Source organism: Ostrinia furnacalis, unplaced genomic scaffold (genome assembly GCF_004193835.3).
Source record: "Ostrinia furnacalis isolate ACB-3 unplaced genomic scaffold, ASM419383v2 OfSCF2596, whole genome shotgun sequence".
Classification (NCBI taxonomy): domain Eukaryota; kingdom Metazoa; phylum Arthropoda; class Insecta; order Lepidoptera; family Crambidae; genus Ostrinia; species Ostrinia furnacalis.
The window spans coordinates 64,643-124,838 of record NW_021132835.1 but is presented as its reverse complement, the minus strand read 5'-3'; the positions used below and the strand labels follow the sequence as shown (position 1 = coordinate 124,838).

Below are 60,196 nucleotides of genomic sequence, written 5' to 3'. Positions count from 1 at the left end.
TTATAAGAAGAAAACGTTTTCTGTCTTCTTCTAACCAAACTTATAAAGTCACCTGAATCACGAAATTATCTTTCAGAAATTGCAGCTTTAGGAAGTGAATATGTGAATATGAATCTCAATCACGGGACTATTCCCACCTCTTTACCTGACCGCCAATAAAAACCCAACCAGTGAAGGTCAAGTTTGTCCCGGGGGAAAGTTAAACTGTCATTGGACCCGCAACGAAATTAATCAGAAGAACATAGGAGGGGTTCGAGGTTAAGGTTCGACTTCCCTCCATTGCAAAGCGAATCGCAATCAATCACACTCAATTAACTAAATTAGTAATTAACTATGCAAAGAATTCTCAATGAAAACACTACACGTAAACACGTGACTGTTATCTGTTTATCGAAACGTTTCTCGATTTTTGTCTTCAATCGATAAAGCACGACCGGCCGTGCCGGATCGACGATGGCGACCGATAGAAGTAGATATCGATATCGCGTGATGATACGATTGAGGATCACGTGTTACACGTTAATTCTAGGAAAAAACGTCACACGTTTTTAAATAAATAAATAGACTTGGACATTGCGCCATTTTGTCCCAAATTAACCAACGCTTATTGCTATGGGTACCTACTAGACCACGAATATAAATAATAATAATAATAAATAAATTTATTAACACACATTATACAATACAATACAACAGATTTAAAAGAAAGAGACGAATGCATGTTAATAGGGCGCCCGCTCAGTTTTAGTTGGGACACCTTAATAGGATATCCCGACATTGATTTTCAGCAGGACAACTATCAATATGTACCAACAGATTTATTCACAAAATGTTTAAGTGAGTGTCTGAGTGGGAATCGAACCCGCGACCTCTGACATAGGTAGTCCGGTAGGTACGTGAACCATTAGGACATCGTGACATAATGACCATTTTCAGCTTAAAATACTTATGAGATTTTATTTTTTCCTGGAAATGAAAAAAAAATGCAAAATAACACACTCTTGCATTTACTTAGTATTTACAACGTTTTATAATAACTGAATTAAATGTCCTTAAAAATGTGTAATCGTTCAGGATAATTATACTTACTCGTAGTAGTACATAAATTATCATTATCGACCAGGCTTCTACAAAAATGAAGGTATACCTGAGGCTGCATTTAATTTTGTAGTTTTCGAATTAACTACGTTGTTATTCATAATCAAAAATCAAAAATATTTATTCAGTTTAGACCACAAGTGGCACTTATAAACGTCAAACTCAAAATATAGTAAATAATAAAAAAGAAAAGGTAGCCCTTATGGGGCACTTTACATGTCTCCTTATCTTTTGGGCCAGAATTGTAATATTCTCACAAATAGTAGTAAATATTCGTTTTGTTAATTAATTATGCATTTCAGTAATTGGTTTATAATAACGCATTATGCCTGAATCAGCGCAAAACGTAAATAGAATCGTAATAAATTTAAATAATTAATTAACTATTGTTGACTTATCCGGGATCATCAAACAACGAATAGTTATAATCATTCTTCATACAATAAATCTGAATTTACTAACAAATCCTTTAGGCTTCATAGGCTTAAATAATAATTAATTAACAGATTTACCTAAATAATTAGCAATCAATTCATCAACTCCATCATTAAAAGGCACCTGTATTTATTTACTCGTAGACGCATTTTTGTTATTATAATTAGATGGAAAAATCTAATTTGACATTAAAATTTTAATAGCCAAATAATTTTATTGTAATTATCAATGCTATTACTTTAATTTTCATAACGTAGATAAATTACTCAAGCCTTATTACATGCGTAGTTAATAATAATTAACAATCATTTCCGACCGAAAACTCCGATTCATGTCTATAAATAAATTAAGTTCAAAAATAGAGAACGCGTAATCAATGCGCCGTTGAGGAAAAACAAACTTCAGAGCTGAAAAGTGCGAGAAAAAGTCGCGCACCATCCCCGCGAGCTTGGATCCTTCCGGCAACCTTGCGAGCGGCGCGCGCGACGCCAGTCCGCGACCGACCGCCGCTGCGCACGCCCGCGCCGCCGAGTGACGTGCAGTGACCTGTGAAGTGTTTGAAGTGGAGACTCGGGCCGCCGGCGCCGCTGGGCCCCCGATAGGCCCGAGCGGCGGTATGGAGTCCCCGCAAATGTACGACGCGGCCGCCGCGCCGGCGCCGCCGCCGCAACCAGACCTCAAAAAGGCTGTGGAAGAAAAACGAACAGCTTTCCCGCCGCCAGACCTAGACGATCTAAATGGACAGGAGATCAGCCTGGATTTGCAACACCTCATCGAGGATCAATTCCGCGGCGAGGAGACCATGGCGTTGTTCCAGGAGATATTGCCTGGGGGACGCTCGCCGCAGCCGCGGCAAAGCTTCGCTCGGACGACGTTGGCGTACATGCCGCAACCGGTGCATTCCGGAGCATCGTACGCGCCGCCCGTGCAGCCAAATTCGGGACACGAACAGGCTCCCCCGATTAAAGAGGAGCCGCCGGAGCCGCACGACTTCAGACGATCCGTCTCATGTGCTCAGTACACTGGCCAATACAACCCACAGCCACCCGTAGGGGTCAGTGGGCCCTACGGGGGTGGATTTACCCCGCTGCCACCGCTAGGGGCACCTTTGCTGCCTCCGCTGCTGAAGCACAAGCCGGTTCCTCCCCGACGTTCCTCGGGGAAAGTGTTGGATAAAGGCACGGATGAGTACAGGAGGCGCCGGGAACGCAACAATATCGCAGTGCGGAAATCGCGCGAGAAAGCCAAAGTGCGTTCTAGGGAGGTGGAGGAAAAAGTGAAAACGCTGCTCAGGGAGAAGGATGCGCTGTTGAAGAGGCTAGAAGCTGTGTCAGGGGAGTTGAGCCTGCACAAACAGATGTACGTGCATCTGATCAACCTGAACCACCCGGAGATCACGGAGCTGTGTCGGTCGATGCTGCAGCTGGGCGCGCCACATGCGCCGGACCACACGCTCTGACCAGAGGTGAGTTATGTGTGACATGTTGACGGGAATGTGAAGGAAACGTAAACAAAGTGAATTAGTGCAACAGGGGATAGCATGAACATTGTACTCGTATTTTGTGTGTTTTAGCAGGTAAAATATAGATAGTTCAATAAACAATTTGATTTGTGCAGTTAATTGCGAGTTACTTACTTTTTATAAGATATAAAAATGTACGAATGTATTGTGTGTGATTTGCGTAAAAACATAAATGTGAAAACTCGAGGAAAAACTAACGTGACGTATTGAATGAATGGTTTTTGTGAAAAGCATGAAATCGTAGTGTTTTTTATTTCACTGTGAACGCAGTCGTAAATAAAAGTATAGTGAATTTTATGGGGCTTACGAATTGAGTGTGAAGTCACAATAACCGACCTATTATGTTAGATGACTCGGTGATACAACAACTCTTTTTGATGTCCCTTAACTTATTAGAAATGTTATTTTTTGAGTATGACGCAATCAAATTTTACCCATAATTTGCGTATTTACTTAATTGCGTCAGCAAATTATAGGTTACGATCAGCAATAACGTAATTATTATTAATGATGCAAAATTTTGGAAAGCGCCATCAGAAATGACTGTTCCTTTCAATCACGTGTTCGTAGATGTTATTATTTGCATTTTATGTAACATTATTGTTACTATTGTTGTAATTGTGACTCAACACACGTGAACTATTAATAACAATATCACGTGGGAAAAGCTAAGTTCGAACTACGAGAAAAAGCAAAGCAAAACGCATGTTCAAGAATTTACTATCAATTATGTGATTGATGTGAAAATGTTTGTTAACTTTCAATGGGTTTGTTGTCAAAAAAGTTTCAAAAAGACAAAAAAGTTTTTACTTTTTTTAGTGCAATTAAAAATTTTCTCACTGTTGATCTCACGTTTAATTTAGTAGAATTAGCTTTAAAATTTTTGGAAGTGTCGATCAAAACTAGATAGATGAGAAAGAAATGCTTACACAAAAGTGACGGTACAATTTAGGCGGTATTAATGCTATAAAGTGATCTCTTCCAGACAATTAGAAGACAGTTGTATAGAAAGGACCCTATGTGCTGTTTCGAGTCGGAAATGTCAAGTTTTTGTTGTAATTTAATCGCATTTTTCTCAACCATATTATCTTTAATCAATTGCTATGCAAAGAGTACCCCATACACACCCATACATGTTTGAAAGCGAGTGTGCGTTTGATCCTAGCCACGTGCTCGAGCTCCCAATTCAAACCTTAGCCCATTGTAATAAGCGTCATTATTTGTCATACAAATAATCTCCGTGTTGATAGTCACGTTGCCACCAACTTTTTACCCTGTTCATATTCTTAAGAAAGTTCTTGTGTTCCAAGTGACGGGAACGTAAAAAATAATTTTTGCTTATTTTCTCTTGGTGTTTTCAACTCTTAACTTAAGACTTCGCGGTTCGAAGACTGTTCAAATTTTTCTAGGACTTCGTAAATTTTGTTGCTATGGTCGATTGGATTTTAGTGGTTGCTCTTTTTTATTTTTACAAGCTTTATATTGTTGTTAATGTTATTCCCTAAATCTGGTTTTGTTTTAAGATAGTGGAGAAGTGTCGAAGAGAGTGAGAGATAGTGACAGTTGTACCCAAAAAGCTTTTTGAATTCACTGTTTAATGTTTTTAAACCTTGTCTTTATCGGTGAATAAATAGTAATGGTACTAATCACCATGATTAAATATTTCTTAATATGCTTTTTATGTTCCAAATAAAATGAAAATTGTAGTCACTTTGAAATGGGGAAACAGTAACCATTAGGTAATAATTTAGTAAACAATACTGTACTGGCTATAATATTTAGTTTACAAGTACGAGTACAGACAAATTTTAATAAAAGTGAAGATTGTAACCAAGTTGATTATTATTTTCTGAGCATCTTGTCCCCAGGGGTCATTACTAAGTCTTCCCATAATTCTATCAGCATATTCACTTTTTTAATTAAGTTTAACGCCAATGACATTATTTGGTTTATAGGAGTAGCTCAAGCCTTCCCCGTTTACCAATCACTGACCAACGAATGTCGTATTATTAATTGACATAATTGGACCACGTTATGCACGATGCAGTGAGACATTTATTAATTTCATCATTATTCACTTCATTTATTTTTGTCAATCAATTCTCTTTATTGAAAAAAAGCTATTGCCCACGTGATTTGGTCAATTTTAAGCTCCTATTCAAATTTCACTTTCTTTCTACAAATTAGATTGATGTTTGATAAAATATTTAAACAATCAATTATCCTATAGCCCAGATTGATACAAATCATCAATCCCAACTAATATTATAAATGCGAAAGTAACTCTGTCTGTCTGTCTGTCTGTCTGTCTGTCTGTCTGTCTGTCTGTTACGCTTTCCCGCTTAAACCTCGCAACCGATTTTGATGAAATTTGGCATAGAGATAGTTTGAGTCCCGGGAAAGAACATAGGATAGTTTTTATCCCGGTTTTTGAAACAGGGACACGCGCGATAAAGTTTTTCTGTGACAGACAAAATTCCACGCGGGCGAAGCCGCGGGCGGAAAGCTAGTGGTATATCATTCTAAATCAAAATTCTAACATCTAGCTTCACATAGTATATTAACATCGCCTACGCAGCCATTTTTATTTATTAACAGTTCTCAAATTTCACTTTTTTTTGTTTCTCTTTCAATCTAAATATGCCCACAAGTACTAGGAGAGCATGGGCAGTTAGCAGTCATAACTCTTTTATACCGGATCGAGAATTTGTATTCAAATTCATTTGTGCAAAACGTAGCCTGCTTGCAACTTTCGTTTTCACCGCATGGCTGCGCATGAGTGTGAACTTTAGCACTGTAGTTTTAGGACACGTTTTTGACTGTTCCTCGTCGAATTTTCGCCGGTCGTGCCCTACATTAATGCTTCCGTTGGTTTGACTTGGTGATTTTAACAATTTTATGCAGTACATTCATGAAACAATAGGAATTAGTGAGGAACATCTGGGTTATGATATTTTTGGCTAATTGAGTATTAATTTATGGAAAAGAAAAAAAAGTTTTTAAAAGTTGTTAAAAAAATTTCACCATGTGATGAAATTGTATTCAATCAATGTTGATTAATGAAAGTATTCTTTAAAATAGCCTTATTGACTCATAGTATTGTAGGCAAGTCGCATTTTTTAAAACTATCTCTGTATAGTCGAAGTCAAAGTCAAAGCTATTATTTAGTACTTGGGCTCTTTCCAGGGTGCTTTTATATGTATGGCGAATTCAGATTTCTATCCTTATTTGCCTATTCATTAATAATACGGAATTTTTTGAGATGGATGGATACTTTTTACTACTTGACGCAAAAACTATTCCACGGATTTTGATGAACTTTTACAAAATGTAGCTTATCACAGCTCACACAATATGTAGCTTTCGGCTCACGTATGCCCGTTTTCACCATCAATCCCTAATGTTTAAGTAATCCCTATGAAAATAAAATTCCTGTTATGTGTTACTTAGGGGACACTTAAAAACTAGGGAATGGTGAAAACGGGCATTATGCTTTTACATTTGCTTAAACTTAAAATCTACGTATATTAAGTCGCAAGAAAAGCTAATCTCACCATAAATTCAACAACATTTACCACCGTCACCGAATCCGTCGTAACACCATACTCCCACGAGCCATTCCCAAGAAATTCCTAGCAAAAACTGTATAAAGAGTCAATACCGTGCCACGGTTTCCCACGAGGCCTAGTTTACTAACTATATGAGATAAGATAGTTCAATCCCAATCCCAATCCCAACTAATATTATAAATGCGAAAGTAACTCTGTCTGTCTGTCTGTCTGTCTGTCTGTCTGTCTGTCTGTCTGTCTGTTACGCTTTCCCGCTTAAACCTCGCAACCGATTTTGATGAAATTTGGCATAGAGATAGTTTGAGTCCCGGGAAAGAACATAGGATAGTTTTTATCCCGGTTTTTGAAACAGGGACGCGCGCGATAAAGTTTTTCTGTGACAGACAAAATTCCACGCGGGCGAAGCCGCGGGCGGAAAGCTAGTTACAATATTAAGTTATTAACTGCAAGGACAAGCAGCCTACAGGCTATGAATCAACTAATATAACTAGCTTTTACTGCAGCTCTGTCTGCGTGGGAGTTAGCTTTGTCATGCGAAAACTTTGGTATGGAAGCAAGTTGTGTCTTCTCAATTTCTAAGTTGAATGAGCTTAACTGATCTGATAACTTATGCCTTTGTTTTTTCACCTGTCAACCGCTTTGAACTCCACCTACGTTCTTCTGATTAATTTCGTTGCGGGTTCAATGACAGTTTGACTTTCCCCTGGGACAAACTTGACCTTCACTGATTGAGTTCTTAATGGTGGTCAAGCTGTAGATCCCGGCTTCACTGGATTTGCAGTGGTGGGAACGAGAGGTGGGAATAGTCCCGTAACATAACTTTAAGCTTAACTGACGTCAGATTTCCTTTATGAGCTTTAGAATCATTATCTTTTGTAAGTTCGAAAAGTTGACTATTATTTTTTATATTTCTTTTTTAATGTTTCTTTGTAAATAAACTATTATTTACTGACAATATTATTATTGTGTATTAATATTAATTAGTAATTAACACTTACGCGAAGCTACTTACTACTAGTCATTAAGCTCTTGAGATTATTTGGAGTGATTTTATCTATTTACCCTGGTTTTGTAACTATTTGACATAAATAAATATTTATCAATGACATAACAATTAGTTCATGGTCTAATAAAAACTGTGTTACGTTTAAATTATGCAATATTATACATATAGCATGTTATATAAACCATCTTTATGATTTTGAACTCAATGTTTAGTAAAACAAAACATTAGTCTTAGTTACTAAGTAGAATTAACAGCTGGCTTTATTTTTTAATCCTAATAAGCACAAAAAATATCTGTTAAATTAAGTTACAAAATGTCAGTTGGCTATTTGACAGATTAAAACGAGAACTTTTAGAGCTAATTTAAAGCATTAGCCATGATTTCGTCCATCCAGTAAAATATAGTTACACCACACACAAAATTAACTTATTTGTGTAAGCTGTACTGAGTTTATAATTAATGCATAAAATACGGTTAGCGAGTTTTAATGTCAAGTCAATATTTCGTCAATAAAAAACCAAACATTGTTGTCTTAGCCTTTTCCTAATATCTGAACTTTAGTTTTACATTCAAGCCTTTAAAATTAATTCTCGTTATAGTCGTCGACAGCAAATCAAAGTGTACATTTTTGTCTCAAAATAGTTATTCTGGGTTATAAACAATAATACTGTAAAGTTTCATCAAAATCCGTTCAGTAGTTTTTGCGTGAAAGAGTAACAAACATCCAAACATCCAGACATCCAAACTTTCGAATTTATTTATAACTAGCGGCCGCCTGCGACTTCGTACGCGTGGATCCCGTTTTACCCGTTTATAGATTTTTTCATACAAATGTTTTTTCCCGATATTTACCGTTCCTTCCCCGGGAATTTTGCAATATCCTGTTGTAACTAAGCTTTAAGTTTACTAAGGTACCTGCATGCCAAATTTAAAGCGTCTAACTTAAGCGGTTCAGATTTTTCATACAAAAGGATTTTCCCGCTAATTCCCGTTCCCGTGGGAATTTCGGGAATTCCTTTCTTAGTGCACCTCTACGGTACCTAAGCTACGTCCCTTCCAAATTTCAAGTGCCTACGTTTAGCCGTTTAGGCTGTGCGTTGATATGTCACTAAGTCAGTCAGTTTCTCCTTTTATATATTTAGAAGATATTAGTAGAAATTAGTAGGATAATTCGAATTTCATACACACATAATATGTTCACACGACAGTCCAGTTCTGCGGGACCCTGCATTACTGGATCTGGTATAGTCTTACGAACTCCGGTATAGTCTTATGTGCTGTCTGTACCTATAGGCCTACAATATCGACACTACCGCCACCTACGCCCACAAGCGATGATTCAACCATAGATTATACGCGGCTGCGCGAGCGCTGACTTTCACTTTTTTTCGTTAATATGCCTTTTGTGTTTTTGGACAGACTTATGCGCGATGCACGACGATTTTAAATTTTTTCGTGTGATGTAAATTTTTTTTGGCCAGGCTTTTGGTTTAAATTCAGTGTTTCTTTCAGAAAAGACTTTCTTCTGTTTTTTTTTTTAATTTCATTTTAAATCGTATTTAAATTTTTCTTGATGAAATATTGCGTAAAAGATGTTACCGTTTGTTTCGTCATTCAACATAATGGTCACGATGCCCAACGCGCTGACACGCGACTAGAATCCACCACTAAGCCATACCACCACACTTAAACACACAGAATTTACTTATGCTAACCTTATATTCAATACTAGATAGCCCTAAGTTGATAAATCTTTGAATTTCCTACACAAATGAGTACTTATTTTTGCTATTGTCTGTTAGAATTTTAGTAGATTTTATTTTTCATTGTGATCGATTACTTGTAAACGCATTGCGAAATAGTACGCACAAATAGTGCCTAAGTATTTAAAATTCAGTGTCAACGGAAATTTAAAATAAAACAATGACTTAAGTCCTGTACAAATTGCGACTCTTTTTACTGCATCAAAATAACAAAAATAAAACTAAGCCCTCAATAAAATAATTCCGCGTATAAAATTATAGGAAATATCTAAAAACGTCCTTACAGTAAACAAACAAAATCGAAAGGAAATTGACCGCGGTACCAGACGGCGCGCTCTTGCGCAACCAGCAAGTATGTGTGTCAAACGATCGCCTTTGCAAGAGAATGAGCTAGAAATTGCGTTTGATTTAAAACATTTTTTATTGCTGTTACTTGAAGGTTTTTATTTGTTTAGGCGCTGCTTTCTGATACAGTTCTAATGCTTATTTCATATAATTTTATTATGTTAAACTAAAACATAAATAAGTGCTAGATTGTTACAAAAAATAATTCAAACTTAAAATTGACACTGAAACAAAAATTATTTTTTTTAGCATGTCGTTAAGTCTACCATAGTAACTTATTTATTAATCTGTGCCACAAAATAACTGAAAAGGAAGAGCGAAGCAGTGAAAGTCTAGGAATTACTCTTGTACAAGTATTTAGCTAAAATTAAAGAAGGAAAAACCTGAAGCCTTAAAATAAAAAAAATGTATATCTAAGTTCTTTTTGATAATTTGAATTAACAAATCCACTGAAACCTTTTTATTAAATTAATCACTCGAAAAATATTTCGATTTTGGCATCAAAAATTCGTTGACATCTCTCGCATAACCCCATCCACGGATTCAGGATGACAAGTTGGAAAGTGGCCGGGGAAATCAGCCACTGATAACAAAGCAGCATTTTCGCTTATAATTGTAAATTTTACTGCATAAAAATTAACTATGAAGTATACTTATTTCGAAATGAAGTTTTCTGTTTGCAAAAGTGAAATTTTACATCAAATCGTGGCTGACTTTTACACAATGGAGACCTTTAACTCCTTAGCAAAATGTTGTGTTTTCTCACTTTCTGTGCGTATTTTATTTTCCTTTTCACTTTTTTGTTTTCTTCTACTGAGTAACCAAGTTTGGTGTCAGAGTTCAAACTGCTAAAATTGTCAGACACGCTACGGCTCAATCAGACTGGCTTCACTTTTACTCTAATTTTTGCACAACTTCAAAAAAGAAGGACGCTCTCAATCCGTATGTATGTTTTTCAATCAATATCAAGTCCTATTTCTTCATTTATTTGTAACAAATCTTAATCAAGTTATCGACTAAGTATCGATATCATCACCTCAAAGCAAAGATAAAACAACGAACATAATTATTTTAGTTCTTAAAAGGTCCATCATTAAATTTGTAATTTCACTAACTACTAACATTCAATGAGGGTGTTCGCGATTGAAAAATCCGCCAGATGGCAATATGTAGACGGGAGGTATGTCAAAATCCACCAATCACGCAGCATTTGGACCTCGCGTCTACGTATTAAAAATAAATAAATAAATAAAATTCATTTATTTCAGGCCAGGGCCCATAAAATTTCAATAATAATAATAATTGCATTAAATAATTAAAATCATATTAAATCAATAAAAATAATAATAATGGAGACAAATAAATTAAATTAAAAATTAAATTGAAAATTAAATTAAACATTAAAATAATAAATAAAATTACAATCTAAATTTAAAACAAATACCTAAATTTAATTCAAATATTGCCATCTGGCGGATTTTTTAATCGAGAAAACCCTCATTGGAGTAACCGTGTTTTAATTCCGTACAGCGCCATCTATTACCAACATTGCGAAGCTCAAATGGGTTCCTTAATAAAACATCCACAGTTAAAACAATGTCATTCATTAATAACGCGTATTTGAAACACATTATGATAATTACTGACAGGAAACACTGATATCAAATGGTCTGATTAAATGGCTACAAAAAATTACGAGGGACTTGCCTGGCCTTGTTCTCCTCGTAGACCTACTATATTATAATATTTTACAGCTGTTTTGCTTATAATTTTACTCCAATTTCACACAAAATATTCATCATCATCATCATCATCATCATTTCAGCCACAGGATGTCCACTGCTGAACATAGGCCTCTCCTAATGCTTTCCACGTTGATCGATTGGTAGCGGCCTGCATCCAGCGCTTCCCTGCTACCTTTACGATGTCGTCGGTCCACCTTGTAGGTGAACGTCCCACCTTGCGTTATATATACACAAAATATTAGATCTTAATAAAAAGAAAGTTGTTGTCATCAAAACTTAGCCATGAAAAAATCGGATACCTTACGGCCATCATTATCTATTTCATAAATCCGGAAAGCGGATGTACTTAAACATGCATATTTTTCTTTATAACTAACCTATTCTGTGATCTCGTAAGACCACCTGCTTCAGACCCAGAGGTCCCGGGTTCGATTTCTAGTGAAAACCAAACTGAACAGATAGGCAGATTTTTCTGGTCGATGTTAGGGCTTGGTCTAAATCCACCACTATCTTACCTAAGTCGCCATAGCAACATTATTAACAGTATTGGTGTTCTGGCAGTTAGAGATGAAATAGCCAGTTCCTCTGTGGTTGAGTCTGTCGTTATATAACCTTTCATTGATAGATTTCGATAGGACCAACGCTTGTCAGTCAACTTTTGAAGCAATCAAATTATGCAATTGAACTGTTAATAAACGTCAGCAATGATGGCTGGAATCAATCATACACAGAAATGATAACATGACTGAACTGTTAAGTGAATATTTAACCTTATAAGCTTGAATTTAAATAAGTAAATGTCAAAAGACTGATGGTTCAATAAAGAGATCGAGACATTACAGCTTTAACCACGGAATAAGTAGATACTAGTACTTCGTCTTTAACTCAAATATGTTTGTCCAAGCGATTGACCTAGGGTTCCGATAATGTGATTGATTCGAGTTAATTAATGAGCTAGTTTGGATCAAACATTTGGCAAACTCTCGGAGAATTTATGAATGAAAACCTACAAACAACAATATAACCGCCTCTGTGGTCTAGTGATTAGACCACCTGCTTCAGACGCAGAGGTCCCGGGGTCGATTCCCAGTGGAGGCAGAATTTTCTGTTCGGTTTGGTTGGTGGTAGGACTTGTTCCAAGTCCGCCTGGCTAGCTACCACCATCTTACCTAAGTCTGTCGCCATAAAAACAATGTTAACAGCATTGTTGTGTTCCGGCAGTTAGAGGTAAGATAGCCAGTTCCTCTGTGGTTGAGGATTCCGGGTGAAGCTCGCTTCCACCTTCGGCCTGATCATCGCTTACCATCAGGTGAGTGAGATACAGGCCAAGAGCTTCCTCGTTGTGGATAAAAAAAAATAAACACAAGGATAATGAATTTGAATGATATAAGTAAAAAATTAGGCAGTCAGATTTCGGAACTACAAACCGAAATTTAAATCTAGATTCATGAATGACAAGGACTTTAGGTATGGTAAAAACTGTAAAAAGTATGAATCTAGATCCGAATTAACAAGATAAAAGGTTATTGACTCAAGCTGCTATAAATAGCTTGCTTGAATATATTTAGCTGGATATTTATAGCTCACTTCAAGGTCACAGCGCTTTGCGTAATCTGCCGCAAATACTCGGTATCTTTGATAATGGTGATAATTTTGTTGTAGTATTTTGAATCTTGAATAGTATTATTTATCATCGAAATGTACAGCATGCTTTTATTGTTGTCATCCTTGATTTGTTATCTGCGTAATTTGGGGCATAAATTACTATCATTTATTCGTGAATATGATGAATATTTTTTATCCACAACGATGAAGCTCTTGGCCTGCATCTCACCTGATGAAAATTGACGAAGCTGAAGATGGAAGTGAGCTTCAAATGAAATCCTCAACCACAGAAGAACTGGCTATCTTAACTGCAAGAACACAACAACTGATACAATCGAAGCTAAAATTGATCTTAACAACTGGAAAATTGATTTGCATAACAACATTGATCGTAAAGATAATAAGTAAGAAGAATCGGTGAAGAAAGTTGACCGTACTTTGCGAACCAGACCAGATATTGCTGGAGGCACAAGGTTTGATGATCACGATCATTTAAAATTTACGACTGGCATGTGAAGACGAAAGTCTACAACCAATGTGTGTTACCTGTGATGACTTATGGCTCGGAAACGTGGCCCCTCACTATAGGCCTTATACAGAAGCTCAAAGTTGCACAGCGTGCTATGGAGAGGGCTATGCTCGGTGTTTCTTTACGAGATCGAATCAGAAATGAGGAGATCCGTAAACGAACTAAAGTCGCTGACATAGCCCGACGGATCAGCAAGCTGAAGTGGCAGTGGGCAGGGCACATAGTACGCAGAACTGACGGCCGATGGGGCAGCAAGGTTCTGGAATGGAGGCCACGTACCGGAAAATGCAGCGTGGGACGTCCACCGACAAGGTGGACCGACGACCTGATAAAGGTAGCGGGAAGGCGCTGGATGCAGGCCGCTACCAACCGTGCGATGTGGAAGTCATTGGGGGAGGCCTATGTTCAGCAGTGGACGTCCTGTGGCTGAAATGATGATGATGATGTGTGTGATTCATAATGTATCTTCTCATCACCATATTACAACTATACCCTTATAGTCAAGACATCCACGGCTGTACAAAAGCTTTCCCTAAAGATTGACGATCGGTCCGCGTAGCAACGCAATTTTTTGTAAATACTCAGAACAAATACTTGCCAAAAATTCCCAACAAGAGATGGGATAAGTATTAAGTACCATTTCGATTAAATAGTTTCGAACTTTCTTTTTGTAATAAATACTCGTAGAAGCAAAATAACTTAAGAACTGATCAATGAACCATACAAATGATGCTATGATTTCTAAACCGCTGATGCTATTTTTAATCAGTCCATTTTCGCTGGAGAAATAAGGAAAAAAAGGTGTCTAAAATGTAGTTTTTGTAGGTGTTGTACAACAAAATTGCCGCAACTCCCGTTTCGTAAGTATGCAGATCCTTGTTTTATGGTATTACGACACTGTTATTCCGGAGAAACCAGTGCAATGTCAAACGAAACTAGAAGGAAAATTGAAGTTTTATGAAATGTGGCGAAATTGTCAAAAAGTTTTTGGAAAATTGCGAAGTGTCGCAAGCTTGAGGGCACGTTGGAACCGGCACGTTAAATGAGTCGTGTGGGTGGGAGGAGGATGTTTATTTTTAGCCGTATTATGGGAAAAGACGAAACATGATATAATAGTTATTTATATTAGGATCAGCTGATTGGTATACCTGTGACGTTCCATTCTACGTAGGGTTCAATGTAACTGAATAACAATCGTCGAGTGAGTCGCAAAGTACCTACGTAAAAAAATTTTCATTGCTGTTGTTTAGTTAACTTATTGTAATAATAAAACAAAATTGAACATGTACAATTTCATCTATGTGTTAGATTTAAACTTTTCCGTGACTAACATTACCTCTATTCATATCACTAATTGTGACTAAAATTTTTGTCTTTAATAGTAAATTTTAATGGTGTTTCAAAATACGAAAACAATATTTATCCTCATTTCACCCTAGATAGAGTGAAAGAGGCAGCATTAGAATTTTCCAACGAAAAAAGGGATAAACAACAGCACACCTTTGAACGTTGTTCAGAAAGTATTTTTTTTAAGGATTCCCAAAGAAATATATTTTTCCACAAACTTCTATGGTCACGTGGAATGCGGCGTTGGGGTTTTTAAAACTTGAACTACGTATTTACTTGTTTTAGAAGTCCTCAGTCTTAATGTATAGAGCCTAAATTAGGGCATCTGTGGACCAAAACCATCTTCAAATTTAAAAATTTTAATTTTCTTGTCTTTAAATTTTTTAAATATAGCATTTTGAGGACTAATGACTTAGTGACTTAAAGTAATAATAAATAAATATTACTTTTATCTCCATAAAATACAGGCTTGAATGAAGTCGTGAAAAATCTAAGAATAGCAGACATTAGAAGAGGACATAAATTGTATTTCAAATCTAAACTAATAAATAACTCCTTATCATATTCATGTTTTATTTGTAAAAATATACTCAGCATCATGTATGGTAGACTTATGGTTTGAATTGCTCTGGGCAAACCTAGGCTTGCAAATGTTTGTACAAACATACCATGAATACTGCAGTATTCGCCATTCAAGCTTGACTCTTACTCATCAAAGCAATGTTTATATGACCTTTTGCTTGCAGCAAGAACAGCTTGACCTGCCGATCTATTACGAAACGTCGACGAAGACCTTCCTGCCCCCAAAAACTTGGTTTTCCTTGTTTCATTATAGAAACCCTACCTGTAAAGGGTCCAGCCCCATTCACGTTCCTACCACGGGGGAAGCAAAATTTCTACTATTGTATCACGTTGATTTTCCATTTCTTTGGTGTGGTCACGCGGACTCTAGCGCTTTCCATCGCTATGATGTAATAATTACCCCTTTTATAAGGAAATATTTTTCGCTGGGGTCTTTGATGAAAGGGTAAATATTCGAAATGCGATCTTTTGAAATAGAAACAATATTAAGGTAACAACTAGCTATTTTGGGAAGTTGGAGGCGGCCATCTTAGGTTTGTGTTGTAGTTAGTTTTTTCAATGAGTTCAACTAAGACCTTTTCAGTCGTTGTTTCTTTTTCAAATTGAGATCCCTGCTGCATAGACAAATTAGACATACCTTGAACTTCCAATAAAATTGGTCCATATGTAACTCTACTATAGGCATTTTTGTATTTTGAATACTTTGTAAGGCTTACAGTTTTTCATCATTCTTTTCATGTTATTTGCAAACTACATTATACTTGGAACACGCATAAGTTCTTTGAAAAGGAACTGTAAATCATTACAAAATTTCGATCTAGCAATGATTTTAAAATGATCATTATCGCATCTATACAAGAACTACCTTGTAATTTTGATTCAGCAATGATTTTAAATAATCACTTTGGTATCTAGTGATGATCATTTTTCACGCACGAAACTAAAACACTGCTCTATGAAGCCAATAGTTATTTAGGGCACTATGATAGTATTGATAGCACTGACATAAATCGTTATCAGCGAACAAACAAACAAACATGCCGTTATCGATGAATGGTGCCGTTTTTGAGTAAATCTCAAGTTGTAGTGGAAAGTGTTGAGAATTTGATTGGATAAAGGTAATAAATCATCTACAGAAAAAGTTATGTTTTGGACATCTGGGGGTTTATTACAAAAAGTTAAATGGGCGTTGAATATTTATTTAAATTGACATTTAGTATCCAAATAATTTTTTACACGCGTTTAACGTCAGTTTATGTTTTTTATAATAACACCCCTGTTTCTAGATCCATAGTACAAGCTTTGCTTGGTTTGGGACTGGCCCATGAATATTTATTATTTCATTTATATTGTCACAGTATTCATCATCAGGTACCTAGTCTCACTGCAGGAGGACGTCCTCACTTATTTACCTTAATTTCGAACTCCTCCTATGTTCTTCTGATTAATTTCGTTGCGGGTCCAATGACAGTTTAACTTTCCCCCGGGACAAACTTGACCTTCATTGGTTGGGTTTTTGTGGCGGTCAAGCTGTAGATCCTGGCTACACAGGAGTTGCAGTGGTGGGAACGAGAGGTGGGAATAGTCCCGTCCTCACTTATTTACTAAAAGCCAATGGAGGATTTGATAGAAAAGTCCCAGTATTGATGATAGTTAATACGTAACCAAACAGTGAAAATTTAACTAAACATTTTCAGTTTTTGAATTAGACACTTTAAACAGGGCTTTACTAGATCTTAAGCCAAAGTTCTAAGACTTCAGTCCTGGTATAATCTATAGTTGTTGCAATTCACGAAGGCGAGTGAGCTTTACATGTGTGGTGGCTCGCTACTGCCATTTTTCAAAAGTTTCGACAGACAAATCACTATCGTTATGTGCATGTGCACGTACATACACAAGTAAAGCTCACTCGCCTTCGTGAATTTTACCTCATTAAAAGACCTTCTTCTTCTTCGTCGCTACACTCTTGCCAGAGTGGTCGTGGTCGTCCTCGTCACACCAGGTAAAGACCTTATTAAAAGACCTTACTTTGTGGGTTTTTTCTAATAAATTTTCAGATTCAGTTAGAATTTTATTAGATTTAGATTAGAAGACGTGTATTATTTGTGTGTGTAGGTAGACAGATTCCTTCTGCCTTACTTATCTTTTTATCGTGAAGCGTTGAGTAAACTGATGGAAATACAATAACAATATCTTATGAGATTTATAGGAGTGTAAAATTTTTATTACTCAGTGTTTATTTCTTGCCATTTGATTTTTACTATGCTCGTACTTCTTTCGAAGTAACAACAGACTGTTATTATAATATGTGACCAGAAACATAAGTTTTTTTTTTCATTTATTATCATTTTACATTTATTTAAGTATGTACATATTTTGATAAATAAACTTTATTCATATCAAACTCCTGTTCCACCTTGCTTAATGTGGCTTAGGCCTAGGGGATATGTATGAATTTGAATATAAACAGTGCGTTATACGCTACAGTACTTTTTAGTTCAAAAGGCGAACTTAATGCCGCGTGGCATTCATCTCTATAGATAAGCTTTGGCTTAAGCAGAAATGAGAGTCAGTCATTAATAGTGTCAAGTCACTGTCATCATTGGCTATTTTCAATAATTGATCTCACTGAGCATCGAATTCGAATCCCTTTCGACGATGCACCATTTGTTGCCACGCTACTGGGTAGTTATAGAATACAGAAATAGTCATTCATTTATCAGAGATACGTATAGAATCAGTTGATTGTTTACAGTCAGCTATCTAACGGTTAGTTGAATCACTTGTTGACATTTTTCATTGTTTATTCATGGAAAAAAACTAAGATTAAGTTTTATTAAACCTATTTTATCTGTTCAAGTTATAACCTAACCACACCTCGTTATGTCTACGAAAATAATGTCATTTATAAAATTTATCATACTTAAAGCAACTGATTCGGGAAATGGATTTAAAGTTGGTAGTTACCTAAATAGTTTTAATTGTTTTTTGAGACATTTGCATTGTATCTTCCACCATTCCTTGCCTAGCCTATGCAAGGGCAAGCTATATTTGGGACGTGTATAAGTGCCCTGGAAAGGGCCTATGTATTGAATAAACTATTTGAATTATGATTGCGCTCAACCACACGTGGTGGTTAGGTGAAGCGACTATTATAAATTGTAATGTGACATGCAATAAACGTTTTGAATTTGAATTTGACTATGCGACTAATAGAAATAAAAAAGTATTGGAAAAGCTAAATTAGATCATAATATCTTTGGAATTTGATAGCATTTATTCTGAAAATTGTATTCTTTGAATTAAAATCATACGTGATTCAAGGAGTGACAATAGTATCATAGATAAAAAGTCAACAACCCTAAGTTTAGGTAAAATATGATTTCATTATGCACTGAAAGACATCTTGAAAAACAAGCGACTTGCAATTTTATTGAATCTTTATGCCTCAACAACGTCAACTAAGCTAAAAAATTTGTATCGTTGATTGAAAACGTTGGATGTAATAATTTTGACGACCGACCTAGTTTTTTAAAGTATTGTTTTTTTATTAATTATTCAACAAATTATGAAACTGAATACTATAACTGAAACTATGAATATGATCAATTATTTTTTTTCAGCAGTTAAACTAAGAATTTTAATCATGTTGATATTCCTTGCAATCAAAAGGAATTGGGTGAAATATTTTTCTAATCCTAAGCTGAAAAATGGCCTTCCATAAATTAATAAACCACACTAAATAATCTAATAACCTATGCTATCTTTTAATTAAAGTATAATATTTATTTTTCTTAACGAAGCATAAACATAATCAATCAAAGTGCAACGACAGCGATGCATTGACCTCCTAAAATGATCCACGCGGAGACACGACCGCTCGCCGTCGCGGTCAGCGGCCGAATGACAAGACAGCCGACGCGCTGCGCCCGCGCCGTACTTTCACTGCGTTCGCACGCGGTGGGCGGGGCTTAGCTTTTTTATTAATTTAACCTACATTTTGAATTCTATTACGTCACCGATCTGGATGTAGGAAACGCGCGCACAATGTCATACGACGTAACAGTTTTTGCTCTTTATTACGACTGGTTCGCGTTTTGTGTGTGGACTTGAACTAAAATCACTTGTGCTTATGTAAGGGTACGGTTCTTCGAAAATTAGTTAATTGGGTTTATGTAGTTACGGCGATTTGGTGGACTTTTATAAAAAATGCCTACCTTTTAAGAAACTTCACTAAAGTTATCAAATAAAGTAATGGGGTACATTTTGAAAATAAATAAACATCCAAAGACGTAAGCGAAGAGGCTTTAAAGCTAGCTTAAGCTTTTATTTACAACGTTAAAGTTTAGGCTTGTTCCCACGGGATATCGTTACCGTTTTTTGCAGGACTCCTGCATTACTGGATCCCGCATAACTGGATTTCCGGGGGAAAGAGCCCTTAAAGTCCAACTTCAACTTCGATCGATGAAGTTTCGCGTTACATTTTTTTACTCAAATCAAATACCTATTGCCGCGTTTCAAATTAATATCACAGATAGACCTATTCTATTTAATTCTAACGCCCGTATTTACAAACATTACTATGAGGTCTCACAGTGCGCGTGGACGCACAGGGTGACACAGGAATCAATCACAGAGCTCTATCAACGATGTGCGTTCGATTTGCTGCTTCACTAAAGCAAGCAACGTTTGTGAATACGGGCGTCAGTATTGCATAAATTCAATGGGACATTGAAAAATCTAACATGCCATGTCCATTCTTTCTTTATTTTCCTACATGAATGTAAATGCACACAGTAAATCGTAGAGCGTGGTTATATCGACTCAAATTTTAGTTTATGTAATACTTAAACACTTATTTACGTTGTTTTTATATAAATGTCTTATGTAAAGCATCGACGGCCTTGACTTTGTTTACTTTGGCTTGATATTTTAGTTATTTACTTTTTTTTTTTTGCTGAAAGTATCTCACAGCTTTCTTATAATCACAATTTCTCATGCACATTTTACATTTAGCAAGTTGGAATTATTGTAACCGTAACTACAACCATAACTGGTGTTTTTTGTATGGAGTTTGACAAACTATTAATTTTTGTTTAAGTTAAAGTAAAAGTCATTCTTCCAGCCCAGTCTTAAGCTGGGTTGCACCATCTTACTTTAACAGCAACCAATGCTAAAATCTGACAATCTCAAAAACACCGGTTAAGGAACGAGTAAGATTTGAATCATAAGAAAAGTAAACGATAAAATCGACAACCCTAATATAATACAGGGTATCCGACCGGAAAAAGAAAAATAAAGGTCAAAACTGCATCAACTAGAGAGCGACCATAAAAAAATCAGACTGCACTGGGTCAACGAACTACGGGTCGGTACCCGAACATGGGCATTGCACTCCTGCGCACTATCCCACAAAAAAAACGATACCTCTAACCTATTTAATACTCTAGCTTAAAGAAATAGGGTTAAAATTCCAATGAGCAACTCCCGCGCATCTATCCGACGAAAACATGACCCCACCGATAGAAAATTGACTCTATTCCCGAATATTAGAGCTGGGAATGTAAAAAGGTTTTTTTTGTAAAGATCACAGGAAAGTTTTAGATAAGGTAAATAGGAAATTATGGCTTTTGAGTTGACATGCGCGTGAAGATTGTTTTTATGGGAAGTTTTAGAAAGTGGTTGTGGTACTGCCGAAGGGCATAGTGTTTCTGAGTCCTACAAGAAAATTTTGCATATGAGTAAAGTTCGTTGCACTGTGAACACGCTCAAAAGTTTGAAAAGAAAGCTTCTAATTTGGATGTTGAAGATACAAACTAAGAATAGCATACTATGCCATGTACGTATGCTAAAATTCCTTGATTGATGTATTAAACTACACGAGAAAGAAAATTACGTGGTGCATGGATTTTGGTTAAGAAAAAATCGTTTTCTTAAGTTCGTACAGATTAAACTTACTTAGACTATACTTATACAGAATTTCTCTAAGCCTAGGCGCAGACCATCGATTTTTCGTCGGCCGATAGTTTAGTCGGGCAGTTGATCAGTATGGGCATGTATGGAAGAGCGCACATTACGCCGATTCGATTTGGCCGATTCTTCATACAATTTAAAATCGGGCACAACTATCGGCCACCTAAAAATCGGTGGTCTGCGCCTAGTCTTAATATTACTCTTCTTAGAGAAACATATTTTTTATTGACTTACAACTAACAACTCACCACAAATGGGTTACCAATAAAAAACAAGTAAAAAGTAACATCAATAGGCACATAATTTTATTTTGTGTTACGTTAATTAAAATCAAGTTTGCTCCATAATACTGTTCATAATAATATACGAGTATGTACAAATATTTGAAGTAAAATACTGAATACAAAGTAAATCATATAAAATCCGTTTAAATGCTGTGCCCTATCGCGTCCCGGATAGGGATTGGTGACCTGGCCCAGTTACATTGTCACCACATAGTCACATTGATGGCATGTTAATTTTGTTTGTATGAAGTTGAAGTTTCCAAAGTTTTAACTTGGTCAGCTATGACAAAACTCCAAAAAAAACTTTAAAAAAAAACAAATAAAATAATTTACTATTGCATGATGGTTGATGGCTGACTAGATGGGTACAAGTCATCTTAAGTCCCAAAAAAGAACACGAATCATATCAGTGTGACTTTTTTGATACTATAGACCAGTGTTTTTCAACCTTTTTCATGACGCGACCCCCCTAGCATGAAAAAAAATGTTGTAGGAACCGAATTCTTCAATCTATACAACATTTATGCATTTGCATAATTAGATTTCGGATAAATCTAGCTTTTAAACTTCTCTGGCTTTTTTACTTAGGTAGTTTTTACGACCTCTCGCGACCCCCCTATAGAGGCGACCCACAGGTTGAAAAACACTGCTATAGACAATGATGCATTGCAGAAAAATTTGTTTCCAAAACGATCAAACATAAATCTTGAGATGCCCCTTTTTGGTCAAAAAAAGAACGTTATGATTTTTTTGAGGCTACAGATAAAGATCTCTTTTTAAATCGATCAAATGAAAGTCTTGAGATGACCCTTTTATCTTGATATTGTTACTTATCAAGCTCTATCCCTTAAAGGTCATCTTCAAATCTCTCACGCGAGTCTTCTTCCGATTATGTTAGCAATTTCCAAATCCCCCTCACCACCCAATAAAACTCGCTAGACTGATTTGGCTTATTTTGGTTTTGGAGTGATTGTTCTAGTCCAGGGAAGGTTTAAACGGCGAGAAGACATGAGAAAATTACGATTTAATTTCCACACACACGAAGTCGCGGGCACAGCTAGTAATAGATAAATATCATTGCAGAAACTCAAGTCTCTTCAAAACGAACTAATGAAAATATTGAAGAGACCCTCAATTATCTTCCTACACTTCGATCTTTTTCCCATACAAGTTATCTTCAGATCCCCCTTCACCCCCCAATAATCTCAATACACCACGACCTCCATCTCAGACCATGGTCCACTATCAGTTGCATAATACGGAAACCCGGCCGACTTTCCAATATTGCATAACGCCAAAATGTAGTTGCACAACGACCTACCGACCTGATGTCCCACTAAGTGACGTAACATTTTGGAAGTTTACTCGAAAGTGGGACGTGTGAAATGCCAGTTATAATAAACCTATTCACGGTTTGTAGTTCAAGATTAGATTCTGAGATGTCACAGTTAAGGAATTAGCGGATTGTCAGTTACGTCATTTTTAACTAGGTTGGTTGATTGACTTTTGACAGTAGACAATATGACGTTCGTTAACGATTTTGTAATAGACTACCAAGTTCTCTACGAAGAAGAAATCGTAATTGAAAACATTATTGAGTTAGGAATAGGGACTAAACTATAGAACGCTCAATGGGTCAGTGAGTTCTTGTTCTCTTCAAATGTAGGAAATGTCCCACTGTGCAGCTAACCAATACAATTTTAACTTCTGACTGATGAATGATAAAAAACCTGCCTATATTTTAAAATCTGTGAAATACAGATAAGTCTGAAACTGATGAAGATATTAAATGAATGGACGGAATGAGAAAACAGAAACTTTTGCAATCATGAGTCAGCTAATTCTCTAGGTGATCGTAATGCTAGATTTGGTTGATTTTGTAATAGGTTTAATTCTGATAGCAGTTTTAATTAAGTATGAGCTAAACATTGCACTCAGTAGACGATCATGTGAAGGTCGCGGGAAGCACCTGGATGAGGGCAGCGCAGGACCATTTATTGTGAACATTCTTAGGGGAGGCCTTAGTCCAGCTGTGGAAGTCCTTTGATTGAAACAAAGTCTACGTGGTCTTCGTACTAAAAAGTGTTTATCTTATGACAGAGAGAAGCGTCATTTTGCCCTTTTGTAGCCTAAATTCTTACTGTAATTTTTATTAGTATTCAAATGTGTACCTACTCAATAATTAATTATTTTTATTTTATAACATTAGCGTATTCACAGATCATGATCTTACAATTCAAGCAGTTATACAATGTGGACCCAGTTAGGCACAGCGACTTTGGACGGAGGCTTAATAAATTTCGTCCAATCATTTACTTTTTTTTGTCCAATGAAGACTGTTTTTAAAGTATATTTTTTATTGTTACAGATGGCGCCAAACGGAGTGACGGACGGCTCGGTGTGATATGTGCATTAAGTGACGCCAGCTAGTTAGAAAAATTACTTCTTTGTGATTTTAACTTTTACATTTTATATACACGGATAGTTTAGTTTTAAGTGATGAAGATTAAACATTGGCGTGGACGGCCTTTGTGCTACAAGCGGTAGCGGGCGCGGTAAGCTTATGACTTAGAATTTTATTTACAACTTTGTCTACCTTCTCTTTAATGCTATCGTCTTTACAAAGTAAAAGTTACTTAAGAGGTGATTTCTGTATACGTTTTTTATCTATTACTCTACTTTGTAAGCTGGTGTATACATTTTAGATTCCAAATCTGCCCTCCCTTCTCTGTCAAATCTAATATGTCTCTTTGCAAAACGATTGAAAATAGTCCCTGTAAGATCCATGAGAAAAATAACCAAATGCACTCTATTACAAAATCTAGTTAAATACTTGCAAGTTTGACATTGATCTTGTAGTGATTATTCGCAACCAAATTTTTAATTATAAAAAATAAAAACGCCCCGCTACCGCTTGTGAATGTGAGAACGTATTCGTTCCAAGTCTCCCAAATTACTAGGGCTGTCAATTTAAGCACGAAATAAAGGCAATACGTCCACCGACAATATTTAATCTACTAGATTGTAACCTGTAAATGATAATGCGGATTTTGGCGCAAAGTAGCGATCTCATATTAGCCGCCATTATCCGTAATAGCTCACACGGTCACTGCCATTGTTGTCTCGAAAAAGGCTCTTAAAATTAGAGAAATAAAGTCTTTAATGTAATGTAAAGGCTGCTGTAGTTAATCACCTTTTTAATCATCAAAAAATGACAAAACATAGATGTTGCTAGAGTCAATCATGGACCCATCAAATTCATAAGACGACTGATATTTTTTCATAGAATTTGAATTCACTTCGGGCGTAAGACTAATGTAACATATAGTGTACGGTGTAAATTGGTTGTATATAATTTTGGATCAGTAATTATTCGAATGTATTAGATATTAGTTCTTGTTATAACTCCTTGAACTTATTTCAATAATAGAGAGAGATGTGAGAGATCCACCAATGTGTTTAAATCGTGTAAAGCTTTCAAGCTGTTTTGTTAAGTTTTCTAGAAGTTCTAAAGCTTACAACTCTTTTTTTAAGTTTAAATTATTTTTCTGTCTTCCACTGTTATTGTGTTGAGAGATGCTTCTATTTTTTTTTTGTTTTATTAATTTAATGTATGTAAATAGAAATTCTATTTTTAATTCTAACGCTAAGCGATTTAGTATAATCTATGGGTTATTATTGTTGAGTTCTAAAATTTTTATTCCTAATGACGTACCTTTTAAATTTTGTTAAGTATTTTTCTTGTCTACTTTTATGTTAAGGTTAAGAAATGAGTTTTTTGTTTAAAATGATAAAATCATGAGTCGGCACTGCCGAAAGGGAAGTACAAGGAGTTATTTATATTAAAAATACGAAATAATGATGTAAATTATAATACTTAATACCTTAAGTAGGGATTACTAATGTTTGGCCAAAAAACGTTTCCCAAATTATCACATCGCAAACAACGTTTCGCAAATTTTCATTTGGCAAATTCTCATTTGGCAAAGCAACTTATTGCAAACTTTTAATTCGCAAATGTTTTTTTTGGCACATTATTGTTTAGCAAATTATTGTTTGGCAAAGTATGGTTTGCCAAATGTTTCATTAGGCAAAAATATTTCACGATAAACTATTTACAAAATAATTTGATTGGTGCTTAGAATGGTAGTATACAAATTAGCTTGTGGTTATTATTTTGTTTAGTGGGGAGTTAATATAAAATTTGTTCTACATTAATTTCCTTATTTCATTCTTTGTATCGAAATTTCCAAATGATTCAATAACAATAGAGGTGATTCTAGCGCTCGGCGGCCGCTGCCGCGGCACGCTTCGCTCGCCTTCGCGCATTAAGGGTCACTGTTCTAACCTAACCTAACCTACTATTTTCTGCAAAACCTACTTTTTGCAACCATACTATTTTCTGCAATGTTTTACATAAAATTATTGTGAAAACCATGATCATGTGCCTTATGCTTTGATTTGTGGGTAACGGTGGGTAAGTATGTGAAATGTCAATTTGACCAAACAAATTATTTGGGATATAATATTTGGCAACATAAAACATTTGCTATATAAACATTTGCCAAGTAAAATTTGGCCAAATGATAATTTGACCAAATGAATTAGTTGCGAAAAGTACAGTTGCTAAAAGTTCATTTGGGAAATGAAACTTTGGCGATAAGTTGTTTGCGAAGTGAAATTTGGCGAAAAGTAATTTGGCCAAACGGAAGGATACCCTTAAGTAGCTACAAGCACGGGTTAAAGGCTGCTTAACACTTAAGGACTCGCTAATGGGTCCAACGGACCCAGTACTTAAATTTTTGTGTAATAACTTTTGAAGTTTGACGTTTGCGATGTTGTCGCTCTTAGTACCTTTCCACGACATTGTAGCACAGCTAATAGCGGTCATAATCGTCAAATAGCCCACTGCATGTGATTGCTACAGACGAAAAATGTGTTTTTGAGTCTACTGGACCCGGTAAACAAAGTGAATTTTTTAATGTTTTATAGTATATTTCTCATTAATTGTCAATTGGTATAAGTAGACAAATCATAGTAGTTTACGAAAATAAACAAGGTATTTTTTTAAATAATTGATTACAGAAATTTTCAAAAATAACCTTCATTTTGCCAAAAAACATTCAATTTTTTAAATAAGTTGTTATTTTAGAAAAAGGCAATAAATATGACTATTTGGTTTATTATTTTGTCTTTGTTTATATCATATTATCCTTCTAATAAATTAATTTTAAATTTTATTAAGAGTTTTTGAAAAATACATAGGATTTTATATACTGGGTCCAGCGCACCCGGTAGCGAGTATGAATGTTACAAATTAAGGCGCGAGTCCTCAAGTGTTAATGAAATAATAACTTTACATTAAATAGAGAGATGCAAAAGCACAGCGTGTCAACCCTGACAACTATTTTTTGAGGTGAGATAATATTTTTGTAAGCTTTTTAAAAAGTCAAAAAACTTATACAAAAAAAATTGTTATACTCTTTTTATCAAGCGTATATGGGTTGGCTGCCTTAGTTAAAACGGGTCAAGAAACATATAGTTACCAGAAAGAATCCTACAATAATGTTAATAATAGAAAAAATGGATCTACACACCAGTAATTTTAACTACTTAACAATAGTCAAAAAAAATACATAAAAGACGTAAAGTGTTAGGGGTTAAGAAAACATATGTATACATTTATGATCATATTTTACTACTTATAATATACAAGTTTACAATTTATACATAGAATAATATCTGGTGTGTAGACCATAGATTAATAGACGATCTATACTCCGTCCCGATTTTACCTGCGTTTGTATCTGAAATTAATGTTAAGAAGAAATAAGTACATAATGCATATACTATTTTTCATTTACTGTTGTATATATTAGTATAAAAACCTACACTTGAATCGTAAAAGGCCTTGTTGGAAGTCTTTCCTAAGCATTTGTTATTATATTGTTGAATTTATTTTATTTTCTATTGTTTTTATTTTCTCGACGTCCAAACGGTGCTATGAGATAAAATCTTTCTTTTCCTGAGCCAAAGACATTATTTTATGCTTCAACATACTTTTTATATAACAAAAAAATGCCATTTTAGAAATGGGATTTGAAAAAAGTAATTTGAGAAAATTGGCAACCCTGTAACTTATAAACAATTTGTAAATAACGTTACCAGGTATAACTGGTAACGTTATTTAGTTATTATACTATCTTGTTTATAATTTTGTTATTTATGTATATTTTTGCTTATTCCTGTTTCCCGCAACGTGAGGCCTTTCAAACTCCTCTGACAATAATGTTAGCGTTAAGTGGTACTGAAACCGCGTAATTGATGTTATAGGTGCAATTAAATTTAATATATTATACCTATTTAATATAATTGTCGTTTTCATTACAAACCCTAATTTTAAGTTTTTAGTCTACATCAGGGGTGGCCAAGCGGTCGATCGCGAATATTTTTAGTCCAGTCGATCGTGGCAAGGCAAAAAATACTGCATGATTGTGTACTAAATCATCCTGTTCCATTTAAGATTTCAAGAAGTATGTAAGTGTTAGATCGCCCAGGGTTTCGTTAGTAAACAGTAGATCTATGTCTAATCAATTTGGCCACCCCTGGTCTACATAGATCGAAGACTCTATGCCCGTTTTCACCATCAATCCCTAATTTTTAAGTGACCCTTATGAAAACAAAATTCCTGTTAAGATGACGTCATGTTATGTTACTTTAGGGGTCACTTAAAAATTAGGGATTGTTGGTAAAAACGGGCATTAGTGTTAGCGCTTAGTTTCTACGAAGACATCATGCTTTTTGCAGGAATTGATTTTTGGAGGATCCCGTTTAGTAGTAGCTACACGTTTTCATAATTATAACGTTCACACGAACATGCCGTTAGCAAGTGTCCCGCAAAAAACCGGTCGAATTTCAAACACATTATGTGTATTCACACGGTCCAGTTTTGTGAGATCCTACACTACTGGATCCAGCAAAACAGGAACGCGAGCCTAAGGCGTCCTAATTATGGACCCTATAAAGGACTGTTCACTAAAGTTTCGCATACGTCACGCCGATGACGTAGCTTCTACTCTGCGTTTCTCTAACGCCCACTCTCTACAAACAGTTTCTAATGTCAAAGGGCATAACTCAGTTCAGCAGTGACGTCAAAATGTTCTTTGAATACTTTTTAACTAAAGCTAGTCTTTTGTTTTTTAAATAGAGTAAAATAAAAATAAATATTTTTTACCGTCACGTCAGTCAGCTTCAGATTCAGATTTCCAAAATGTTAAGGCTGTTATAAATTAATATATGAAGCCTTTAATTGAAGGTTAATAATATTTTACGCAAACGCAGCGTGCGACATCGACCCAGAAGATGGACCGACGACCTGATAAAGGTAGCAGGAAGGCGTTGGATGCAGGCCGCTTCCAACCGTGCGATGTGACAGTCATTGGGGGGGGAGGCCTATGTTCAGCAGTGGACATCCTGTGGCTGAAATGATGATGATGATAATGAATATTTTAAGTTGCCAGGCTGTAAGTACCCAATTCTCTAGCAGCAAAACTCTTCTCAACACCATACATTGTCCCGAAGTGATGGCAGGGCAAGTTATACATATTTGAAACGCGTAGTTATAAGAAGCGTGTGTGTATACAAGTGCCCTGAAAAGGGCTTATGTAAGCCTTATTTTCAAATTCTTTATTAGTATGTGCTCGGGGTAGGGCACCGACGAGATGGTCGGACGCGGTGAGGAAGACGGTGGGCGGGAGTTTGCATCGTGCGGTCCACCTCCACACAGCTTATGACCGCAGTCTGTGGAGGAACACTATCTGTGGTCGCGATCCTCATCAGTGAGGGACCGAAGAAGAAGAAGTTGTACTATAGAATTTGAATTTGACACCAAGTCGACTCACGTAAAACCTCGTTTTCCTAAAACCACGTCACAATACCTTCAATTCTATGATTCAATCTACTGCACTTTGCCTACCAATGTGACGCCTAACTCCATTTCAAACATGCCTGTCGCATGAGTCGCCAGACGCGTGAAATGCCAACGTTGGGCCAACGTTTGATGCACCTGCGACTATTTCTGAACAGAGAGAGTAATGATATAATTATTGATTTATTTCAGACTACAACAAGAGCAATGAAATGGGTAATAAACAATACATCTATAGAATAGTCACTTGAAGAAGATTGTGCGAGTTTCCACTTAAAGTATTAGGAAACGGACAAAAATGCTACAGAATTGGTAGCTAAAGGAATATAGGAACTTTGATTCTAGTATCAAAACTAACATAATTCATCACGACTTATTAAAATGTTTTTCAAAGCAAAAGAAACTTTTGTCAAAATCTGACCTTTATCTTTAGAAGAAGCGCATTCCAACGAGGTACGCAGTTAGCTCGATTGGGTTGTAGGTACTATCGAGAATTTAGTAGCCTAAGTAAGCACATTATGACTGGGATAATCCATCTAGACCATTGGTTCCCAAAGTGGGGGGTGCGCCCCCCAGGGGAGGCGCAAAGACCTTAGAAGGGGGGCGCGGGCCATCTGTGTACTAAGTATAAAAAACCTGCGACCGCTGAGAGAATGCATTCCAGACTGCTCGATACGACCAATAAATAATCTTGACTGGAAGAGGGGGGGTGCGAAATTTTTTGTATGGTCTAAAGAAAATGCGTCATAAATAAGTTTGGGAACCAATGAACTAGACCATCTGTAGACAGAAGGTAATTAAGAATCAGATGTCATCAGGGTTATATTTTACCCAATTCAAAAATACACCCAGACATCTGATTAGTCTTATCCCAAAATAACGCTTATTTATCATAAACATATGCCAAACATAACAATAAATGCCACAGTCATAACCAATTATACAAATAATTTGATTGTTGCACCAACGTTAGGTCAAACACTCGCCTGATACCTGGCGGCGGGTTTTGGCAAACTACTGTCACCAAAAATAATTGCTGTATTGTCTCCCAGTCACCTTGACTGATAAATGCAATCAATGCAGCTCAAGAATTTAAAATTTTCTATCATACTTAATTTGAACTTGCAGAGTCAAGAATGAAAACAATGGTTGATGAATCCAGAAATACAGAAGTTGAGAGAATTGCTGATTAAAATGCTGTCGTCTGGACTTGTCAAGATAACAATGTTTGCATGTCATTGCTCACGATAGTTTTAAGAATAAATCTTAATGATTTTTAAGGGCTATCGATATAAAATCATGTAGATCTGTGTTGTTAAAAACGGAGGCTCCTTAATATTTGTGAATAATAATATTAAATATAAAGAACGCAAAGATGTAGTAGGGCTATCAGTTGAGCGTGTTGTCGAAATTTCATGTGTCGAGCTTGAGAGTTACATCATTGTATGTGTGTATAGACCCCCTTCTGGGGACTTTGGTATTTTTGAAGCGGCTATTGAGGATGCTCTTAATAAAACTTGTAACAGCAACAAAAAGGTCTTAGTTTGTGGAGATTTTAACGTCAATTTACTAGATAGCTCATCATCATATTCTGTAAGACTACTTTCCCTTTTTCAGTCATTTAACTTGTTTAGTCAATTTAAGGAAGCAACTAGAATTACGGAAACCACAGCTACTTGTCTAGATAATATTTTCTCTAGCTGTGTCCCTGACAATAAAGCTGTCATACACAATCTTACGTCAGATCACTGTGGTATTAAAGTAGAATTTATTTGTAATAATTTGAATAATAAAAGTAAAAAAAATGCCGTATGTAGACCTGTAACCATTAGTCGTCTAGAACGTTTTAAAAATAATCTTGAAAATAAATTGCATTTAGTCCCGTATGTGCAGGGAGACCCAGATGCTCTTTACAATAACCTTTTCGAATGTATTAAAACCGAACATGACAAAGTTTTTACGGTAAAGCCATTAAAACCAAATATTTTAAAGAGATAACTTGGAATTGTCATTCTCACTAAAATGTCTCTGGGGTGGTGGCGTAGTGAGGCGGGTCGTTACATTCCCTCTAATATGGTCGAGTGAAGCGATGGCTGGTTCACTCGTCATGTCTGTGAACAGGCGCTGCTTTCGGGGACTGGTCAATCCAAGTTATTCAAATTTATGTATGCGAGTCATTTCTACTAGTATCTTAATATGTAAGTCTAGATATTAGCACGTCACTACCTTGTTTAATATACCACGCAATCTTGTATACCCATTCTTATAAGATACACCATACAAGAATGCATGGTAAATTCAGTGAACTGCTCCTGAATCGAATGTACCTACTACTACTATTTATATTTATTTATATTAACCGGCAGACAGTGGTGACTGAGTTTGTTGCGGCGCTTCTTCTCAGCACTTGCCAAATGTTGGTTTCGAAGCGCTGGTAGGGTAAAAAGATTATGAGACATGTAGAGGCTCCTTAAGAGCAAAATGACGATTTGAGGGAACTATTTATTAGTCAAAACAAATAAAGAAATTTTGACTTTGACTTTGACTTTGTTCAAATGATAAATAAATTTTAAAAAATGGGAAGATTGGAAGTAAGGAAGGATCTACTTGAGTACATAAAGGTAAGTAATAAAATAAGACTTGAAATATTAAAATAAATTCCATATTATGAATTTGTCAACGCTCTAGGCTAGAGTCTATATTTCTTTTCTCTGTCAATTTGCAAATACAGGAGAGCACTTGCCAGCATCAACGTTCCTTCCACGTTAGAACCACGTGGATTGGTCCGTGATGATGGCAAGAGACCTGATGGTCTCACTCTGGTTCCCTGGGAACGGGGACGGGCTTTAGTTTGGGACGCTACATGTGTCGATACTTTAGCCCCGTCCCACCTCAGGGAATCAGTTGCTAAAGCTGGGGCTGCAGCGGAGTCGGCTGAGTTAGCCAAACGGCGCAAATATGAGTCACTTTCTAATGATTACATATTTGCGCCTTTTGGTGTCGAGACCTTAGGACCTTGGGGACCGAATGCTAAATTATTGTTTCGGACCATTTCCCCTAAATTAATTAAAATTTCGGAAAATCTAAATGCTGGCTCTTTCCTTGCACAAAGGCTTAGTATTGCCATTCAGCGAGGAAATGCAGCCATCATCCTCGCCTCTTTGCCTCACGGACACACTTTTATTTTTGAGTAAAATAAGTTTATATTTTTATTTTGTTTAGAGTTAAGATTGACTTATTTAAAAAAAAAATCTGTTTATCTACACTAATATTATAAATACAATTAAGGCTGGGTTGCACCATCTTTCTTTAACTTTAACAGACGTCAAAAATCTGTCAAAGTCCATACAAAAATCACCGGTAATCGTTATAGTTACAGTCAAAGTTAGGTGATGCAACTCAGCCTAATTGTAGCACTACCTAATAAACAAAGAACTTCAATCAGTATTATTAATATTAACACAAGTTTACTTTACGGATACGTTTCCACTATAATTATGTCGTTTCACTTGCCAGTATCATTTCTTATTGTCTATTCACTGTCATAAATAATCTCAATCAATTGTTCAGCTTAATTCGAAGGTATCATCAATTAGCGAATACTTCTAATCTTCGATTTCCGAGATTGCCTCCGAGTCTAGATTTATTGAAGAAAACAACAATGCTTCGACACTTCGCGTGTTGGATTCTCAGGAAAATTACTGCGGCCATTGTCTATGGATGCGCTCCTTGCCATTAGATCGCAAGGCCGAGATCTTTCCGGGTTTAGTAATAATACTTCCTAATCGTTTAATATTTGCTACTTTGTTATTATTTAAAATAGACCTATTTGTTGTGATCATTCTTGATCTAGTTGTAAAAATTGGTCCTCCGAGCCGGATTTCAGAGTGTTTAAATGTAAAAAATGAATCCAGATAAATCTCATTTAGGTTGAGCTTGAGTTGCACCAATTTACTTTAACCGTAACTTTAACGATAACCTGTTGGTGATGTGGTGTATTTTAACGTTTAACGTTTGTCAAAGGTGATAATTCAGCCTTAGTGTCTTCCAAAAGTAGTAAAGGTACTGCAAATTAGCATTCTTTATCTAGTTTAGGGCCACGGTAATGAAAAAATAAATTCTATTTAGTCCATCAGACAAAGACTTTTTTGTTACTTTCTGATAAGAATAATAAAAACAATTGTCTTCTATCATCAATCTTTAAATCAATCAATAAGTACGACGAGTATGTGTACTGCAGCAAGCACATTGCACTACCGAAATCGATACTCATGAATGAACGCCAAAAATAAATTTCCACGACTTTCAGATATAAGTAAACAAAGACACTGTACCTACTTCGAATTCTCATTCGCATATTAACCTGTACTGCAGTTACCAAGGAAGGTGATGCATCGTCTAATATTGTGCCGGGCGGGGGCTGGCCCACTAACGCATCCCACTTTAGAATTCGGGCCGATATAAATACTGTGTGCACTTGCACCGGTCGGTAGGGGTGTGAATGCACTGACCGTTCATATTTATTTAATTTCTTAATTAACAGCAAGATACAGTGGCATTTTAAGACATTGTAAGATGAATCATATTTCAGCAAAACTATACTATTTATATGAGCTGTCACAGTTGACAACTCATTGACACTTGACACTGTACAGTTACAGTCAAACCTAATTATTGATGCTAAATTTTAACTGTTACAGCTTCATAAGATGCCTCATTTTTTACATTGATGTGTTATCCTGAACATGGATTTCGTTATTTTGTTTATACAATATACATATCTGGATAATGATTTCAGGAATCACTGTCATTAGGTACTTACAAAATGGCAGCCAGAAGGGTGACATCCAATGGCGAAGTTACTTTATTGTTAGAGATTTCGAAGTTAGTTATATGCCACCTACAATAAGTCTGAGTTGCACCACCTAACTTTGACCATAACTATAACGATAACCGGTGCTTTTTGTATGGAGTTTGACAGATTTTTGACGTTTGTCAAAGTTGAAGTAAGATGGTGCAACCCAGCCTTAATATTGTGTTTTTTAAATTCAAATTTTAATTCTTTATTAGTACCTATGCAGGTCCCTTTTAGGGCACATACACAATTTGAGCACCAACTCACAAGCTTTTTAGAAAATTTCTTTCAGTACCAGCCCTAGGGTTCAGCAGGCGTCTGTAACCAGGCCGGGAGTGATGTCGGTCTGTATCTAGATTAATTATGCTTTTATTGCGTTTTAACGTTAATAGCAACGATTCAATAAATACGGAACCCCCGAGCATCGTCCGTATGGTTAGCCTCTACCAGATTATGCCTGCTTCTCCATCCAGTTGTTGGATCAACTTCTGTATAGCTTTGATGTACAGATTGGCCCGACGGATAAGCAAGCTAAAGTGGCAATGGGCAGGGCACATAGTACGCAGAACTGACGGCCGATGGGGCAGCAAGGCTCTGGAGTGGAGGCCGCGTACCGGAAAACACAGCGTGGGACATAAAAAAATCAAAAATATTTATTCAGTTTAGACCACAAGAGGCACTTATGAACTAACGTCCACCCACAAGGTGGACCGACGACATCATAAAGGTAGCAGGATGGCGCTGGACGCAGGCCGCTACCAACCGGGTAACATGGAAAGCATTGGGGGAGGCCTATGTTCAGCAGTGGACGTCCTATGGCTGAGATGATGATGATGACAGATTGGCCACCAATGCATCTACCGAAATGCATTTAATTTCATATCTATCACTTTACATTTATGTCCTCAATTTACCAGTGTCATTATTAAATCCAAGCTTTATGTTTTAAAGAAAATGAAGCCATGCTCTGAGGTATTCGATTCACAATGTTTCTAAATATTCGTCGTAAGATGGATGGCTTTGTAGTTTTAGGCTGAGTTGCACCTATTTAACTTTGACCGTAATTATAACGATAACCGGTGCTTTTTATATAGAGTTTGACAGATTTTTGACGTTTGTCAAAGTTAAAGTAAGATGGTGCAACCCAGCCTTAGTATCAGACTCCAAACTAGAGTTCGTGGGTTCGATTCCTGTACCATGAAAAAAGTCATCAAAATGCCAGTGAAACATGCTATCTGCGTCACAATGAAAGGAGAGTCCTCAGAATACCTATGTAACATGTTATCTGCATCACAATGAAATGAGGCCAATTAGGTATACTATTCTAGTTTTAATTAGTACCTACTTATCAAATTTTTTTATCTGTTTTGACCAAATAAACGATTTTTCTTTCTTTCTAATGAAATCATGTAAAGCCCTTAATGTATCTTCCATTGACTTCAGTCAAAAGCGGACCAGTGGGATGTCACGTCAAGAAATGGGGTCACCATCGAACGGTCAATCGTCACACGCTTGCACGTGGTCTCCACTTGAGATGAGCTTTTGAACACTGTCTTTCAGATTTTACCCATATCTTAAAAGCCTCACCAGTTCTGAGGGCCGAGTATGAGAGTCACTAGTGAGCGCGTAAAAAATATATACAAATTTTAGTTCTTGAAAGTTTCCGCTAGGGGCGCTGTACAATCCGTCATACATTTAATGTCATTTTTTTCGCGCTCACTAGTGACGACGTTTGATGTAAACTCACACTGAGCCCTCTGGTGTAATGGAGATTTCCGAAAACATTATGGTAAAATACTCTTTCAACTTTTCAGTGCGACTTGATGTGTGTAATAAAGGTGCATTTTATTTTATGAACATACTGCTAGATCTGCTGTCGTTTACACATTTGCCACTAGAGTTCGAGTCTAAAACCACAGCGTGGTATTTTAGTTTCTAACTGTAACAACATTGTAGTAAAACTTTATGACATAGGCGTCTGACATATTTTAATCGGACTGCATCTTAGCAGGTGGGAGCTTAGATAAAAGGTGAGAGTAATTAACCAACGTCGTTATTAGACTTTAGATGAATGACATATTTTTAATTGAGACTGCGTCTTTTAAATTTAAAATTAACTCTCAAACCTTTGAAATCAGTTTAGTTTTAAAAAAATTAGCGGACTAAGATACTATTATACATAGTTTAAAGATTCTGGAATGTCAAGAGTGGCAAAAATCAGAACTAATAGAGATGCTCTACCTCTAGGGCTTCGGCTTGACACTAGTTTTTGGGACACCCTGTATAAAAATTATTAAAGTCTGAAATCAAGTGAAAATAAAAACAGCTAAATTAATTTGCAACTGTGCGTCTAACATTAGTCACCAATTAACTTTTACCAAGGGTCACCCGTTTGATCAGGGCTGGCCGTTTGGCAAACCGTCTTTGGCCGGAATGTGCGGTTATTTTTAACAGCTCGGTTAAATGGGACGTGGTTAGCGGGAAACGTTTGTTATTTGAATCTTGGACGCGGAAGGTTTGGTTCTGGTTATAAATGTAGACTGCTGAGTTAAAGACGTCTGGTTTCATTTCATATTTCTGGGATGTTTTTTACTGAGAGATAATGTTTCGTTTTCGTTTCATATTTTTGGAATTTTTTAGGGCTGCAGGGCTTCTGAATGTTTTTAACTAATTTCTTAGGCCTTGTTTTTTGGAGCCGTGAAATCATTTTATGTTTCTGGGATACTTTTGGTGTGTACTATAGGAGGGCTTCTGAAAGTTTGTAACAGGAATTTCTGAGGGTTTGATTTTCTTAATACTATGAAGTGGCAAGGACTTTTGTTTGTTATAATTTAACCCATTGGTTTATATTTTTAACATTAATGCTGACCAATTTGTAACTATTTTTCTATACATAACATAGAAATCTTAGCTGCGGAACATTCTGCGTTTTTTATCTGAAATGAAACTGTAAAAATTGTTGAATTTTTCGGGTTGAAACGACCAAACATTTTCGCTTTTATATTATTTTTCAGGCATACAGCACAGCTACTTGTATGTGTAAGTATACTTGTACTAAATTGTTCCTTTCTTAGCTGTACTTTTTTTATACATTGGTATAACCAATCCAAAACAAAAATGGAGCCATGAGATTACTTCCTTTCAAAAATATAGTGAGAAAGATGCTAATCAAATTATCGACTGAGCTCTGTAGAAAGTTGCGTCCTTGAAAAATGGTAGAGAGGTTAAACCTTAACTGGAGGATATTAAAAAGAAACAATTGAACATCGAAGAAATTAAAATAAGTGTGGAATTATGAGTTGAAGAGTTTACCAACATAAAATATTTTGTAGAACTGTGATATTATGAGATTGTAATGCCACGGTGTTTAGCATATTAAGAGTATGTAATAGTCGTAATAACATCAAAGTAGTGCATTTGAAAAATTTAACGCCTGTATTCACAAACGATGCTTGCTTAAGTTACGCAGCAAATCGAACGCACAGCGTTGAATAGAGCTCTGTGATTGGTTCGTGTGTCACTCTGTCATGCGCACTATGAGACCTCTTAGTAATGTTTGTGAATACGGGCGACCACGGGCTGGAAGACGTAGCGTGGGCAGGCCTCCTACTAGGTGGACCGACGATTTGGTAAAGGTCGCGGGAAGAGCCTGGATGCGGGCAGCGCAGGACCGTTCATTGTGGAAAACCTTGGGGGAGGCCTTTGTCCAGCAGTGGACGTCATTTGGCTGAAACGAACGAACGGGCGTAAGTTTTTTTTTATGCATGACAAGGCAGGTATTTGACCGCAATCGCACCTGATGTTAAGTGAGGGTCTAGGATGGTACATATCTGCCCTTAAAAAAATTATAAAGATGTTCTTCAGTTTTTACAGTTTGTGTATAACTACTTTTCGTGGTAAGTTAAGTAATTGAAGTTTACGAACGATACGAACTTTTCGTTAAATAGCGTTATAATTTTCACAATGATACACACAATAGCCGGAGTGACATTTTGATGAAAACTTTAGAATTAACTTTACAGTAGGGTAATATTTCATTGCACCAAATTACATTTTATAATGAGATATAAATCAGGGGAACTATAAAATTCTGCTATAAACCCACGATGTAATGCCGATTTTATTGTTGCAAAACTAATTTGTGATAACGTTTGCAATTTGACTCGGAATCTGAGGATTATCCAATTTCACAAATAAGAGAAACTACTTTTTTTTACTAAAAAATTACCACTTTAGGGATGATGACTGGGTATTTTTATGATATTGTTTATGGTTTTTTACTTTTTTTAAATATTATTTTTGGTTTTTAAGTTGCTTTTTTACTGGCTCTTGTGCGGTCTAGTTTTATGTCTTGAGCTAATTATACTGTTATGGCCCTTTTGGAGTGTTTCTTTAGGCCTTACGCCTTTTATCACTTAATTTTTATTTTTTTTCATAATCGAATAATTACAGTATTATATTGAGTTGAAATGTCGCGTGACGTCACTTTTGAGTAAAAAATCTACTCAAGCGTGACGTAACGCGCCTTTTCAACTCGATGTAGCACTGTCATTATTTAATTATGAAAGGAAATAAAAAATATGAGTCTAATATTTTCTAATTATGTCTGACGGACAAATAATTGAAATTTTGTCATCTAGCCTATTGTACTAGTTAAGACGACCGCTTAATGCCTGGACCTTAACTTCGAACTCCTATGTTCTTCTGATTTATTTCGTTGCGGGTCCAATAACAGATTAACTTTCCCCCGAGACAAAAACCTTCACTGGTTGGGTTTTATTGTTGGTCAAATTGTAGATCCTGGCTACACAGGAGTTGCAGCGGTGGGAACGGGAGGTGGGAATAGTCCCGTAACAATGCCTGGTTTCCGATTTGAATGAATGAGTCATGATGTAACATGTTAATCGGTATCCAAGATTCATCAATACCCAACAGCGAGTGCAATTTCTATGTTAGTAATAATTGATGTGATTCATTGTCGTCATCATAATCACTATCAATTTTTTTTTTCCTAAAGCAGACTGGACGTGAAATTACTCAGCATACTTTCAGCTTCTGTTTCAGGTCGTCGGTCTTTCGGGCGGAGGACACTACGTTTGTCAAGATGGTGTTCTATTTGAAAATCCCTTTACTCCACCTTCCATCGGTCGCTCAATAAGTATCATTAAAACAACAACAACAAGTCTCAAACCCAATATTGTTACAGCTATAAAATTACAGCCATAAGACGCCCCCACAGAACTTTTACATTCACAGTCATAGTGTTTTCAAATATTTGAATAAAAATCACAACTAGCCAAATACCTGTATATCACCGCCCCCGCGCCTACTGTCACTCACACAAACAAATATGGTTGTGGTAAATGGACTCTACAGACTATAAAATACGGCACACATTGACATAATCGTGGAGCATCCACGCACACAAGGATGTGTTATCAAAGAAAAACTTCCAAAAATTACGCGCACACGCATAGAACCACATCCTTGTGTTCCGGTAGGGTTGTCAAAACTTAAACTGAACTGTTTTTGCGGTATATCCAGTTTAGTATACGTGTTTTAATTTTAATATTAACGTTCACAGGACATCCCGTTTGCAGTGCCCTGCAAAAAACCAATCCGTTAGAATGTGAATGTGTTGTGTGTTCAAACGACAATACGGTTCTACGGGATTTTGCATTACAGGATCCTTTAAAACTGGGTTACCATGGGAACGATCCCTAATAGACAGGATAAGGAGGAATTCTGCAAGATGTAGAGTCAATAAAGTTTATACCTGCAGAACGTGGGATTGTATCAGAGGAGTGGGAAGAGCTAGAGTTTGAATAAGGCTTAACAAAGCAGACTCTGTTAGCATTGGAATATTTTATAGAGAGTGACAACCTAATTATTTATTTCCTGAACACTATAATCCGGGCCTTTTCAAGGCGAGAGTGAATAGGCACTTTCAGGGCAGATATACTATACTATCCTAGAATGCATCTCACTTAACACCAGGTGCGATTGCGGCCAAATACCTGCCTTGTCTAGAATAAAAAAAAAAGGTGTTAACTGATGATTAATTAAGAAGGTAATGCTCGGTTTTAACATAAAAAGCTTGAAACAGCTGCTGCTGAAAAGTTACACCCTAAGTAGTGCTTAATGTACGTACTTAGTATTAACATTCTATTTAACTTCTCATACTTTACATAGTACTCTTTACACACACCTAAAGCTTACCATCAAAGAAGCACTTCATATTCGGCATTATCTTGAGCATCCAAAAAATAGTGTCACATTTGCTTGTCTATGATTTATTTTAAAAGTGCCATCCCTACATTATACAATCATAGACAACCGCACACACGCGCGCTGTTTACACGAAAACTGCAAGCGTGTTGCACCGTCCCACACATACACTCACACACAAACATGTCTGTGTGGGTAAGTAGGTCATAGATAGGAAAGACACGTGTCGGAGGGCCGAGCCTTTGTTGCCGTGCGCCGAAGATCGTGGGAGTGAGCCTCATCCCGTGGGATCCCAATATTTTTGTGAGATTGGCATTTTTTTAAGGATTTCTCGGAAGAAGGATTCTCGTTTGCTTAAATATTTCAATAGACACATTTTTTGAAGATAAAAATACTTAACTTTAGATCTATTTTGACGTGTTACTCAAGTAAATCTTCATATACGACACTGAGCTTTTGTGTTCGATTTCTTAATGAGACACACAGTAATAATCACTTTCTGTAGGTACTTAACTATTTATAACAAAATTTAAGTTTTAAAAACAGTTTTTAAGTCCAAATATTTATAACAAAATTTTATAAAAAAAAAATAAAACCGACTCCAAAAAACCTACACTAAAACGTAGAAAAATAATTACTAATTACCTACTTATTTATTAGGACGAATTATTAATATTTATGTAGGTATACCATGATTGATACTTCTGGAGTCGGTGCCAAGATTATGAAACATGTAAAGTTTGCCTGCACCGACTCCAAAAGTATAAATAATGGTATACCTACATAAATATTAATAATTCGTCCTAATAAATAAGTAGGTAATTAGTAATTATTTTTCTACGTTTTAGTGTAGGTTTTTTGGAGTCGGTTTTATTTTTTTTTAAAAAAAAAAAAAAAAAAAAAAAAAAAAACATACGGGTCGAATTGAGAACCTCCTCCTTTTTTTGAAGTCGGTTGAAAATTCCACCAGAAAGTATCAAGTACCGTTGTAAGTAAGTAAAATGCGTCGAAATTAAACCTCAAAAAACCAGTTAGTGGCTAGTTTCAAACAAAATAATCCTTTCCAAAAATAAAACAATTTGAATTTGAAAAAACTTTTAAATATCCTTTCAACTAACAACTGACCTGCTAAAAATGTAAGCACTAAATAATAATATAATTAAAGCAAAAAAAATAAATTTATAATTCAATTCCACTGTTAATTAAGTGGTTTCGTTACACTTAAACCAATTAATTTAACTGTCGACATATTATTTTTAATTTGATTGGCAAAAATACACGCGCCATGTTAGACGACGGACGTAGGCCGGATATTGCAATTTGAACGTTTAATAATTAATGTAACAAAAAATAATATATGATTATAGATACTAGTTGATGAGCGGATGTACAGTAGTAAACATTTTTTTGTGCAAAATTGCACTTCTTACAATAAATGTGAGGTGCCACAATGTTTAGCTTTAGTATGTACGAGTACTGTCCATTCTTTGTTATTATTGTTAAAAAGCCATTTGGAGTATTCATTTAAAGAAACTTTATTATTTGTTTCTTTTTTATTATTTAGTCTTGAGAGAATATACTGTTTTTGTCCTTTTGGAGTGTTTCCTTAAATTGCTTCTTGCATATTAATCACCACCAGCAGGCCTATCTCTCAGCACTATACAGTCTACTCCATCGCCCATTAACATTTAGTCTTAGTTTCTAATAATATAATACAATTTAGAAAATGTTAACCAAGAGCTAACTTACTAACTAATAAAGCTACGAGAGAATAAGCATGTTTCGGTCAAATGAGCTTTACTTCGCCCGGCCCGTGTGAAAAAACACATTAAAAAATGTACTTCCTAAATCGATGGTGTATAAAACCCAAGCCCTTCCGCGCTCGGTAGTAAAGGCGCGCGCGGGCGCAGCGCGGATGATAGCACAGATCGTTCACCCCGCCCGCGCTGAAAACTCACTTTCTTTGTGGGAGTGACTGTACTCTGGATTAATTGCTATTCTATGGGGACAAAAGACTGCATATTTGCATCAGTTGGCTGTAAAAAAGTTCGACAAGGAGTTCTAAAGTCAAATTACTTTGATGACTGTACATTCTGGATTAATTGCTATTCTGTATTTTGTCTCAAACTTGAGTTGGATACAAAAGACTGATATTTGCCTTAGTTGGCTGATAAAATGTGAAGAGTACAAGGAGTTCTAAAGTCAGGAGATTTTGATAACCTGATTACATAAATGTATCTACAATAGTGGTCATAAAACTGATCCTTGCGTTGTACCTACACATAGCATAGCAGGAGACAAGTCAAAACTGTATATTCTGGATTAATTGCTATTCTATAATGTCCTGTTGAGGACAAAATACTGATTTTTTAGCTCACTTAGCCGTAAAAAAGTTCGACAATGAGTTCTAAAGTCAGGTGACTTTGATGAACTAAATTAGCGACTGTACTCTGGATTAATTGCTATTCTATAATATCCTATTGGGGACAAAAGACTACGAGTAATATTTGCCTGAGTTGGCTGAGAAGTGGGAAAAGTCCAAGGAATTCTAAAGTCAGAAATGAACTGAAGTCACAGAAAAATACCTATAATAGGGGTCATACAACTGATCCTCGCGTTGTACCTACACATAGCATAGCACGAGACAGGTCAAAACTGTACATTCTGGATTAATTGCTAGGTATTCTGTAATGTCCTGTTGGAGACAAAAGACTGATATTTACCTCAGTTGGCCGTAAAAAAGTTAGACAAGGAGTTCTAAAGTTAGATGACTGATGAGCTGAATTCATAGAAAAGTATCATTAGAGGTCATACAACTGACCCTTGCGTTATACCTACACATAACACGAGACAGCCCAAAAGAAGCACTGAATCAGGCACTTCTTACTTTCTTTCTTTAAGGTTGAAGGATAGATGTCTCATATGGCGAGGTTAGATGCATGCCAAAAGCTTTCGTTTGTGATAAATAAAAATGGAGACCACTAAGGTGTCGTTTACCTACTCGAAAACTGCTTACAATTTTTTCTCACTGGTAGCACATATACTTATTGATTTAGGGTTCATTTTACTTCAAATTATTTATTGTAGATCCTGATACGTAGCTTGATCCCTTTACCGCAATCAAACCAATATAAAGCGAGGTCTTGCTTTTCTGGTCGATGACTGAAAAAAGGTTTTCTGAAAATCGCCGGTACAAGAAAAGATATGTCCGAATTTTAATAATTTAGGCAATGTACTAACCTGTTTATGCTTGTAAGATAAGCATCTACCACCTGTGTTCGAAATGAAAGTGTAATTAGGATATTCATTATAATTTACAACATTAATGATGGTGTAGTGATACCCTCATTAAAGGGGATATCATTAAAAGGGATATCATTAAAAATTTCTCCAAATTTCGATGTCGGGCGCGTCATTATGTTAAACAAGTGACATTTACTGCAATCATCACTCTCACTCATTAACACTTGATGATTGGGATATTTTTGATGAATTAAAATATATTTAAATGATGGCCATCTGGTTTGCGCGGATAAAGCAGTATGAGAGATTAATTCACGAAAGATGCGAATGTTTCTTCTTTAGAGGATTCTAGGTGTAGTAATGTGAATTTTGATTCAAAAAATTATGTTGGCAATCATGTAACGGTTCAACAAATGAAACATTAACAAATCTATGTGAGTGGTATTAAAAATTCTATTGCATTTTTCTCTTAAATGTAGAGAACTGGTATGCATTTATTACTCGTGAGAGGCTAGAAAATATTTTCAGAAAATTAATGAACCGTGGTCATCAATTTTACGTGCGATTATGCGAATTATTATTAATTTGGGTCAAATTAGATAACTAATGTAAAAACAGAGGTAATAAATTGGATGTTCAACATAATTTCCATAAAAAGTAGTAAATCTCTCAATCTGATTTCACAGATACAATCAGATGACTAGAAAATCTGACTGCAATTTTTTATTTTATTTAAATTAACATAAAGAACCTAGTTTAGTTGGTCGAGTCCACACAACTTGCAAAGCTAATTTTGTGAGGAAGCATCAAGAAATCATTCTAAACTGTGTCCAAAATCATTTAATGATTTTTCCATCAACACAAATTAGGTAACATCAAAGCGTATATTTTCTACACTAATGATATCTAATCGAATCATTATCAATAATGACGATTTCATTAAATCTCCAAAGAAAACAAACAGCTCTGTCAACAAAGTACCAGGCTACCAGAACCGGCGAGGAGGCGACGACCGCAGTGAAATTTGGCCGCGTGACGTACCCGGCGTCCTTCGCAGCGCTTTCGACCGCCTCGGGCCTATGCTCGCCTGGTACATCGATTGGGTTTACGCACAAAAAACGAAGGCTTGAGCGGTTCTTTTCTAATCGGTAGTCGAATAAAAGTCAAGCGCTCATAGAACACAAAACCGAAAGTTGCTTGAAGGTGCTGTAAAGTTTCGATAAGCTGTATGAATTTTCATCTTTGTGCGATCTTAAAAATACTATGCTCGTAATTACATACATGTCTGGAAAATATTATAATAATACTTTGACCTAGTAATTAAATTACCTATCGTTTTAGGCTGATAAGGAAGTTTTCTGTAAATAATCTCGGCTAATCAAAAAAGATTGTCAAAGATCTAACTAGTTGTCTCTATACATTATTTGGATTAATAGATACAGGTTGGGCTCTGAGTTCGATTTTATTTATTGCGTTTAAATTTTGCAAGTGTGCTTACAGATTCATGCAGTCTTGGAGGACTTGATTGAATGGAAAGTGATCGCTTATTAAATAATATTTTTAATGCATTTAACCGTTAAAAGATTAAGTCCAATTAGCGAAAAACCAGCTTTTTACTCTCAATTCAATTAGGTTCAGCGCTTTTTTATCATTTTTATTAAAACATTTTCATTAACGTCTTACATAATGATTATAGTGCCGGCGCTTGCGCATTGCACAATGCTCTACTGACACAGTCGTATCACTTCCACCTATGTCGGCCAATCTCAAATATATTGTGTAATTATTATATAAAAAACTGTTTGGAATAATTAGTTATGTAAAATTGTTATTGTCTTGAGGTGGAAACGGACGGCGGGCACCTACTTACTGGACTAAATGCACTGGTGTCGCTAAAGGAATTTAAACCCGCATCTTGAAAGAATTCATAGGAAATCAACTAATTAAGAAACGATAAGTAACAATGGCTCAGTAGCAAGAAGGGCTAACTATCCGCCTCTGTGGTCTAGTGGTAAGACCACCTGCTTCAGACGCAGAGGTCCCGGGTTTGATTCCCAGTGGGTGCAGATTTTTATGTTCGGTTTGGTTGGTGGTAGGGCTTGTTATAAGTCCGCCTGGCTAGCTACCACCATCTTACCTAAGTCTGTCGCCATAACAACAATGTTAACAGCATAGTTGTGTTCCGGCAGTTACAGGTAAGATAGCCAGTTCCTCCGTGGTTGAAGATTCCGGATGAAACTCGCTTCCCCCTTCGGCCTGATCATCACTTACCATCAGGTGAGATACAGGCGCCACAACCGGCCAATCTGGAAATCATTGGGGCCATGTTTAGCAGTGGACATCCTGTGGCTGAAATTATGATGATGAACATTGAACAATAGCTAAAACAAGTCGCAATTTTTAAAAAAGTCAGACACCGTATATAGAGTACCGTATCAAAATGATACCAACGAGACCATATAGGGATAATCCATCCGGCTGCGTCAAAATTCAGTATGTTTTTAATTGTGTCTTTTTACAAATTTAAACAAATTAAAGTTATTTTCTGACGTTCAATCTTAGAAGATGACGCGAAACCGTCTCATATGCCAATCCGACTCGCACTTGACCGTTACTTTCAATTTCAACCCAATGTTGTTGGTACTTGTCTGCTTTTTGCTTGCACCTTATTAGGTTTTGTACCGTACAGATTTAAAGTTTGATATCAAATATTCTTCATTCGGTGTGTGAAAGTTAAAAACCATGAGTAACAGTATCCGTGATGGAACCTACATGCTCATGATCATCATGACAGCTATGTCATCGATTAAATACGTTGAATCATAGAACGCCTCATAATTATCATTTTACACCGCATTTTATAAAGTTTATAACGTAATATACTACGACGCTTTTGCTTGCTTCGATCTCAAATGGCAGAAAGTAAGGTAAGAAAGTAGGTACATACTCAGAACAAATTAAGAAACACAAAAATAATTTAAAATTGTTACTACTACTACCAATAAGGTCAAACCTAAAAATAGAATAGCGGAATATAGCCTTTACAAGTTGTAATTTTGTTTTTTTTTCCACCCTTTTTATTCAACGTGAGGCTTGTAGAAGGGGTCACTAAATGGGCATCGCTATGGCAACAAGGTGGCACTGTTCAATCCACTTTTGTTTTTGCTTTCTTAATTTTTTATGGGCTACCAGACTATTCCCATTTCTCCATCCCACCACTGCAACTCCCGTGTAGCTTGACCGCCAATGAAGGTCCATCGCAATAAATGCTTTTTTCTTTCCTAAATCCCACATTTTCCTCATTTCCTCTGCTGACCTAACCCAGAGACCATAGACAAAAACCATCCAAATTATAGATCAATTACCCCCAATGCCCACAGAAAACAATCAATGTTACATAAGAGCGCAAATCGCAAAATGTCGGTCAGTGGTTGCGCAAGAGTGAAAGGTTGCATAAGGCGGGACCGAGCCGAGATGAGTTTGCGCCATAGCATAGAGCTTTGGTACAGAAGCGCCAGATCACTCAGTCAAGTACCTACCTACGGTGTTTCTTTAATCTTTACGAGATCGAATCAGAAATGAAGAGATCCGTAAACGAACTAAAGTCGCTGACATAGCCCGACGGATTAGCAAGCTGAAGTGGCAATGGGCAGGGCACATAGTACCAGCCTACCCACTGAAAATCAGTGTCTGGGCAGTTACACTGTCAAGATGTTACAGAGTGGATGACCTTTTTTGGCAACTTTGTTTCATTTTTTTTTATGTAGGTATATGACTTGTTGCCAAAATAAAATTATTTTCTTTCTTTTTTTCTTTCTTACCAGAGAATCGATAGACAGTAGAAATCAGTCGTTGCCGCGGTGTCAGACGATAAAAGTACCCCTTAAGATTATAGACTCTCTCAACTTATTCAATTTTCTGGCCACACGAATAATAGAGTATCCAATTAAGGGAACCACCACAGTGCCTTCTGAAAGAGTAGAATAGAAAGAACCCTTCCCAATCTTCCCGTGAGTGTCGCTAAGGCGACTGACAATATGCGAACATCAGACCTCCTCAACTAGTCTGATCAAAGCTTTGTAGGTCAAATTCTCCGCTTGCCTCTAGTAAATCAAAAATGCCACGGATTAGCGGTCTAACGTTAGTACAAAAGTAAAAGGAATTCTGTTTTTTCTATTTCACTGTTTCCAAGCTATATGTGTGCCTAAATAAATAAATCGGTCCTCGTTATTTGCTTTAAATATTAACTAAATTTCATTTTCGCGCAACCGATCATGTGATAGTACACCGACAGCTCAACCAGTGTTACAGTTACACTGCAAAAGTGAATCTTATTTCCTTATAGATAAGGCATCTCAAGGTCATGTTACGTATGTCTAGTGCACTTCAATAAGTGTTCAGTGAAGTGTATACTGTAACACTGAAAAATTAATTACGTACTTTAACCAATATTAGAGCGTAATGATTCCTTTATTATACTTCAACCACATCAACGCGTGCAGATCGCCATCGCAGCGCGATCGATGGCCAATGACAGGTCGCGCGACCCATGACAGTTCACGCGACCTGTCATTTCCCTATGATCGCGCCGGCGATGGCGATCTCCACGCGTTGGTGTGGTTGAAGCATTATCAGATATTTAACAATTAGTTAACTTTCCAAGTTATTACGTGCGTTATCGGTCACATGTAATTTTATCATAACTAAAGTAATCGTAAAAAAACGTGTCCAAAGAAAACGTAGATAAAACATGCTTTGATTTGAAAAGTTATGAAAGTAGAGATAAAAAATATATGAAAAATATTATTGTAGGTCTTTATACTTTACTTTTAGAGTTACAAAAAAATTGTACATATTTTGAGTGTAGGCAATTGTTTTTACCTTTGGTGATATTTAACGAAACGAATAAAAACATAAGAAATATTGTAATTTTTTGAAGTATTGGGGCGGAAGGCCTTCTTCCCACTAGGTGGACCGACGATCTGTAGGCCTAAGATGCGCGCCGCGATAAGCGGTTAACACGCCATTTTATCGATTTTGCCCATACATTTTGACGTCGATAAAAGTTATCACGGCGCGCATCTTAGGCCTACTGGTGAAGGTCGCGGGAAGTAACTGGATGCTGGCAGCGCAGGACCAGCTGGACCGGTCGTTATGGAAATCCTTGGGGGTGGACGTCATTGTCCAACAGTGGACGTCATTTGGCTGAAACGAAAGAAAGTATTTTTAAAGGAACACTAAAAAAATTGACATTTCATGATACGTTTATTCGAAACCAGGACATTTCATGATACTTTAAAAAAAAACAACGAGTACATTTATGCCTAAAAGTCTCATCTGTCTCCCCCCTCTCACTTCCATATTCTTTGCCGTTCAAGAGGGGAGGAATGTAGGTTGCCGTTGAGCCTTTGTCTCCCCCCTTTCTGGGTTTCCCACCACCAGCCGAACCGGTTCGAACCAGATCCGAGCGTGGACTTTGAGATCAGTTTGCAAATTTTGCGGCTAATTTTATTTGGGTGTCTGTTTTGGTTATAGCTCTATTTCTTTTCTTTTTGAACGTGGGTTTTTGATGCAAAGTTCCGTGTTTAGCTATGGATACAGATTTTAGAATCTTTTAAATATCTAAAAGTAACGACTTGTATTTTCCATCCATTTTATTTTGATCGTCTTTATTTTATCCTTGGGGGAGTCCTTTGTTCAGAAGCGTATGTCTGGAAACAAACGAATGAAAACTATATTGAAAATATTTAAAAAAATTATAATTAAATTCGTTGAAATTCAAAGAATCAGGAAGGAAGGTCTATTAAAAAGAAAAAAATGAAAATTTTCACGGAAACATTTTTTATTCAGGAAAAACTGAAAATCTGTATTTCTAGGGTTAACTGATAACCCTCAAACTGGGGGTATTTTCTAAAAACGTCTATCACCTCTGACAGACGTCATACTAGAGCTAATAATTAACCAAAGAATCATCTGCAGTTCAATATGGGAAAACCATGCTGAAACACAAACCTGACATATCCAAAAATCTCCAAAACAAATTACACAATAAAAACACTAGAACGAGCCTCATGATTCAGCAAAGGATGTCATGGTCAAGCAAAAATTGTTTTCTCCGAACGCATACGAAAGTGAATCCTGGATCCGGTAACGGTAAAAGTCACAAGCAATTTTGGGTCTTTTCAACTTTAGGATGTTCTGCGTAATGATGCTTAGTATTATAACAGGATAAAAGCGGCAATGACCTAAAATCTTATAACGATACAAGGGTTGACTTTGGGAATGGAAAAGACCACACTATAATTCGTAATACAAGCATATTCAGCTTACCATGAGGGATTAACAGGACTATGTAGTACTAGCTTTCCGCCCGCAGCTTCGCCCGCGTGGAATTTTTTCTGTCACAGAAAAACTTTATCGCGCGCGTCCCTATTTCAAAAAAAAGATAAAACTATCCTATGCCCTTTCTCGGGATTCAAACTATCTTTCATCAAAATTGCTTCAGTGGTTTAGGCGTGAAATCAAGACAGACAGACAGACAGACAGACAGACAGACTGAGTTACTTTCGCATTTATAATATTAGTATAGAGATTTACCTAAGCCTAGGCGCAGACCATCAACTTTTTTTTGACCGATAGTTGATTGGACTGTCAATCAGTATGGACATTTGTGCGCACATTGGTATCGGCGGTTTCTTCATACAAATTAGAATCGGGCCCAACTATTGGCCGACTAAAAGTCTATAATAGGTATGCGAGGAGTCTAAAAAGGAACCCTGGAATCGCACAAATCGTATACGATTATGAGTTATAAAAGATTTTTGGTTCTGTCCATTTCTAAAGATAATCTATAGAACACATTCAAAGCAATTTCAAACCCATATCCAACCTTTAAATTACTAAAAATAGAACATTAGAAACCCGCCAAGAGTTCAGAAGTTTTCATGAAATATGATGAAAAGAACTTCTACGCGAATCAAAGGTCGGGGATATTTGTTTAAACAAGTGTATTAATAGAATTATTCAATGGGAAATTTATTACCGCCTTTGAAAAGTTGTGGGAAAAAAACACGAGTTTATGGAATGTTTTATGGGGGGAATTAAACAAACATGTGCGCTCACTTAAGCAAAGAGTTATGAACAACAAACACGTGTTCTTGGATAGAAACAGAGAAAAGTTTCTGGAAAATAAAAGGCTGAGGAATTTTTATTACTTTGGTTAGGGAAATGGGGATGAAGAATCTTATAGAGTCATAGAGACAATAGGGTGTACTTGTACATGGGCGGGGGCGATTACTTAACATCAGGTGATCTGTCTGCTTGTCTGCCACCTATCACATAAAAAAAGACTAAATTTTCCATGGCGCAAATAAATGTCTTCTTATTTTAGCAGAATTCTGCAATAGAGGTAAAAAAATCCTGACTTCACCATACCATTTATATGCACATGTTAACATGGGCTAGTCTACTACTATGTCTATGTCGGCTTATAAGCCCATTTACCTAACACCCTCTAGAGGGCTCGTCTTAAAAAAATCGAGTCATTTTTTTTCCAAGAATCAGTTTGATTATAGCAGCTGACAGATTTTAGAAAAATATAGGTACCTACTAGATATTAAAACATGGGAATAATCATAGAAAAGTAGGCTATGCTATAGCCTACTTTTTTGCTCCGACAATATTCAAATCTGCTACTGCAGCTGTACCCTCGTACGTAAACCTCTTCGCCAAGCAAGCGTCACCGTAGTAGTTCTCTTTAAAACGTTTTGTAGCTATTTGTTATTAGAAATTGTTTTGGTATAACAGTATTTTAACAATGTTACAACTGTTACAAGCTGTGGAAAACTCTTCCACAATTACTCACTCAGTTTTTCAACAAGTTCCGACTTGACAACTCGGAGTTGACTCATGTAGGTCACTCAACACTTTCCTCTCGACTCGTTTAAGATCAGAGTGACACCATTCGATGGTTACATAAAATCGATGCAGACGAGAACCGGTTGGAAAAATCGATTAAACGCCAAATCGGTTTTTCTGTTAATTACCGATTATGTAAGTTGACGGAAGCGGTATTTACCGGATTAATTTAGAGAAGTGGTTTGGTTAAATATGTGACTGGGTCAGAATGGCAGCTTTTGAGGAGGTTAAAAATCTGAATGAAATTATGCTGAATCTTAAAATGTGATCTATAAACATTGATTCCCAAATCCAGATGCAACGGGAAGTTTGAAATGGTAATTGTGTCCTACATTATGGATGTATTCTATCTATTGGTAATATTCCACTTCTTTTAGAATACATTAGGGGATTTATTTAACACGTGTTTTCACATTAGAATGATCTTGAGATAAGTCATCTCTGGTACAAAAGCTTCAAGTTTTGTCAGAAATAAAGCTAAGATCTATTTATTTTTATTTGTAACTCTTAGAACAATTTTCAACCATATGAATTTTTTTAATTATTTGCCAAATAAAGAGTAACGGGTGATATAATTTTGAATAATATAAAGTTTTTTATATTCCTTTGCTACAACTACATGTATTTTGGAATTAAAATATTGATCAACGTGTTCTTTAAGACTGAAATTGTGGTTTAAATAAAATAAAATATTTTCAGTTAACTCTGATCCGGGTCACGGGATTGTATCCTTTATTAATTCAGTAACAATATGTTTTTCAAGATCACTTTCATCTAAACAAATCGGCGATATGACGAGGTATACGTGATGCGGGTATCTAAGCGCCCAAAACCGAGTTTTGCATTTGCCACTCGTGCGCAGCCCTCCCCCCGCTGCACCAGCCAGCAAACTTTCACTTTCGTTGTAGGGCAACCCACTTACTTTGACACAGTCCCCCCCGTTTCATTAGTAACCTCCGAATATGCACTTTCTCTTCACCGAATAGAGTAGCAGTTCGAATCGGCAGGAGTTGGTGGTAGGACTTCGTCGCTGTTAAATTTTCCGATGATAAAAGTCGAAAGTGATGCTACATGTTGCAAGCAAGTTTAACTCTTATGATTGAAGGTGTAAAGGGTACTTTGGTGTATATTAGGGTGTGGTCATAGGATGTTAAGGCATGAATAGTAAAGCCGATGGTTCCGCCAAGAGAGATTTGAAGCCTTACGGATCTACGTTTAGGCATGTTATGAAATCGAATGACATGAACCTTTTGGTCTGTAGTTGATGTCACGTTTTTGTACAAAAAACTTCAGATGCGCCTGACATTCGTATTGGGGTCAATTTTCAATTCTTTTGGAGATGTGTCGTTTGAAATGTGGACCTTTAATGCAGTGTGAAAGAGTCAAGCAAAATTTTGGGTCAAATTTAAACATGCCATTTTTCTTTGTTGATGGCCAATGTCGTTAGTTTTTTCGTTAGGCTTGTAACTTTTATTATAATTATTTAGTTGATTTTTATACTGTCCACGAACTTGTGATTTTTTTTATCTCTCTAGGATTCGAATCCAGGACTTGATCAGCAATACAAAAGAACCAAATTAAATGCTTAATGCACTTTTCTAACAATACGCGCATTTCCATCTACTGAAGAAAATAGGTAAAGCATTAAAAACAGACCTAGAATTAAATGCGTAGAATGACTATTAGCTAAATTAATCACATTAAAATCTAGCACAGTTGTATAATATGCAAATGTATTGAAATAAATGGTAATGTCCGTCTGGATGAAAATAAAACTGTGTTGAGACCTACTCCCCCTATTTCCCCGTAGACTCGTTTGTTAGGTAAGGCTAAGCAATCAAATTAGTTTACTTTATACTTTAGCAGAGGTCGTGGGTTCGATCCCCGTACGATACAATAATTATATTTGTCAATCCTACTAATATTATAAATGCGAAAGTTTGTATGGATGTCTGGATGTTAACATGTTTGTTACTCTTACCACAGAATAATAATAAGTACTGCTCTTACACGCAAAAACTGCTGTACGGATTTTGATGAAACTTCACAGTATTGTTGTTTATGACCCAGAATAATAAAGGCTATAATTTGTGACGATCTGTGACAAACTTAATTTCACTTGGGTGAAGCCACGGGCAAAAGCTAGTAAGGTTGACTTTGACACCGAACTTCATGGCCCTTGCAATTCAAATATACCTACTTGACTGACAACTGAAATAATGTGCAGATAATTATGACAAAAGTACGATGTAATTAAAGTTAAAAAGAAAAATATTTATTTGGGACCAACAAAAACAATACATAGTCGTACAATTAGGGTCTCTACTAGAAGTCTACCTGGCAAATATCTTAAAAAAAACCTCATTAAACTCATTTATTTTTGCAAATAGGCTTTTAAAAAGCACTTGTAGGTACATCTTTACAAATTGGTTACCTCGAAATAAAACGTTATGCTCAACAGTAATAATGTTTCAGTGATAATCATTTCAAACCTTACCTCGATTACAAAATGGAGAGATTATGTATCGATTTGTGGTCACGTTTCTTTTGATTTTCTAAAATAGAAATGTTTATGTTGTTTGTTCAACTTTTGACATTTTGAACAGTATTTACTTTATGCCAGTTACATTGGAAATTATCACATAGTAATTTGGAATTATAAGAGTTTTAACTAAAGATAGACTATGCTGACATTTTTATTCAGAAATAACTTTTCGTGCCATTTTGGTTTTGAAAATATTATCATCTATCAAAATCGTTTCTAACAAACTCGTAATCGTTCGTTCGTTCGTTTCAGCCAAATGACGTCCACTGCTGGACAAAGGCCTCCTCCAAGGTTTTCCACAATGCACGGTCCTGCGCTGCTCGTCCAGGCTCTTCCCGCGACCTTTACCAGATCGTCGGTCCACCTAGTAGGAGGCCTGCCCACGCTACGTCTTCCAGCCCGTGGTCGCTTACTATGGGCCTCATAAGAAGGCTCAAGGTCACCCAAAGGGCGATGGAGCGGGCCATGCTTGGAGTTTCCCTGCGTGATCGAATCAGAAATGAGGAGATCCGCAGGAGAACCAAAGTGACCGACATAGCTCATAGAATTGCAAAAATCAAGTGGCAGTGGGCGGGGCACATAGCTCGTAGAGACGATGGCCGTTGGGACAGAAAAGTTCTCGAGTGGCGACCACGGGCTTGAAACTCGTAATATGAGAACAAAATAGGTTTTCTAATTTGTATGCAAAACTTATATTGACTTTGTCATTTCGTCTTCTTTATTTATTTTCGTGTGAATATCATTCAATGTTTTTTGAAAATTAATAAAAATTTACTCAGCAGCTTAGACCTAAGTGTCACAAACAGACAGAGTTATTGTGGCATTTATATTATTAACTGATATTAAGTACAAAAAACTTGCAGAAATCTTCAAAACTCCTGCCAAATTGTCTGATCTAAACTTGAAAATCCTCTAAAGTATCTTCATTATACAAGATTTTAACTTCGTCATCTTTTCCATACACCTTCCATTCAAATCGGATCAGCAATAATTAATTGAATGAGAATTCCATACACACGATCAGTGTACCAGGGCAACAGAACTTTAAAGAACTAACAATTATTCCTTGGGAACTCTCCCACGAAGCGTTCATTGTCAAGTTATGACAAAATCTGTAGTCTCTAATACATAAAGCATAGAGTTGGTTTTAGTATGAGAAATGCATTGAATTGGCCGAAGACATTCGATACTTAATGTGTGTTTACAACAGTTTTTTGGTGATTGACATAAATGTACAAATTCATGTCGTTTTTACTAATTCTTTAGTACCCACATTCATAAAAGTAACGAATATTACATCTTGTAGCAGCAATTTCTGTGATCGTGTTAAGTATTTAAGTTGATAACTAAATCACTTAATTTTAAGTGATAAAATTGCATCGTAACTAAATATTAAGTCTATGTCCAAACTTCAAACTCTTGTTTACTATGAAAATTCTTGTCAAAACGAGGCAAGTGACAAGCCCAGCCTACCAAACATACCTGGAAAATTAAGTTAAAATTTAGTTACCTACTACATAACACGTGTAAATCAGCCTTCTAAATAATGACTATCGTCCAAATAGACGGCTATTATGATGTTATAGGAGGCTGACAATGGTGACTGAGTTTCTTTCGCCACTTCTTCTCAGTACCAACCCATATCAATTATGTTGTCCCGAAGTGGTGGTAGGGCAAACTATTATAACTATTTGAGTCGTTTGACGGCCGTTTGGTGTAGTGGTTCAGAACGAACTACTATGCCGAGAGGTCCCGGGTTCGATTCCCGGCCGGGCAGAAATTGAAATGATGAATTTTAATTTCTGTGACGGGTCTGGGTGTTACTATGTATAATATGTATGTATTTAAAAAAAGGATATAAGGGGTCATCCATAAAGTACGTCACACGTAAAGAGGGAGGGAGGGGGTTGACAAAGTGTGACATGGTGTGACAAGGGGTGGGAGGGGTCCTAAGTTTCGTGACATCACATTTCAATTGTTTCAAATCTATATATATAAAAGAAAGTCGTGTTAGTTACTCCACTTATAACTCAAGAACGGCTGAACCGATTTAGCTGAAAATTGTCAGGGAGGTAGTTTAGAGCCAGGAGAAGGACATAGGATACTTTTTATCCCGTTCGAAATTAAAAAAAAAGTCTGCTTATTTATTGCCATTAAGGCGGAACAAAGTTCGCCGGGTCAGCTAGTATTTGATATAATGTTGATTTCATAAAAAAAAATACTTAATTTAAATGGAAATTAAACTAATTTCGGAACTGCTGTTAATTTAATAATTTTTCGATGTGAAATTTCAAAACATGTGACGTCACACTAGGGAGGGGGGGAGGGGGGTCTCAGAAATGTGACCACCNTAAAAAAAAATACTTAATTTAAATGGAAATTAAACTAATTTCGGAACTGCTGTTAATTTAATAATTTTTCGATGTGAAATTTCAAAACATGTGACGTCACACTAGGGAGGGGGGGAGGGGGGTCTCAGAAATGTGACCACCTGTGACAAGGACGGAGGGGGGGGTCAAAAAATCATGAAATTCGTGTGACGTACTTTATGGATGGCCCCTAAGTAGTATATCCGTTAAGCTAGCACCCATAACACAAGCATATTAATTGCTTACTTTGGGGCTAGATGGCGCTGTGCGAGATTGTCCAAAGATATTTATTTATTTATATTTGGGACGTGTATAAGTGCCCTGGAAAGGGCCTATGTAGGGGAAGGGGGGGCATAGTGGAGTACTTAACTTCAATCGAAAAAATAAAAAGAACCAGATAAGTTATGAAGACTAGTTTTAATCGAAATGATACTACAAGTATTGTATTATAGATAACTCTAAAAAAAATTAACGAATTATATACTATTTTGGCATAAAATAACATTTTTTATAGTCTATAATTTTCCGCTTTGCCCTCATCACAAGGGTAAAGTGGAATTGCACTTTGGGCAAAGTGAAAAAGGCACTTATTAAGCGTTTATCTACTCTATTTGAGCATTTTGCTAATGAGGTCAATTAAATGAAATAACATAAACTACTTATTTGGTAATTAGGAACTGTTTTACTCCATAAAAAACCTTGTCCCTTACTACTGCAAGATCATATATTTTTTGCTCCAGTTTTTTTGAAAAATATCGGACGAAACCTATCAATCTTCTTCGATGCATCACCAGATTTCAAATGACGATGAAGAGTTCCAAATAGGATACCATATTTTTTGATGCCGAACTAATCGTAGTAGACTCGCTTCCTCCATCGCTCTTCTCATATTTTGATCTTCTGTCCATGAGCCTTGGTTCGTTTTTCTTTTGTAATAATTATGAACCATCTGAAAACATAAATTAAATATTTTTATGTGGGAATCATTCCACTTTGCCTTTTTGATAATAATGACAGTTTTCAATTGATAACTAAGAAAGTATTAAAATTTGTTTAACCTACAAAATGTCAAAGGAATCTATGATAAACAGATATTAGATTTAAATAATAAAAATACCATCACTACTCACTTTTCACATAATATCCAGCCTCCAAAATCCTTGAATTTCGTAAGAAACTCACTCGATCTACATCGCGCAGTCATGTAGCCTGCTCGGTGGCGCTAGCCGGACTGATTTTGGTCAATGACCTTGGTCGGCCCTGTGCTTGGCTTACGTGAAGCACGAGTGCCGTTGGGTGAAAGAGTGTTGGTAAAATCAAACTTTTCGCTTTGCCCACCCCTTCCACTATGCCCCCCTCTCCCTGAATAAACTATTTGAATCTTGGAAGTGAAGTCGCAGTAAAAAGCTAGTTTCGTTATACTTAAAACTGCTGGCATTTCATTAAGGCAGTTCTTTACATAGTAGGTAAATTATATTATGTAGGTACTTATAAATTATATTTTTCCTACAGCATAATACCTATTTCTACATTTTCCTTAACCCTAAAGGATAAATATTGCGAAACCATTAATGCTTCGAACTACAAGGTTTTACAATGACTTCCTTAAAAAATAATAAACAATACAGTTATTAAGATAATGCCATGCAAATTTTCTTTTATTGATCGCTAGTTTTTTTCCGTGGCTATCCACGTGTTTTAAACATTTTGGATTATTACAAAAATACTTTAATATTCTGAAGCTTGAAAATGCAAAAGAAACCTCAAAATGGTAGATGTAGAGTCAACCGGTAAGTAAATATTTATACACAAAATTAAAACAATTGTTTAATACCAGAACAAAATAACTAATCGCTAAAAAACAAGTGAACATTGAATGATCGAATCAACATCTAAAAAACAAATGAACATTGGTCGAAATGTGAAGTCAATTGAACATCGGAAAAATTAAAGACTGGATAAACAAAAGAACATCAGAAAAGCTATTTTTTATTCTTACAAACTACAAATTGTTACTGGCTGGGTTGCATCATCTTACTTAACTCTGACAGACGTCATGATCCATACAAAAACATCTCATGGTTATTTATTTATTTATTTATTTATTTTATTGGGCTATCAACATGAGATACAGTATTATACACAACTAGCTGACCCGGCGAACTTCGTACCGCCTTAGCGTAGAGATTTTCTTAATATTTTTTTCCGTAAGAACCATCCTTGGACTTCCACAAACATTTAAAAAAAAGAATTATCGAAATCGGTTCAGCCGTTCACACGTGATGCCGTGACAACGCGAAACGGGTTTCATTTTTATATATATAGATTAAAAAAATTAAGCGAAAGGTCTCTAGCTAACTGCTCCTACACAAACGATAACCACAGCATGCATAATATTATAATAATGTATAGTTACGGTTATAGTTAGGTGGTGCAATTCACACTAACATTTTTAATACTTTGTAATATTGATACTAATAGCACAGAATAATAATAAGTACTACGTACAGAAGTTTTACTTCGCGAAGGTATTTAAAAAAAATGTATGCTCAATGTCATTAACATTATGGTGTAATTTAGCCTGTCTCAAGAGTCAAGCTCCATTTTGTTGACAAACGTCAGTGATCGGCACTGCGCCGAAGCTATAGGGCTGACTTCGGTAAAATGATGTGACGTGAGGTGCCAAACTGCGGAAAATGGCGGAGGAAATGCATGATTTAGCATGAATTATCATGAATAATATTAACTACTTTTTTACCTCTCAGTGTCTTGAGGCAACTTAAAAAAGTACATTCTGTGTTTTTATTATTATTTAGGCAGTTAAATACTGCACAGTATTTAGTACAGCATTTTCTTTGTTTTCTTTCATCATACCGCCTCTGTGGTCTAGTGGTAAGACCACCTGCTTCAGACGCAGAGGTCCCGGGTTCGATTCCCAGTGGGGGCAGATTTTTCTGTTCGGTTTGGTTGGTGGTAGGGCTTGTTCTAAGTCCGCCTGGCTAGCTACCACCATCTTACCTAAGTCTGACGCCATAACAACAATGTTAACAGCATTATTGTGTTCCGGCAGTTAGAGGTAAGATAGCCAGTTCCTCCGTGGTTGAGGATTCCGGGTGAAGCTCGCTTCCACCTTCGGCCTGATCGTCACTTACCATCAGGTGAGATACAGGCCAAGAGCTTCCTCGTTGTGGATAAAAAAAAAAAAAAAAAATACACAAGAATACGCGTGCGTGAGTCAATGTTCGCTCGTATGTGAGGCCTTGTCGAATAGTATCCAGTAGGTGGGCCATCGTGCGTGTTTTGTTTTCG

The 60,196-nt window shown here is 36.3% G+C and overlaps 1 protein-coding gene across 1 annotated transcript; it reads left to right on the top strand.

Annotated features, from left to right (window-relative positions):
- The first annotated feature begins 2,010 nt into the window (after positions 1-2,010).
- Positions 2,011-25,528, top strand: C/EBP (chorion specific C/EBP). Its single transcript, XM_028309011.1, has 2 exons — positions 2,011-2,998; positions 24,172-25,528. Exon 1 carries the CDS (start codon positions 2,150-2,152, stop codon positions 2,990-2,992), a length of 843 nt encoding a protein of 280 aa, XP_028164812.1. The 5' UTR covers positions 2,011-2,149; the 3' UTR covers positions 2,993-2,998; positions 24,172-25,528.
- Positions 25,529-60,196: the final 34,668 nt, after the last annotated feature.

Excerpts from the sequence above, each read along its gene's own strand:
- C/EBP (XM_028309011.1), top strand. The coding sequence starts at position 2,150 with ATGGAGTCCCCGCAAATGTACGACGCGGCCGCCGCGCCGGCGCCGCCG.